This window comes from Sphaeramia orbicularis, chromosome 9 (assembly GCF_902148855.1).
Source record: "Sphaeramia orbicularis chromosome 9, fSphaOr1.1, whole genome shotgun sequence".
NCBI classification, from domain to species: domain Eukaryota; kingdom Metazoa; phylum Chordata; class Actinopteri; order Kurtiformes; family Apogonidae; genus Sphaeramia; species Sphaeramia orbicularis.
Window position 1 is genome coordinate 34,340,226 of NC_043965.1, and position 72,089 is coordinate 34,412,314.

Here is a 72,089-nt window from a genome sequence, read left to right on the forward strand (position 1 = left end):
GCTTTATTTAAAGGAGAATGTATTTTTAATCTTGACATTTATTTAGATTTTACTGCTAAATTTGATATACTACAGTGTGTCACTCTTTGCCGCCGCCCACTCAGTGTCACCGCCACTTGTTTAAGCTGTCCATTTATTTCTTGATGTGTAACCATGCTCGCCTTCCCTTGTGTGTGCAGTTTGAGGTCAAAGGGAGTCAACCCAAGCCCCACCAAACCCTCTCTGAAACTGTCACTTGTTTTTGGACAGGCATTTCAACTTGTCAGAATATTACTTTTCACTGCCATGAAAACAGGCGCACACCCAAAATGCTTGGCCTCCTCCCAGAAAAGAGAGAGGGGGCGACAGCAATGGTTGTGGTCATGAGCAGAACAGTTCCACGGTGTAGCCAAAGCGTCTGTTCACCGTCCAGCAGCGACAGTCCAACCTCTGCCAGCGGCAATCAGCTTCTCTGTACTGTCAGCCCCTCAGGTGTGGGAACCTATCTCTGCCAGGCAGCCATCAAATGCGGCGCTGTAATTTAGACCGTTAAGATGCAGTGCGGAGGTCTGAGGGCTGCTGTGCAGGAAGCTGGCAGCCAGACAGATTCACACACCACTCCCAGCATTAAACAGCCAAGCTGGGAAGACAGGAGATGGCAGGGAGGTGCACCGCTGGATGTGCCAAGTAAATTCGATTTATTTAGCAAGTATCTTAATGGGTCAGATTAGCTGTTTTTCAGGCTTGTATCCTCATTTGCCATGCCTATTTATTTATATATTTCAGCTTGTCCTTTCATGCCAGTCAATGCCATGTCAGTCTGTGTATTTCTTTTTGACACACTGCTGCCAGAAGTGGCTATAAGTGACTGGATTTGTGGCTCATGGCTCATAAAGTCTACCCATTGGCCCTAAAACAGTTTCCATACAGCGAACAGCTCCTGCTTCCACTGAGATATAGACAAAACTGAACTGAAACATACAGCAATTTATGATACTGCTGTTGCTTTATATAGAGGCTTTAGCTTTTTTGTTTCACTCTCTGAATTTTTAATACAGTTTCATATCCAGCCTCTGCTCCTCTTAAAACTACTGTTTCATTGTGACACTTGCTTGTCAGGGTTTATTTTACAGCTGATCTCATTCATGTCTTCGTCCAGCAATAAACCAGACAATGTGAAGCAGCATCCATGGTCTTTACTATACAAATGCAGGGCTGCAGTCTGGAGCGGAGTGTGTTTGTAAGCAGTAACAGGAGACATCTAGTGGTCTGATTGAAATGTGGTCCACTACTTTGGGACCTGAAGGGAGGTTATATCATACATTAAAAACTGCAAAGAAGTGGGAAATTCAATATACTGGTATGCGATTTTAAGATTTAGTGTGATTACAATCCACTTCCTTCTCCAGACTGAGCTGAGAGAGACAAGGATCCAGTAGGCAGAAGGGTTATATTTCAAAGCAGGAGGTCAGCTCTCCTTACCATAACACATAAATATTGCCAATGAAAATCTAAGTCTTAGCCTCAGTGGTTGTGTTGATATTTAAGTATATGAATGATAATGTTATTGCTTCAAAATTGCGATGTGTGTCAGTCAGTTCTTCTTGACATTGGACCTGGTTAACTCCAGATATGAAGAGTAGGAGTCAGCGTTCAGATCACATGGGGACAACCTCGACTGTTGAAACTCCAACTTTTAATATGCTTGAATTGGCACATAAGTTAATGCTAGCTAACCTCAGAGTTCAGGTTTAATTATGCTCCCGCTGCACAACGCTCCACATTCCGTTTTTCCTTCAGGCCCCCTCACGTTGATGGTTACCATGATGATTGTTTCTGCCACACATTACTCTCGCCGTGTTTTGACAAACTTCTTGCTGTTAACTGGTTGGTTAAAGGTGGTGGAATGTCAACAATGGAGCGAAGATATGACGTTTTACAGCTGCAGGAGGCTTTTGGCGTATATGCTGTTATATTATATGTCCATTTTAGGTCTGTTTCAGTCATATCTTCACGTCTAGAGCGTTCAAAGTATGGGGAGTTAGAGTGTTTAGTTCCAAGTTTTATTCTGAACTGGCAAAAAAAGGCATTTGCTTCTGCTTGGAAACAATTTCAAAATGGCCTGAAACTTAAGGAGCTGGTTTTATTAGATGCATTGAATGTGATTCTGAAAGACCTGGAATCTGGCAATAGATGCTGATAATCAACTTATTCTGTGATTTATATCTATCATTATGCAAATTAAATTATATCTGTGTACTATTCACTCTCATATGTGATTACATTTGATATCTTAGGATTCTGTACTTTATGAGTTTGGTACTTCTGTGAAACTGGTCCCTAAAAACACGGCAGAGGGGCTAAAAATGCAAACCAGATGTAGACTAATATTATGAAGCAAGCTTGGAAGAACTTTCTGTCCATTTTAAAAATAAATATTTACTGAGATAAAAGAGAAACTATTTTTCAGACAAAACCCATTTTTATATTTTTTATACAAAAATCCTCATGTAATACAGTAAAAATGACTTAAAAATTGTACCCTACAATTTTTTTTTATATCTTTTTATTCTCTCACAGGTACATTTTGGGAATTGAACTAATGATGCAAGGCAGAGTGCTTCACAAAAATGGCCGCTGTTGCAAAATCAGTCACGATCTATATGTGTTTTAATGAGCAGGTTCCACATGTAACGCCAGTGGACACGATGGGTTACACATGTAACTTGGAATGAGACTGAGATTCATGAAAAACCCACATGTCTGGATTAGAAAAACCACTAGGATCAACAAATTGAACATGGTGTCTTTATTTATAGTGCTATATAAGACCATTTACAGCCATGTTTTCCACATCAAATGCACTGACACCAAGGTAGCTTTTCCTGTCCCAATTTTGGTCCTATTTTTGGCCCCAATATTTTATTAAAAATTCATACATTTTGGGATGGCTCAGAGGAAGAATATAATTTTTTTGCATTTATCTGAGGTTATCATTAGGTACATCCTGGAGCTAAATATGTTTAAATTTCTTTGTTATTATTGGGTCTATGAAGCTGGTGAAGTGCCAGGTACCAAAATGAACCCAGTTTGACAGAAGCACCCAAATGCATTTATTGCTGAAATCCTGTCTGAAACCGTGTTAAATGCTGCTAACCTCGTAAAGAAGACGTTTAGTTTTTTCAAGTTAAATAGTGTTTAAGTAACTAAAAATACTTCATAAGGGTGTTTGGACATACTATATTTAGAGTACATATTTCAAATGGCACTACATGGTCAATCTAGTGTATGCGGCCATGGTTGTGTACTATAAATATACTGTCCATTTAACTTCAATAGTTGTGGAATTTCGGTAATCAGAGAGCTCGAGGCGAGTTAAAGGCCATTAAAACTAAGTATGGCTTCTCTCCAGTGACAGAGGGCTGTTTGTTGCTCAGTCTCACTGTCTGTGAGTCAGGGCAGAGGCTGTGATGCCAGGCTGCCAAACGCTGGAAGTGGGTCAGTGCAGTCACACAGTGGCTGAAACACATACATCACACATGCACCTGTACAAACACACAGAAGGAGGAAAAACAGAGGAGAGCTGGTATGGCGTCACCTTCCAAACTTGATTTTAAAACTCCAATAGTGGGCCACTTTTCACTCACAAAAAATGCTTTGTACAGTAACCAGGCTTTTCTGTCTCACAGTCAGAGGTGGGTTCTGTTCTTTGTATCATAGACATGGCTGTAGAATATATGTTGCTGATATGCTACAAAGGAAGTAAAAAAAAATAAAAATATAAAATAGAATGTACGTAAAAATACCTAACTGAATATGACTGTTTGTTGTGAACATTTTGTAATTGGTGTTAAACTCGGTGCAGACTGCGGTAACTGCTGTCCTGTTTTTCTGACTCACACAGTCCTGAACGACCAAGGACTCTTGTCTGCAACAAAGCCAAGACCGCAGTGGCAGCGTGTTTTATTGCCTTATTTGCATCCAACAGTTTATGTTCTCCGCTATAGCCCTTTATAGTTCCGAGCCTATAGCTTCTTGTGACTCAGCAATCTAACGACTTGTGCAGATGAATGCAGACAAGCCGATGCCAAAGCTTGTGCGGTTTTTGTGAGTGTGTGTTTAGGCATGTCTGGAAGGAGCAGGGTGTTATTTTATGTCAAAGGTCTCTGTATCCACAGATGCAGAGCATATTTCAGAGCAGGAGGCTTCTATTACGGCTAATAAGAGATGGAAAAAAATGATTCTAGCCACAGAAAGAATAAAGAAAAGCTAATTACGACGATGAAAGTTTAGTCAAAAGAAAGTACTCCAAGGCAAAACATGAAATAAAATCCTTAAATGCTCCTAAGGCACATTAAATACAAAATTAAAACACAATACTTAATTTTCTATGGATACGGTCTGCAGAAAAAGATACCACAAGACAACCCTCTAAAGGTTTTTTTGATTGTTTATATAACAGTAAATGTCAGAAGTGAATCTAGATGACAGAAATTGATAAATCCCAGGCCTGCAAAAGGAAACATAACAAAAGATGAGGACCAGGGGTGTCACTGTCAGCGTGGGTCTGGAGAGGATCAAACACAGGGGAAGGTCACGCCCATATCTGGGGTCAGTCACCAGCATCTCTCAACACTGACTTATGTATGAGGATGGATGTAAACAGTCTACAGGGTGGGGAAGCAAAATTTACAATGTACATTTAGTTGTTTTTTCTCAGCAGGCACTACGTCAATTGTTTTGAAACCAAACATATATTGATGTCATAATCATACCTAACACTATTATCCATACCTTTTCAGAAACTTTTGCCCATATGAGTAATCAAGAAAGCAAACGTCAACGAGTGTGTGATTTGCTGAATGCACTCGTCACACCAAAGGAGATTTCAAAAATAGTTGGAGTGTCCATAAAGACAATTTATAATGTAAAGAAGAGAATGACTATGAGCAAAACTATTAGGAGAAAGTCTGGAAGTGGAGGAAGCAACAAAAAACGTACCAAAGCTTTTATTAAAGCTCTCAAATCCAAAATCCTAAAGGATCCAACCAAATCCATGAGAAAAATGGCAATTGAACTTGAGGTAGACAACAAGACCGTTAGAAATGCAGTAAAATATGATTTGAAGTTAAGATCTTACACAAGAACACCAAAACACTTGTTGACAACAGCAACAAATCCACCTTTAGCAATTTTTGGGAATCATGTTTATGGCCGCCTTCTAGCCCAGATCTAAACCCTCTGGATTCTGCTATTTGGGGCGTTTTAGAACATGCTACCAAAAGAACATCACACAGCAATGTCGACTTTCTTAAAGATACAATTAAAGAAGAATGGGAGAAGTTGTCACCCGAATATTTGAGGAACACTTGCGCAAGTTTCAGGAAGCGTGTGAAGGCAGTTATTGAGAAAGAAGGAGGACACATAGAATAAAAACATTTTCTATTATGTAAATTTTCTTGTGGCAAATAAATTCTCATGACTTTCAATAAACTAATTGGTCATACACTGTCTTTCAATCCCTGCCTCAAAATATTGTAAATTTTGCTTCTCCACCCTGTATGTGTGGCACAGACATGTTTTCAGTAACTTGTTTCAATATGGTCTTTTTTTCTTTTTGTAAATTGGGCCAAAGTCTTCATCTTCTTCCTGTATTTAAAACCCAACATGGAAGGAAATCTGAGTCACTCCATGGTGAGTGTGTGAGTCTGTGCCAGTGTCTTGATTGGCACTAGTTTGTTGGGAATTTAATGACTTTTACCTCAATGTGTAAATGTTTTTACAAGTTTACTCACATTGTCTGAGCATTTAGGATCTCAAATATGAAAAGCTGAAACACAAGATGTCTCTCCCCCGCTGCGTCTCCCCCGTGTCTGTCTTATTTTCACAACATGAGCTGTCATGTATGACCTCAAGTAAACAGCCTCTTCAAAGTTTTGCTGTTTTAACGTATGTACAAATTGCCACAGCCCTGTAAACTTTAACAGCTGTTTTGTTGCTCATTTGCACTTTTCCTGCAAGGCTCATGTTTAGAGTGGAAAATGTCCGTGACAGCTCGCCTGTTATGAATCTACATGTTCTCATAAAACGTTTCTTTTATTTTATTTCTGTGGGATTTTTCCAATACTTGAACAGACCTGACATCGCTTTTTATTGGGGGAAGTTTGTAAGAAGAAAAAAAGAAATTCTCAGCTTAAAATTAAAGTTAAGTTTGCAACTTCTTGTTTATTAATGAACTTCTGCCTCAAAAATAATGCAGATTTTTATGTTGATGTGACTACCAGAATATATGAGGTACACCTTTTAATAAAATCTCATTTGGAGTCAAATATTGGCTGCGAGCCAGAGCAACCAAATCTTTCCTACGACAACAAACATAGAGTGGTTTTCTTTGCAGGGTGAGCTGTTACTGTTACTTGTAATCCTCTGAATAAGCAGAAAAATCCTAATTTAGGGCATGTTCACCTGATTAAACAGCTGCTGAACAAACAGGTTGGTGTTGGATTTTGGCTTTCCTTTCCCTAGTTTTAGAACCAAAGATAAATATCCTACTATGGGATGTCGGCCGTTGCTGAAACAGTCCAGAACAGGCACCTTTCAATCTTACATATGTTCATTGCAGTGAGATGCAATCCTCGCTGAACTGGATGTGCCAGCTGTGCACACAAATCCCTCTGCTCTTAAATTCACAAAACACAGTCACAGTTTGAAACCACACCTATTCTCAGTGTGTTGCTCCGTTGAAGTATTTATGCCTTGTTTATCAAAAATGTTGAAACATTGTGTGTGCTCAAGTGAAATATTGTCGCTTCTTTTGGCAGCCGCAGGCCTTCATTTTCAGTGCAGTAATAAGCAAGTTTACCTGCCGTAATCATCAGCTATGTTTCTCCACGGCTGCAGCAGATGTGTCCTCTCCGCCCCTGGTGGTTCAGAGGAGACAGACTTACTGTGGGAAAATGGGAAACTTGACTGAATGGTAGAAATCTGCTGAGTCGTTTAAATAAAGCAACTCACATCCTTAGACGACATGTGAGAGATGACAGGCAGTAAATCCTGACTCGACTTGCATATAAAAGGGAACTGTTACATTTTCATCTTCATATTTCCTGTTAAATCTTCAGCACAGTTGTTATCATGTTGAATGTTTTTGCAAGTTGACCCTTAATATTTGGGTTAAACTGGAGCGGAGCTTGAGCAAAAAGCTGATTAATAACTATTTCCTGGAGTCCTTCCTGGTTGTTTAGGAATTAAGTGGTGTTGACAGTAGTGATCAGTGTTGGGGAAAATACTTTAACAGCACAGATTTGCAAACTACCAAATAATTCACACTACACGGAAGGGAATCGTAGCAAAAGTGCCCCAGAGGTAGAATTGAAAATTGGCTGAATAAATGTAAAAAATGTAGTTCCAACTACTTTGTAAAAAAAAAAAAAAAAAAAAAAAGAGGATCAAACTGACATTGTCCATGTTAGTCAGCTGAGTTTACTGTCAAATGGGGCTCCTTAACTGTACAAAAATAATGTTCAAATGTGATTTAAATGCTAATGAAAAATGGTTAATTAGTGCTCTGTTTTAACCCTTTTTAGGGCACTCATAGAAATACTGTGGAATCAAAAATTTCAGTGTTAGTGTGTTATTAAAGGACATAACAAGACTGGATTATTTTTGTGAAATTTAAAAATATATACTGTATATATAAATTGTTATGTAGAAAATTAAGGTTAATGAAGTTACCATATTTGGCTCCTTACCCATAACTGACAAAAAAAAAAAAAAAGTATGTATAAATAATACAAGAAAAATATATGTAATGTGAAAGGAACATGTATTTTAGAACGTTAGAACAACATAAGTGCTGATCCAGACTAGAGCTGCACAATATATCTTTTGAGCATCGTCATCGCACTGTACATGTATGCAATAGTCACATCGCAGGTCCTGCAATGTAGGAGGTAAATGAACTCAATGTGTTCTCCCCTAATTTCAAGGGTATTTGACACACACTGTGCACAGCGATCCACCAATCACAATCACTCTTAATCAGTTTGGAGTGAGTCGCTGGTAACAACATTGAAACCAGAGAAAGAGAAAATCACCATAAATGAAGACTTGGTCCCAAAAAGAAAAGCAATGTCAGTTATCTAGAATTATTTTGGCCAGAAGAAGGATGATACTGAAACACGTGTTCTGTGTCGATAGTGACTTGCACCTGTTGCCACAACGAGAGGTAACATAATTAATTTGTTTGACTATTTACAGGGGTTGGACAAAATAATGGAAACACCTTCAACTCAAGATGATAATGCCCTAATCCATACAGCTAGAATTGTTAAAGAATGGCATGAGGAACATTCTAATGAAGTTGAGCATCTCGTATGGCCGGCACAGTCCCCAGACCTCAACATTATTGAGCATTTATGGTCAGTTATAGAGATTCAAGTAAGACGTCGATTTCCACCGCCATCGTCTCTAAAAGAGTTGGAGGGTATTCTAACTGAAGAATGGCTTAAAATTCCTTTGGAAACAATTCACAAGTTGTATGAATCAATACCTCGGAGAATTGAGGCTGTAATTACCGCAAAAGGCGGACCTACACCATATTAAATTATATTTTGTTGATTTTTTTAAGGTGTTTCCATTATTTTGTCCAACCCCTGTACGTCGGCACCACACAGCTATTATATACTCCTCAGTATTTTTTCATGTTGCAATATATGTCACAGGGTTAAAAAAAATTGCAATGTCAGTTTTTTGCAATATCGTGCAGCCCTAATCCAGACCCCTGTCCACATCCACATTCTCCCTTTGAACATCATTCCTTACATTAGTACCATTACTTCATGGTACCTAACAAAGCAGGTACACTCATGTTCATGCAGAGGTGGACCTTACAGACCCTGTAAGGGACCTGAGATTGTTGACTCACTGGCCTCACTATAACTGCTGCTTTCACTGTTTTGTAATATACACGGAAATTACCAAAAAATAGTCACTTGCCTGATAAAGGCTTAAAGGACTACTGACCCCTTGAAAAGTGTATTTAAGCTGCTTTCCTTCACATGTAGGTTTGTTCTCACAACCATCATTGAGATGAACATTAATAATATTACTCATATTGTGGCTTTTTATTTATTTATTCGTACATGTTTTATTTATAATGTTTTAATTGTTATTTTCTTAGTCTTTTGGAGAACTTGGAGTATTTTATCTTATGTCATCTTCATGTTTCATTGTATTTGTCCGGCATGTCTGTGTAATGTCTGCACGAGTGTTGTGTTTGTGATTCATTTTAAGGTAGATGCCTTATTCTACCTACAAGTAAAAAACCTAAACTTGCTGATTGTAGTTCAACTACACCGCTAAAGCTACGGGCTACAGGAGCTGAAATTGAGGAAGTTATTGGCCAGAATCCGAAGCTCTCTCTTCTCAATCCAAATTATAATCTGAACATAAAAATAGATCTTGGTTCCACTTGACTGGTTTAGGTCTTTTGAAAATGTTTCATCTTTCATCCAAGAGACTTCCTCAGTTCACTTCTTCCTCCTCTTGAACTGAAAAAGTCTCTTGGATGAGAGATGAAACATTTTCAAGAGCTAAACCAGTCCAGTTGAACCGAGAAGAACTACCAAAAAGAATGATGACCTGAACAACTGAGAACGTAGACAGACTTAAAGATAGATGAACCTGAAGTCTTTTAATGCTATTATGGGAAAAAAAGGACGGCACTTTTCCAAGCTTCCACATCAAACCATGAAGACAGAACAGAAGAGTTACGTCCAGGTTGTGTGTGTCAGAATCTGACTGAATCTCAGCAATTAGTAATCACAGCTGTCAGTGACATATTTAACCACCCTGCCTCTCTGAAAACACACAAAATTAAACAAAATTCAGGAGTCACTGGGTCGATTTTTTTTAAGCATGAAAACACAGGTGAGGAGTAAGTACAGTCTCATCCTGTCAGACCTTTTCAATCACAGTAAACTGAAAGGTAATTATGGACTGTTTGCCTAATAGTACTAAAAATGATCAAACACTGCAGCTTTTATCTAATGTAATTTTCTTCCCAACACAAGTTAATGTATTTATGCCATGTTTCAGGATTTATACAGTAGAAAAGCCTCTGCTTCTCAGCTCTGAGAAACTTCTCATTTAACTCCAGAAACCAAACAAGTGTATTTCCAAAAATGCCAAACAATTCCTTTCACAGTGGTTTGCCTCCATAAGTTATGACTTTGGCTCCCATTTGGTCTTCATCGAAGCTGAGTGGCACACCAGAGCCCTATGTGGCTGAGTTCCTACACTGTGGTTGTGTAGTTTACACCTTTCCTGCCACGTCGGGACCAGACTGTGTGAATTCTGTTTATTTATGTATAAAAAACACAGTATAATATATATGAGCTGAGAGAGTGAAGGGGGCCCTGCAGACCCACTCTGAGCCCACCAGCAGCAGAACCAACTGGACTACAGAAAGCCTCCATTACTCCATGGTCTGATTTTCATCAATATTCTTCATCTTGACAAAGAAGTCATTCAAGTTTATGCAGAAGCAAATATTTCTTTGCATGTTATAGAAATAAATCATACTTATTTACAACTGCGCTACTGTATAATCTTAGATTACCCTGTACACAGGGTGTTGCTAAGGCAAATACAGCGAATCCCCCTGTGAAGATTTGGACATTGTAAGCAGAGTATTAGGAAGACAAGGAGGAGGTTTGGCTCAGAACAGCCTCTTCATAAAGTTTTAGTTGAAAGAAAAAACACAACTAGCCTGCTCATTGGATACGGCCGTTCCACTGCTTCAACAACATTAGAACATTCTTCAGTGGCATTAGAAAATATTTTGAGAGGGAGGGAGAAGGAGAGAAACCCAAGACATAAACACATGGAGCAGGAGAACAACCTGCCAACAGGAGCTGTGGCTTCCAGGAATGTGCACAAACACACCGCTTCTCTGTTGGCCTCGGAGCTGGGTATCATCTGAGCTCTCACTGTGTGTCTCACCTGCAACTCACAGACGCTTGGAAGCTAAAGCAAATAGTTTCTCTCTAAAAACTGCTGATTGCCTCTATTTGTGCCAATATTTGATCCCTTCACATCGTACTATTTTTTCCTATAGGTCTAAAAATATTTTCCAAGAATTGTTGCTCCCCCAGAAGTAAATGAAAGACTCTGAATGTCATTGTTTCTTTCATAGTCTACAGTTTTACTTAAATATAATTTTTGACCTTTCTGTAAATTTTTGTCACTGGTTTACAGTTATTAATGTAAAGAACACTGCCTGCCTGGACTACTTTCTGATGGATCAATACTGACTCATGCTAAATCCTTCCACCAGGTTTCATGAGAATTGGTGCAGTACTTTTGGTAATAATAATTTATTTGTTTGTTTTATCAGGGACAATGTGCTTTAATCAGCATTACTGTATGTCAGTGTTTGTGAAATGGGTAATTTTCAACATTACAGTCCCTGTACATGACAAAAATGACAAAGGTACTATGTTGGAAACAAATGTTTCCACTTTAACATTTCATTATATTTTAAAAGCACAGGGAGACAAACTGGCAAACATTACATTTTGTAAATACACATATTGACTAATAAAGCTCACCTGGATTTAACAAAGCAAATAAGAGCCCTCCATTGGATTATTACTAAACTGATTTGTATGTTTCAGCTGCAAACAAGTTATTGAACCCTAACTGATATTGTGAGTAGCTTCTCATTTCTCAAACAACTATTTAATAACCTGTGATCATAGAGGTTGGACAATGCCATCGCCATGTGAAAGAGTGGTTCAGGGGGTGTGAGACATCATTTTCACTCATGGCTTGGCCACCACAGAGTCCAAACCTGAACCCCATTAAGAATTTTTGGGAGAAGGCCTTTCCCCAGTGGTCCAACACCCATCATCACTATCAAACCTCTGGATGGAAATGAATGTTGTGATATGTATTGTGACTCAGTGAATGTGTCCTGTGATCAAAGTTAAAGGTCATCCGATGAACTATTTTGTATGTGGGACTTTTTTGGGAGGGTTTGGGTCTAACCTTGCATCCTTTGTTCCCTTTAGGAAGTAATTACCATTTCTGGAGCAGAAACATGATGGCAGGTTGTTGTTGCTCCTGCCCTGTGTACTTCACCCTGACGGCTCACCAGCTGCTCTCTCAGCAGTGAGGCAGAGTCGACAGTACAGACAGCAGCTTAGTTTACACAAACCCCAATTCCAATTTTTCCCTCCATCAAGTTTGAGTAATTTATTTCATGCATGTCACACTTGTCAATAGAATTTCCCTCATCACACACCCCACACCAGCACACATTCAGTGGGAGGCAGTGGAGTGCTACAGAACACAGATTTATCCCTTTGTGGACTGATTCGTATTGTTTGCATTGCACTGTTGCATCACACCATATGGCATATTTTGCTGTCCTTGCACTGTTTGTCAGCATGACCGTTTTAAACTCATGAATATCAGAATGATTTTGCGCCAAAGTCAGGTAAATGCCTGTGTTGCATTACATTACTGCAGGGTATTTAGGGATGCATGTCAGAACACCATGTCATCTAATGTTGCAGATGCACTGCTATCAAATCCAGGAAGCTCAGGAGGCTGCCAAGCTCTTGATTCATTAACAGCTCCATTCCACCAGGAGTGAAAAACAACACAGTCATGAGTGATTTATGTCAAGGTGTGTTTATATCTGATATTGCTTCAGGAAACAAAATGGTATTTTAAAATTATAGCCTGCATGGAACAATGAATCTTTCATATGGAAGTCTTCAAATTACAGCTGTTTAATTGAACTGAACATGCATAAAATATGAACTAGAACGCTTTTGCTTTATAAAAAGGAAAGGCATATATTTGGTCACTTGAGCAGTAGATCCAGCCTTCATTCAAGCTGTTCATTGTTGAGGGTCTTTTTGAATAATATAAACTCTAAGAGCTTTTGGCAAAGTGTCATTCATTGCAGTGAGTTTGAGTGAGTGGTAGATAAAGGCTCTTTTCTTTGCACACTCTAGGGCACTAGGGTAGGCCTGTCATATAGTTTCAAGCAGAGCTGTGCCCTTGCCTGAATGAAAATACAGCATGGAAAGAATTTCCTGAAATGAAACTCAATCTCATCTGCCACTAAACAGTAGAAATGCACTGGAGGAATCATCAGCACTGGGTTCAGTTGGAATGGCTGGTCAAAGTAGTTATATTGTGTCCTAACAAGAAAAAGTAGAGAAGAAAATAAAAACATTCTGCAGCTTCAGGAAGAGGAGGGTTATGTGGATGGAACAATAACTAGAGTATAATTCAACAAAGAACTGAATACTGGTTAAACTTTTTCCTCTTTGCAATTATTCTATTCTTTCCATCTGCATTGTTGAAATGTTTTGACTTGTGTAGGCCCCTTTTGTTGCGTAGGAGCCTTTCTGCAGTAGTAGAGTGGACTGGCAGCCAAGGACGACAGTGGTGTTACTGAAGACGGTGTGGCAGAGGCCATAATCCATGGCTTTCCTGTGCTGACTGGTCTCACAGAGCCTAACTGGTGTTGGGTTTCCATCCAAGCAGCTGGGTTAGGGTGTTTTGTGGTCTTCTTCAGTCCTCTTTGAAAGAGGATAGTCAAGTTGAGTCCCTCCATGAGGCCCTGAGGACCCTGCCACTGTAGCCACACAGAGGAGAGGCGTCCCCGTTGCAGACAGGGCAAACAGACAACAGTCTTGCAGAGAGCAGCTGGAGGACTCAGACCAACAGGTGAACATAACACCTGTGTTAAGAGGAGCACAGCGTAAGTTCTAAGAGGAGAATGTGGAAGTCATGGCAGTCCTGAATCAGTGTGGTCGCTCAGGATGTTGTCAATATGTGTGAAATGTTTCTGACTCAGATGGTGGGAAGGAATAAAAGACGCGTAAAAAGTAAATGTTTTCAGTTCAGGAACAGGGTGGGATGAAGCCGCTCTCCAGCAGTGAGGTTAGGTGAAGCTTTACTCTTAACCCCACAGAGGAAGTGGACAACTTTAGGAAGGGCCTTGACAGTGTGTTGATTGGGCCTTTTCGTCAATCTGACTGATCTACTGTTTCTCAGTGTGAGAAGGGCTCGGGGTTGAAATGGTTTCCTTGTATTTTGTCTGGCCACACAGATGATGGAAAATAGCTCTGTAGTGGGTTTTACTTGGCTACGCAGATCTGTTTTATTTGGAATCTTGAGCGAAAGGATGAGTAGCCCGGCTTGACTGGAGCACACCCAAGGCCTTTGGAGATCACACAGGCACTAAAATCCATATGTGAGATGTATAAACGGCATCCATTGTTTATTTACAACATTTTACCCTTGGTGTGTACACTGTGCTTGATAACCCTGAAGTGTAACATATGTAGATTGGAGAAGAACAAGAGGTACAAGAAGTTTCACAAGAATCAGAGCGATGTCAATTCATGACGGCACACAAAGAATAACTAATCTTTATTTATTTTATACGTTTCATGTTCTAGGATTCTGCAGACTCTGATATGGCAGCAACAGACATACACAGAGGCTCATTCTGATGAACTAGAGAAATACAAAATGAGAAGTGTTAAAGTATGTCCTTCAGGTTTCTATCACTCTCAAGACTAGAATCTTGGAGCCTCCACCAAAACAGATGCAAAATAACACAATGTACGGATTCTTCACTGTAAGGACATACAAATAAATAACCTAAATGAGGTTTAACAGCTGGAATAAGTGTTTTATAATTATATATTTAAGGATTGCACAGGTAGTTTATACACTGCACAGGTAGCTGGTAAACAATCTTCATTTGGACCTATCGTCGCTGCTTTTCAGCATCCACTTAGTGACCCCTTTCTTTCCAGCAGTGGTTTGGGAACGGATAAACATGGGAACATGAAATGAAGATGGTTGCAGAATCCTTATCCTTATTGTGACTAGACATAAAAAGAAAAAATATTTCTATGGAAAACAGAGAAAACCTTTGAGCAGTCTCTCATTTCCTTGGAAAAACAGAAATTTTGTATCTCTGTCTTGTAGCAGTGATTATGGTGGTGCAGTGTGGATGGCTGAGGTGGTCGAAATAGGAGCCTGGAGGATTTTATGACTGCTATGAATCCAGGGAAGGCATGTCTGCTTCTTCTTCTTCTCTGCTGGTTGGCAACCACACTGTGATAATCCAACAGGAGTGTGTCCACCACAAACAAAGGGTTTGCTCATAACTCAACCACACAAGTTAACTTCAAGCATGAGTTTGTACAGACCTGTCATGCAGTTAACATATTTTTTTCATTCACTTTCATTTTGCAAGATTGGAGAGTGACTTTAAAGAATGTGTTAACGTCTTTAAAAGAGAACCTGCTTATTAAAGGAGTATTTTTCTGGAAAATGATTCAAGTTTACATTGTGCTTGCAGTTTCTACAGCTTCTACAGCTATTTTATTCTATTCCAAGAGAGTAATCAAAGCTCATATGTCCTTATGTTTTCTATTTATTAGTCAATTACAAATGAGTCTTATCACACAGTGTCCAATAGAAGTATCAGAGGAAGGATTATACCTTGACACATAATTTTCCTGCTGAGACTTGCTGTGTGGGTACAGCCACTTCAAAGTGTGGTGTCAGTGGTCCATTAACCACTAGTAATTAAAATGTCACTTCATATGGGACAGAGTGCAGTGCTCTGCCCGGACTGTAAAAACTGCACAAGAAAAAAAATGCCCAGAAAGCACGGTTTCTTGCAGTCCACCCTCATTACCAGAATAAAGCCAGAGACGTTTGGCACTGGTCATACAATGATTCCATAGCACTGCTTTCCATGTGGGCTCTATGTAACATGTTGGCTATAATTTCCTCTCAGCATTCACCTATGTTTTGTCAGCTAGTAAATTTCTCATAAATTAATCGGAAAGGTAGAAAACCATGCCGTAGAAGCTGATTGCTGTTGAAATAACCTTTACTTTAAGTGCTCTTTCACGTATTCCAACCTCCTTAACAGTCTCATATAAAGTCCAGATGCTACCAGCATTTATACTGTAGATTTTGTGTAAGGACTTGAAGAGACAAATACTTTCCATACCACACAGGCACTGAGCAAATCAAAATACTAAAGTCTCTGGGTCCATTTACAGTTTGACAGAGAGAAAATTCAAATGTCTGTTACAGACTTAACATCTGGCTAAAACATGATTATTCTCCTCTGCAGAAGAGCTGTACCCGTGTGTGTGTATATGCATGTGTGTGCTTGTGATCATCAGGTCGCAAAATGACAAATTAAAGACAAACAGAAGCCAAAATGCTGCCTGACACTGTACGTTATAAAGATGAATTAGTGTTGCCTTCACACTGTTAGAAACTTACTTTGAAGCTTTCACATAAACGACACATTCAGTTCAACAGTCCAGTGATTATAACTTTCTTTGGACAGACAAATATATGAAAAAAAGATGCTGGAAAATTAAATTAGGTTTTCAAAGTTTTAGAGGCATTTTTCTTTGCCAACCTCAATATAATAACTGTAAAACTATTACAACCTGAGAAGTGTTGGTATTGGCAGGCTGTCAGAGCAGGGGCAGTAAAATACTGCCATCTGAGAATGAGGCTGCTATGTGCTTAGATTTCATTAGTAATTTCATGAATTTGACAAGAACCTGTGCTATCTATCCAGCAAACATGCAAACACCACAATAGAAAATATGAAATAATGGTATGTGTGTGTTCTTTCATTTGTGAGTAACTGTTGCCAATCTATAACAAAAACATAATAGTGGTCTGTTATTACTTTTCCATCAGTATTAACCCATACAGACCCAAACAGCCACTCGCCACCAAAACCAACTACTGATCTAAACTGTTTAAAACCCGTTGATCCACTAATTCTATCAATACAACTAAATGATTGGTGTAAAATACAGTTTGTCATCTTTTCATGGTCATCAGATATGACCCATTTGGACGTTCAGAGGCTTTGTAGTGAATGTGGAAACACCATCATCTTCTACAACATTGATTCACCAGTAAAACCCATGGAGTTAGATCAATGACAGTGGATAGAGACACTGGGTTTATGTTCAGTTAATGATAGAATTTACTGGAAAAAGTCACTTATTATTCAGTTTTGTCTGTTCTTGATCAAATAACCTTTGAATTTACTCTGAGCTTCAATGAACATCTACATGATCAGTAAATTAAATATAGGAAAATACATGATTCACACTGAAAAAAAACTCAAACTAAAGAGAATAATATTACAATAAATGGTGATAAATCACTTAAGAAAGGTTAAATATAGAGAAAAATTCATTTCATCAAGTATGATGTATGGGCTCATGTCAACTCCATCCTCAATGTACAACATCACTTGTAACATTTCTGTGTTCTTTAAAACAATGTATTCATACAGGTAGGATATCAGGCTCTCACTACACTCAGCAGTAAATCAGAGGCATATTTATGAGGTGCTCCAGTTTAAAGGGACCCCACTGTGGATACCCCGGGTGGGTGAAAAGCTGCAGTCAGCTCATGGGAAGGACATCTCTAAGCTGGATTCTACCCAGTGCCAGATCACCCACAGGCCAAAAAAACAACGGCTGAGCTAGATATAGTCACAGTAGGAGTCCAGAGTCAATCCCACTTGTTTTATTTGGTTGATTTTTTTCATTGGACAACTATAGTACTATACAATATGCATGATATATGTGGATCTCTAGCTGTGTGTAAGTAAAACAAATCACCAGGCATGTAGGGGTCTCTGTTGGGGAATTATTTTTCACCTCACTAATACTGGGGCAAACATAACTTACCTTCTCCTTGACTGGTTGCTTGGGTGCTTTCCGCAGGCAGACGGGAAGTGTGCCAGAAACACTAAAAATAAAGAAATGAGAAGAATTTAATCCCTATCGCAAACATGCCAGAGCCAGGAAGAGATTAAAGGCTGCTTCCAAAGAATAACATTTCTGGAGGTGGACAATCATTCCATTTATTCGTGGGATATTTTCTTTGTACATATGAGCTTCTTTCTTAGGTTGGTAATGAAAATTGATGCTTTTGTTTTTGGTTTGTATCATTTTACGCAGTAGCTCTGTCACCAAGGAATTTCTCTTGCCAGAAATAATTTAAGGTGATACTGTGGGTCAGAGTGAAAAGGCTACTGTTTTCAACGTTTTCATACCTCAGACGATGGAATTCAGAATCTGATGTAGTGCTGATATCACTAAAGATTACCAAGCTTAAAACTGCTACAAAAGCTGATTTATATCATGTTTTACTATAGTCTATGATTTCTGCATACCTTTTCAAATACTAGTAAAGACCTTTTTTTCTACATTCCCCCCATTTACTTATTTACTTTAAATCTTTTTGAGTAGATGTGTTCCAAATTTTGATGTTAATGATTAAAATAATAATAATAATAATAATAATAATAATAATAATAATAATAATAATAATAATAATAATAATAATAATAATAATAACTTTTACAGCACTAGCAAGACTGTTTACCAGGTGGTTTGTCAAATAAAGCAAATGTAGTCAAAAGCTAATGCAGAAAAGCAGATAACCAACTGAAAGTATAAACATGAACATAAAAGGTGTAAATATACAAAATGTCCCTACAAATCAAATTGAAAGAGGTTATTACTGCTTACTGTCAAACAACCTCATTAAATCCACTTTCAATAAAATCTTACAACCTAACTACTTCTTGTGCTTTTATTGTATTTTTTTTTTTTTTTTTTTTTTTAGACTTTAGAAGAAACAGAATCAACTTTATTGGCCAAGTACACAAACAAGGACTTTGACTGTGGTTTACCCATAGCTTTTGTGTGTTATTGAATAACTATATGTATGAAAGTAAAAGTTAAAAGTGTATAGGAAAAAAAAAAAAAAAAAAGGACGGGGGGCTTTTTTTTTTTTTTTTTTTTTTTTTTTTAACCATAAAACAGTACAAATAGTGTGAAGACCAAATACTACATCGACAATAGAAAAATGTAAAATGACAATATTTATATGTATTAGAATAAAGGTGTTTTGTTCATATAGAACATAGAAACAATAAAAACGACAAGACTAAATTCTTAATGATGACTTTATGTATAAAATTAATGCAATAATGCTCTGCAAAAGGTGTTGCAGTATACAGTTGTGTTACTGGTGCTTTACCACTGAAGTGCAACACTCCCCTCTGCTGTCCATCTGCAGATCAACACATGACAACAATTTCATCAATCATCTTGGCCGTTTTAATCATTATTTACATTAAATAGAGCAATAAATTTACTCCTGTGCAGTGGGCTAAGCGGCAAGAATTTACAAGATTTCTGATTTACTGTAGAGCTTAACCCTGGTGTTGACACTAGATGGCGGGAGAGCATCACTGCTGAACAGGTGACATACTCTGTTGCTATGGTGATGACGCTGGTGACTGAAAACTGTAGCTTCCTGACAACTGGCAGCAAAGCTTAACAATACATATTTTATAAAAGGTAAGACTAAATATAATAACACTGTCACTGTGCCACTTTGAATCCATAATGAGTTCCTTAAGTGTAAAAATGGATAAGGTTAATTTTCAATGTATCGTGATTGAGCCGCTTCTCACGGTTACCCACAATGCATCGCTTTATTTTGTCTAGTAGCTCAGGGAGATGATCGGAAATTGACACAGCCGCCCTCCGCTCCTCTCGCCCTACCGAGGCGAACCCTTAACAGCATCCCCGCCAGACATGCCAGACAAGGCGGACCGCATTTAGCCGGCGTGGCTTCTTCGCCCAAGACAATTTCATAGCCGCTTATAAGACATTTGACGGTATCTATTTTTAGCCTGAAGGTAAGCACTCTTCAAGGTGGCGTTAATGAACTGTAGGAGCCTCGTTAGCTGCTAGCTAACTGTAAGCTAGCATTACTAAAGCCTCATACGTACTTCCTCTGAACAGGGAAATTATTTCACTGAAAGACATTTCCACATTATCCTTATAATACGACCATACACATGTATAAGTTAAAATATTCAATTTTTTTTTTTTAGTATTGTAGCCTCAATTAAATTTGATATATAGTGCTATGAAACTACTAAGGCTTTGACGGTCATTGTTTCTTTGTCAAAATCATACTCATTAACAGGGTGGAGGCGTACTGTTTATTGTCATTTCTTCATGTGTTTTAATGGCAACACATAATGTTATGTGGATTGAACGTTTGCCGAATTTACCAGAATATTTTCACACACATAAAAAATTAAAACAAAATCTGCGTCTTATAATACAAGTAGCATATTTTCTGTTGTTTTCAGCCAGTTTTCAATGATAAGTGAGATTATACATGGGGGTCTGAGTGGCGTTTCTCCCTTACAACAGATAATAGGGGGGTATCAGAGCTAGCTTGTTTGCGGTGTTGGAACTGGACAGCTCCTCCCTTGACAGCAGCAGTGCATACATAACATTAACTGCAAGGACAGCTGATGACCGCACCAAACACACACACACACACACACACACACACACACACACACACACACACACAAAATGAGGGAATCCTACGGTATATCAACTGAGAAAACATCATGGAAAGTGATCCCCGTTGAATCCGTTTAATCCTCTGAGCTAGGCTAAACAAAACAAAGCCGACCACCTCTCTGTTAACGGCTTCATAATGAGAAACAAGGTCACATCCTGAGTGGTCTTTGTACCTATAACTTTACAATAACGCCTGTGTGTAGTCCTGAGGCTCCAGCAGCTGGGATGGCTGACGGGTTCATGTGGGTTTCGGGTGCTGTCCGCAATGCAGGTGCTGAAACTTAAAGTGCCGTGGAAACTATCGAGCATCCCCGCAAATACGTGTCTTCCAGTCCTATTATAACCGTAGCCAATACTTACCAGCCAATTTAATCTTAGGTGTTTGTTTACTTCACTTTGAAGGGCTTCAGATTTTAATGTTGATTGTTGCACGGACAGGTTTATATCTGGAACTGAAGAACTAGAAAATTAGAGTGTTAAGATGAAAGAGGGAACTACTACTAATAAGTTCTTGTTGTGGTTGAGGGTAATAGTTACTGGCTAATGTTTCCTGCTGCAGTTCATTGATTATTTATGCTCTCTTTATGGAGAAATGCTGGCGCGTGTCTTAGAAACTAGAGTAGCATGGGTGAGTTTGATTTTATGTATTTTAAGAGAATAGGTTTTTATATTTGCCTAGCACACTTTTCTCTGAAACTTAATTGTCTCTCTTTGGTACCAGTGTCACCTCCGTATTACAGCATGAGTCTTGTTGATAGTGAAGCTGGCTGAGGTCACATCTTTGCAAATGGAAAACCATCTTAGCTATTCTAGGAAAGGGCTGGGATGAGAGCTATGCTTGCAGCACAGGGTTTACCGGAAGGACTCCACATTACTCATCAATAATAGATTATCTCTTCAGCCTTTATGACACACCACAGCTTGTATTTGTGATTACCACCTTATGTTTTGCTTATTGTATGCTTTTCTCCTCCTCTTTTCATAGCAAAAAACACAGACAACTGCCAAACTGGAAAGTGTGTCCACTAAGGTGTCATGGGATGTATTATTCATGTTAGTGAGCTGATGATGTAAGAGTGAGAAGCTCTCTGATGTTTTATTGAAGCACAGTTACATATGCAGGGGAAAGCTTCCCCAGCACTCAGGATGTGTTGCAGGGATCAATGTACTCTCAAGTCCCATCCCCTGTTGCCTGTCAGATGGTGGAGATGTTGGGGCTGAGTGATTGTTTCCCCCTTTAGCTCGGCTCTAGAGACAAAAACCTCCGGTTAAGGGGGTGAGGAAGGAGGTGGGAGGGTGGGGTGATGCAAGTGAAGAAGAAGGCTGCTCAAGACTGGCTGTCTTCATGCCACACCCATAACCACTTAAATGTTTTACCACTGAGATTGGTTTTCCTTTCAAGGTGTGTAACTCAATCAAATGACAAATAATTGGTCATTTTTTTTGCCAGAAAAATGTCTTTACCACCCTTTTCTTAATTAAAGCTGTAATATATAACATTTTCCTGTTAAAATATCTGCAAATAACTAAGCCTGTGTTAGATATTTTGTTGAGTTGTGTCCATACATCATATTAGATGTATTGGTGATTCATATCATAGTGTCAAATTTCAGAAGTCATAATTGTATTTAATTAAATTCAACTCATTTATTTTGGTTGCCTATCAGCAGCATGACATGTCACTTATGTCAATAATAAATTTTTAACATAACATTGATATTAGTGCTGTCAAACGCTTAAAATTTTTAATCAGATTAATCACAGGGTTGCTGTGGATTAATTTTGATTAATCATGTTTAAAGATCATTAATTTTTAATCTATATTAATCACGTTTCATTTTGCATAAGCAGACTCAAGAAAGAATGGAATATATAGGTGCTTGATGTGTTTATTAAACACCTTCAACAGTTTCAACAAAACAACTTAAAACAATTGTTACGTCTTGGGGTTTTTTTTGTCTTCATATTTCCATCCAGAGGGTCAATGTGCTGTTTAATGTCTTCCATCTTTATGGGTTGGTTCTGGATCTACTGTCGGATTAACTGCCCATTTGTTCATGTGTGATGGTAGCTCTACTTGGACAAACTGCCCGAAATGTGTTACCAGAGATGTTCAGAGTCATTCTGTACTGCAGATCGGTTAATTGCGTTAAAATTTTTAATTACATTAATCATGATAATGGATTAATCCATGTTAACGCAATAATTTTGACAGCCCTAATTAATATACATAACTAAATGTAGTGTGAGTACAAAGTAAACACAAATGGTGGAAATTATTGCCAGTAAAATAACTCCCATGATGTTATTTCACAGTTTCACCAACTAGGCCTATGTCGTATTGCTTTGACTGAGATACCCACAGGAGCAGAGATGACGAGCTGTGCATTCAGCTGTAGCGTACCTGATCTCTTACATATCATCTTTGTGACGTTCACTTTTATGTCAGTTTAGGAGTAGTTCCACTGGCCGGCTTAAAAATTCAATATGTGCAAATCAGATCAGTGTTGCCTCTTAGATCAGATGTATTCTCTCAGGTGCAGACAGTAGTTTCCAGATCTAAGTCAATAAAAGATGCCTTGACTTTTTCTTGACAACTGTCACTTCTTTTTATAGAAAAACAGGGTTAGAAGGTATAAACTTGATTTTTTTAGTCAAGTGCCAAATGGCCTTCATGGTGGAGGAACTTCATTTTGCTCAGTCGTGATTGGTTTGATCTATTGTATAAAACAGATTGTCTTGGCCAGTGTGTGAACAGAATGAAGTTGAAGTGAATCCCAAAACAAAGATAGTTATGTGAAAAAGACTGATAAGTAATGGCTTGTCAGCAGATGTTAAACTTGTTTTTGTTATCGTCTCCTTCTTCATATATATGTCCATCCTCTTCTTCTGTCATCTGTCTCTTAGAGTTGCAAAGTTGGTGTTTATCTGAACATAATCAACAATGGCATCAGCAAATGTTACACTAGAGAATCAGCTGCACAGCGCACAGAAAAACTTGCTCTTCCTCCAACAAGACCATGCAAACACTTTAAAGGGACTACATTCAGAGATCCGCAGATTACAACAGCAATGCACAGGTGAGCGCCATTGGCAAGTGGTTATCTTTTTTCATGGTTGTGTAGAGAAATAATTAATCAGGACATATAATATAGACCTAACAAGGACAAATGAACCACCTAAAGGGGCTTTGGGACCAAATGTCGACAAGATGCTCTGATGCCACTATTAAACCTTAAGAGATAATATGATAACATATAGGAAATACACTCAGGCATAAGTGAATACAATCTGCACAGCCATGCTGCAGCACAGCAAAGTGTGTATTGATCATTTCTACCAGTAATGGATACACTCTGCCATAATGTGGGGCATATAAAGATGGTCAAAGAAAAACAGGATAGCCATTGCTTAAGCTCTGATTTAATGTATCCTTGACTAACCTGTCACTAAAGCTGTCTTTGCACTCTCACTAATCTTGTTAAATCAATAGTTGACCATATGGAAAAAAATGACAAACAAACATCACTGTGGGGTAATTAGGCTGTCTACTTGTGCTGTCTGGTAGTCACAAACACATTTGACACAGATATATATAAATAACCTTCTATTCTTTTTGCAGACCTGACTTATGAGCTCACTGTTAGAAGCTCTGACCCTTCAGGTAAGCCCCCATCATACTGTATGTGGCTTCAGCACACACTGTGCACACACAAACACACCCTTCACCACTGATATTGATGGTACTATTTGATTTAATATTGACATCAAGTGGAAATATGATAGCTGGCGGACATGGAGTGAGCCATCCATTTGTGGTTTTGTAAGCAATTCATGTTGTACCGTATGACAGAAGTAGTAAAGTAGAAGAGTAAAAGTAACAGTGTGAAAAGTGTTAATTAGAATAACTTAGATATACCATTAATTTCATAACTCCAGATTTTATGTTGGTTTGAGTCTTGGTTCTTAAAAAGACTTGCATCACAGTTAGTATCTCTGTAGTTACCATGGAATCATGGATCTAGTGCTGTTGCAAAAACATTCCAGGACTAAACATGAATGATTGTCAGTAGGGAGCCCAGAATATCAGTAGTGACCTTGATGCTGGACAAATAAACATTACCTGCATGGCACTGGCAGATGTTTATAAGTCCTATATTGTGCTGAAGACCTTAAAAACTTAAAACTTAATTTTACTAATTTACTTGGTAATTTCTTTCTTTGGCATAAAAGCAACAACATTGGTATCAGTTTTATTTTTTACAATCAATTAATCAGTAATTTTAGAATCATTCTCTTGTATGTGAGCACAATTTTAGTAATATTTGGATTATTAATTAAATCTAATTTAATATAATTAAATGTTGAGCATTACTGTTATTGCTTAATAGCTCTTTAAATAAATCCATTCAGAAAAAGCCAGATGGTATCTATGAAAGTACTCGAAATGATCCGTGGTGATTTGTTAAGATCATGATGATCATGAAAATCCCACTAAAAAGGTGAATATTTCATTATGAGAACAACTTATAACTTTACTTTTAAGGTAGTGGTTTAATTCAGGTAAAGACCACAGCAAGATGAGACCATGAATCTACGTTGTGTGCAGAAATACAGGTTTTTCCAGTGGACAGGAATGAGAGTAGAGGGCTCCGACTGTCTCCTGGTAACAAAGTCCCACCCATTAAACATTGCATTGTGGAACTCCCTGCTGTTCATTACGTTCCCACCACACATTGCCAGCTTCCCCTCCCCCATGTTACCATTGTATAGAACCAGACCCCTGTCCACTGTCCGTATATTGTGTGTGTATAAGGGTTTAACGTACAGAACAGTACAGTCAGGAATGCACACAACTCTATTTTAATGTATTTACAGGGTTTTAATGACCGCACAGACGTATGTAACAGAACAGGAAGCATCAGTTCACAGTATGCGGTGGTCTGTTTGAGGTCTGAGCAGTACTGTTAGGGCCTCCACTGACAGACACTATCATGTTAGTGTGGGACATCTCAGAGATTGGAGTGCAGGAAATGAGATTATCTGTCACAGCACTAATGCACAACCTGCTTAGTGCAGAAGGGCTCAGCTGTTCTAACTGGGGTTAAAATCTAAAACACCCACCTCCCACATGCCAGAAACTTAAGCAAGAGTCATCATCATCATTATTTTTATCAGGCAGTTAAGTAAAAGTAAATCAGTGAGAACTTCCATTCAGCTAACATTATCTTATACACAAACATTGGATTTAAAGCTTTTTTTTGTAAATGTTCTGTGATAATTGTATGGATAGTTACTGAGTGGTTTAAAGCGGGGTCAGGGTAGCATTAAGCTAACAGTGATGAAGGTCATGGGAGAGCAGTGCCCTTGCTGTCTACCATCACTGTAATATGAGACAGGAGCCCACTGCTGATGAGTCTCTATAGGATCAGACTGTCTCTCAGCTGACAGACTGGCCAGTCAGTGCCTGTGCATAATGTACTAATGATTGGTCTGGTCTGGGTGTGTGTCTCTGGCCATATTTAAAATGCACATTTGTATGTATTATTCATATCTTAGGGTTGATGGTTTTTTCAATATGCATGCACTATATATCATGTGTCTGCAGACAGTGGAGAGATCCGTTGCAGAGAGCTGCAAAGGAGATGTGAGGAGTTGGAGGCCCAGTTAAAGAAGAAGGAAGAGGAGAATACAGAACTGCTCAGGGACCTGGAGCAAAAGAACGCCATGATATCTGTCCTGGAAAACACGATAAAAGAACGGGAAAAGAAATACCTGGAAGAGCTCAAGATGAAGAGCCATAAGTTGGCTGTTTTGTCTGGCGAACTGGAGCAGAGAGCAAGTACCATCGCATACCTTACCTCACAACTTCATGCAACCAAGAAGAAGCTGCTGGCCGGCAGCTCCTCTGAGGCCAGCCCCAACGTCAGCCCAGTCACCTCATATAAGCCCACGCCCCCGCCACCCAAAGACCGGCAGCCTGAAACCCCACGGCGCCGCATGAAGAAGAGCCTCTCCCAGCCTCTTCACCCAGAGTTGACAGAGGTGTACCGGCTGGGCCCAGACGGCAGGCGGGTGGTTCTGCGGGAAACAGTGGACGCCATGCCTGACCCCACCCCTTTCCTGCAGGCTGGGAAAGAGTCTCCGGAACCTCAGTTAGTGCGTGAACGTCCTGCTGTCATCCCTCCTATTGTGTCAGAGCGCCCCCCGGTTTCTCCCCTCGGTGCTACAGCCAGCCCTCGACACAGCCCTGCCCGGGACCGTCAGCACAGGGCTCATGTGGGCGTGGCACACCGCATCCCCCACGGTACCCCTCCCCTCGCCCCACCGCAAGCAGAATTGGAGACGCTGGCAGTGGACCAGGTCAACGAGGAGAAGGTTGTGCGGAAGCGCTCAGGAGTTGACAGGACAGTTTAAAACTGCAATGCTAACATGCACATAAATGCACACATCTACTGTATACCTAAACACGTACATTTAACTGCAACAGCAGGAAGAAGCCTGACCCACTGTGTAGCCTGCTTTTTACGCAACACTGCAATGATAAAAAAAAAAAAATCCATATCATTTTGTTTATGGTATACTTCAAAGACTTTTGTTTTTCTTAATGTACGGTAGAAAATGACTACTCAAAAGCATGCCAAATGTTTCTAATTTACCACCCACTGAGATCTTGTATCATACACATCTTGACTTTTTGCTTAGGCTTTCACTTCATTCTGTCCAATGTGGTGCATAAAACAAATTCTCAGCCAAATATCTGCATCAGTGCCTACTCAGTCGGCTCAACCGTGCTCAAACTGTGTAGCATAGTTAAGGCTAATAGTTAACTCTACATATCTTTGTCTGCTCCATCTTCTCAGTCTGGGCATCTCAACAATCTACGTATAAACCAACCATATATCAAGATGTCTGCAGCTGCTTAGGATAGAATTGAAATGATTAAACTATTATTCCCCAAATGACTTTCTTTTTTGCGATATCAGTATAAATATGTTAAAGGCATGAGCCGCCTTATGTGCAATTGGAATTTTTTGGTTGTTTAATGCAGTAGGAAACTGATGGTAAGAGGACGTAAATGTGCATGTGTGTAAGAGAGTGTGTGTGTTTCAGAACGTCATGACCATTGAGAGAATTGAGATTTGGCTTAAACAATATTGACAGAAGGCATTTGTGATACCAGGGCATTTTTGAAACACTGTAATAGGACTTTGTGATATTATTAACTGTACTTTATAAAGCCTGTACATTTGTAATGATTTTTTAATTTATTGTTTAATATAGAAGATGGAAGAACACTTCAAATGTTGAAAGTAAACATTACCCCACCGACATGGTAATCATATACACTAAATAACCTGCTTTTCACAGAAACATCACTGTTCCTTCAAGTATATAAATCAATACAATAAAGCAATGCCTTTTGATTTGGTGACTTTGTTCTTACAGAAACAAATGGGTGAACAGTGTTGAGTGACCATGAACATGTGTAACAGCTTCACTTCATGAACTAATTAGGAGTTTTTAAAACATGTAGTAAATAAGTTCTACATAAGGGATTGTTTGTCCAAAACATGGTTTGGAAACATGATTAGATCATAAACCTGTATATGTAGTTTAACCAAGGAGCCACTAGGTGTCCCCCTCTGACTGCATGCCATCAAACCACTCAGAGAGAGCACCTCAAAAAGATATATCAGTAGAAAAAGTAAAGTTAGAAGGGGAAAGCAAGATCTGGACGAACTTCACTTTACTGGTTACTTTGATTCAATATCAGAACTACAAGTTCAGTGAAGATATAAGTGGTCAGATCATCTAATATATTTCAAATGCTGTTTTGACTCTTGTCTTCCAGATTAGCCTATCAAAGTTGAACATGAACCGTTTCACAACTCAGCGTTTTGTTTTGTTTTTTTTTTGTTTTTTTACATATTTGGATTTCCACATAGTAAAATATATTTCTATAGCCATTTTTTTCCTTCAGCATAAAAAGACTGCACCTGAACCAATACGTAAAGGTGGAATATACTAGATTTTAACTGTTTAGAGCTAGTTTAACTGTGTTAAGCTCAAGTTTCCAGGGGTAGTTTTTTGGAGAAAAATGTTAATCTCTACCAAATATGTTCCAAAACAAAAGTATTTAGTTCACTTTGTATTTAACAGCATACACATACATATATATTGATATAAATTATTACCTGTATATAAAAATATTCCAAGTAAACAAAAAACAACAGCAGCTGCTCCTCAGCTCCATCCCCACTACACTTATTCATCTCACAAGAAAATACCACAACATACAAATGATTAAAATAAATTTTATTTTGAGAAACATTTGGTTAAACTCACTTAAGGTAGACTTCTCCATCCACACAGGTAAGGTTCAGTGAGACTTAATATAGTGGTTGTAATAAATCATTTGGCATAATATTCTGTTTCCTTTAGCTTTGTATTTACAGTTCAGAAGGCCACTTATTACACTTTACTGGACTCACAACAAATGACATTACAAACGTCAACAAACAGACTATAAGAGACAAACACAGCAGTTCTGTCTTTCCTCGTAGTTACCACGAAATAAAAGCATTCCTTGTGATGGCATACCAAGGAGCATATTTTAAAGAGTTAAAATACCCACTTTTGATTTATTCACCTGTGCGTCTCAAAGCTTAAGGAAAGGATGAAAGAATGAAAAATTCAAAATGCTTTTTGGCATGCCTCCACAATAAAAGCACAATCATATTTAATCTATTGAAGAAAATTGCCCTGTTTGTATTATCTTAACACCGAGTCAAACACCCCAATAACAGTTGAGTAATTTCTAAATTACTACCTTCTAGTATGTTTTTATGTATGTTTCAACTCTGCTGTTCATGAATGTTTACATTGTTTACTTATACTTTTTTATTTCTTGAAAATGGCTTCCAGAAATGTAAGCAACAGTTTGTGCTGATATACTGATGCAGACCTTTGAACCATGTTTGGTTTGGGCGATCATTGTGCAGGTTCTAACCTTTTGGCTGGCGAAGTTATTTTCTTATGTTGAAAGCCTAGAAACAGAAGTGACCATATATGAATTATTACTTACTATTACATCCATGTACACAAAAACAAACAAGGAAGCAGTGAACAAACCTGAATCAGTGAGTGTTAACTGGTTCAGCTCTTGCTCCAGCTGCTCAGTGGCGAAGTTCATGTTGCGTTGAGGCACAGCGGGCAGAGAGCTGAGCAGGTCATTACCCATGAGGCTATACTCTCCAGAGGGACGAAGTGGCTTTGATGGAACTTCAGGTAAACCTGAGCTGATATCAGTCTGTGTCTCCTCCAACAAAGACTTTAGCTCTTCCTCCAGCTCATCCATGTCTTCATCTGCACCAGTGTGACATAAATTTAGAACTTCATGATGCACGAGAGAACAAAATATTCAAGATACAACACTAGAGAGTGACATACCTGCACTAGTTACACCACTGGAAAGTGTCTGGTTCACCTCATCTTGAGTGTCACACAACTGGAAAATGATGGAGAAAAAATTTTTTAGTCTATGATTCACATTAAATTATGCCAAACAGAATGCTCAGAGTATTGTTAAATAACCATCTACCTCCTGGATTTGATCCACAAGGCTCTCAGCACGTTCCACAGTCACGTCCTTGAGAGAAAGTCGCAGAGCAGCCACACCAGCCTGATACGCTTGCATAACCTGCAGACGATACAATACATTCATTACATATACACAGACCACTGACAGCAACCGTGGTTACAGACAGAAGAGCTGAAGCTCAGACTATGTGTTAGGAACAAAATCTTACATGCAATGAAGACAATTTCACATCCACATAATGATGCATACTGCAATATGGCATGATTTGTGCAAATTGAGTACAACTAAACGCAATTTCTGAGGTCATTTTGAATTAGTATCAAACAACGGTATTGAATCAGTCAACGATATACATATTTATATACACAGGAAGGATGGACAACAAACAGAAGAGAAAACAAACCCACACCAAGACAGAACTAATAAATTATTACACGTTTAGAAAAAAAGTACTGAATGGTTTTCCAGTTATACTCTGGAATAAAAAGGATTGAGTTTATTCTAGCGCCCCCATGTGGTTCACAAGTTTTTAAATTAAAAAAAGAACCATTCCAAAGCGTAACTGACACACTGAGCAAAAACATAAATGCACCATGTACAATATTGTATAACACCAGAACTGCGGCCCAAAATGAGCTCATGATGTCTAATTGTAAAACATGGTTCATTCTCTTGATTTGTAAACAAACTTTGTGTCCATCTCTGTGAGTGACCACTGCTCAGTGATCCAGTGATTCCACTCACAACACAGCTGTGGCATGTCCAGATGCTGCTCAAACAGCATTAACAGCATTCAGACACTCCATATACTGGGGACAATAAAGGGACACCTCAAAATATCACATTTCCTCATATGTCACCATGCCACGGATGTCGCAAATCATGCGGGAACGGCTCCGGATAACATCCCATAGCTCCATGTAGCCCTTAAAGAGGAGTGGAAATACATTCCACAGCCCACATTTGACAACATTGTCAACTCAATGAGAAGACGATGTGTCGCTCTTAAGGGATACCAATGGTGGACACACAAGATATCGAGTTGTGATTTCTTTTAACCAGCCCCACCGTGTCCACATGAATGTCCCTGGATGCCAGACATCCCTATCATGTTCTAATAGATGGTAATCTGTACCACATTGATCAACAAAATAAACTGTGTGATTTAATAAATTGTACAACACCTAATGGTATAAAAGTTTAAAGTGAGACAGGGTGCATTTATATTTTTGCTCAGTGTAAATTGCAGGTTTGGTGGAAAAATCTAAAATCTTTTTCCAGTTATGGTTTGGAAACAGAGTGATGACAAACAGATCCTGATCACTGTTGTTCCATCTTCAGGGATTATTAAAAAAAAAAACATTTAATAAAGTCTAAAACATTATAATATATAAATATACAGTTTATTATCATGTCACACTGTGGAAGCTTATTTGCTTTCTTACCATCTTATCAGTCTGTGACTGAGCTATTCGGTCCAGGATTCCTCTGATTGACTCCAGTTTGGCAAACAAGTTGTCTGCCCTCTTTTCAACCCTCTTACGGCCTCTCAAACATCTCAATGCCTGTGAAATAAACAGTGAATATAAGAGAATGATCAAACTTCTGTGGAATATGCAGGTGCTGTGATAAAATGAAAATCAACACTTAGACTTAGCAGTAACCTGAGATTTCTTTCCTTCTCGAAGAAGAACCCTTGCTTCCTCTTTGCATCTGCACAGAGATAAAGCAAAGCACTTATCACATATAACTCTAACTCTTCAAGCCATTAGGGTGCAATGCCTGAATAATAATAATATGGTCTGAATAATACAGATTGTAGAATGGAACACTTCATTCTGTAAATTTCATTACAGGGACAATGCAATCTGAAAAACAAACATTACCACATGAAGTTAATTTAACTCATTTTCATTATGAACTAAACAATCAAGTTGATGTACTTGTCGGCCTCAAGACTCAGTTTCTCCACTCTCTCTCCAAGCAGCTTCTCACTGCGCTGCAGCTGATAGATGCCAATGTCCACATCATTGACTGGAGACACACGATCCTGCCCCGTCTGACAAAATTTAACAATCTGAGAAGAGGACAGGTAAAAATAGATTAACCATGGCAATTCAGAAAATGTAGAACTCTGACAAAGTTTTCCCCTGAATACTGGCCTAAAAAGCTTCGACTGACTTGAATGAAACTTGCGGAAAACTATTCAAGTAGATTTACCTTTTCGCCTTCGTGTAATGAAACCATAACTTGTTTGTCCCTCTGCAGCTGCAGCAGTGCCATGCACATGGTGCTCTCATCAACACACACACCTGAGGAGAGGTCACGGAGTTCTTGAAATGACAGGATGGAGCGGCTTGCAAATTCACTGCTTCGATATGCCTCGAGTAACTGTGCTGCCTTCTCCTGGAGAAACATACACACAGCTGATCTTTATTTACCTGAATACCTTAATATTAATTTTACATGAATGATTTTATAAAACTCATACCTTTAATATCTAGATATCCAAAATGAAATAAGGAATATCTAAAACCTATTGTGACTAATAAAATCCAACTTCAGATATGTAAAATTAGATTTATGCAATAACACATCCACTATACCATGAAGGTTTAGTGGATATCTGCTGAGGAATACATAAGATACATAATCTAACCTTAAAATTATGACTAGTAACAAAGATGTTGACCATAGGTATATGTAATGGGAGTTACTGATAGCAGAGCCATAGAGGTCAGAGTACATTATTGTATCAAAAAAGAAACTGAAAGAATGGAAAGGAAAAGATATAAAGTTAGAGCTATTGTATAACACAATGTATACTCATAAAAGTGTTATTGTGGATGTTACTAGTAAAATACATACTTTAAACTAGAAGGAATCATATTATAAATGTCTAAAACGTAGAAACAAACAGGGTAGTGGTGGTAATGTTTCACAAACCTTAACCAGTTCAATAACAACGAATGACTCCCCCAAAGGCACACGGCTGCTACCCAGAAGAGTGGAGAAGGTCCATTTTAGTGGCTTTACCAGCAGCAGGCCAACACCCCAGGACAACCAGCCACAGTCCACATTAGCAGCAAACTCTGACTCCCTCTGGATCTTCCCACATCTGGTACAAGTGACATTAAATCACAAACACAGACTCGAACACAGCCAGAGAAAACAGAGCAGACACTTACCTGGCCATGGACTGGATGACAGTCCCCAAGCCCAGCGGTGACTTCTCCTTCCTCCTGAAGGTTTTGTTCAGGTCCTGCAGGTTGACACACACAGAGCCTCGGTCCCTGCAGGTCTGAAGGAACAGACCGCTCCAGAAGTCCATCTTACTGTCCCAGTCTGTCGTGTTGACATCTCGGTTCTCCTTGAAGTCCGAGAAAAGAAAATTCATCCGCTCGTCGTCATCCCACTCAGGTGGCGGGGTCATTTTAGTGGAATTAGACATTTGTAAAACTCTACACTTTAAACTGGTCCTGTTTTTCGAGTCGCTGTGCCAGGCAGGAGGCAGTTAGCTTAGCTAGTCCGGGCGGTTAGCTAACATGTACCAGCAGCTCACACTCTCATCTGAAATAAATAACACTGCTTAACACTGGCAATAAATAGCACTAAAATATCCTCTGTTGAAGAAAAAATCTAAGATGTGGACTACGTGTCATTGCCACCTTTCCACAGCAAACCCTCATTTCACCATGATGCATTAAAATGTGGCTAACATGAGCTAGTTAGAGTTAACATATCACATATCAACAACACATTGTAGCGCGTGTTTTGATGTTTGGAAACGAGCGGAAAGGCGGAGCTAACTGTTCGAGTATCATTAGACGCTAACTCCACCGTCGCAGACATGCGAGTTATCAAAGCAAATGCACCAACAAACGTTGCTTATAATGACCATGTTTGCACCTTTTATGCGCATATATGTGCATACGTTCCAGTAGTGTTCCATCAATGACAGGTAAAAAGAAAGTGAATTTTACAGTTTGTGTAGAAAAACAGCAGGCTTCAGAGCACTTTAAAAGCATCTAGCCTTACACTATTGCAACAAAATTTATATTTTGTAGATTTTATAGCATGTCCAGACAAAGAATGTTTTAACTGCTTTACATATGGTAAATCTGGGTCATTTAACCCATATGGATGCATCATGTTTTGGTCATCATACATATTACATATTTTTGGTAGAATATGAAGTTAAGCAAAAAGTAAAATAAGCTTGTGTACAAGTAAAATGCCGCAAGAAGTAAAGAAGTGAATCTTTACCAAGTTTGAATCACTAATAAAGAAAAGTTAGGTCAAAAATGATGGTTGGCTGTAGTTTCCAAGATACAGAGAGAATGGGTTTTACTCAAAAGGAATGTTTGTCTCAGAGCTATCAGATTTACTTCAAAACACTGTCTACACATTACAATACATTCATTTTTCAGGTTCTTTCTAGTGGAAGATTTATAACTCTATTGTATAAATGTACACAAACCAATGTGTAACACTATATCATATCAGGGCTCTCAAGTCTCATGCGTTAGGTGTGAGACACATGCATTTCAATCCATTCACATGCTTACACGCCACACCTTGCATTTCTCACTCAGATAAATTACTAGGATAACTCCCACGAAGTTCACAATATATAACAACACAAAGTTGATTCGTCACTAACACACAACAAATAAAGTTCCTATACACTTAAGGCACAACAAATAACTTACAACGTACTTTTCCCCACTATTGTACAGTGCAATAGGACTAATATGCTGCTAAGGACTTGGACTAGTAACTGTGTAATATTCCCTGTGTGCTCCAGGATACACAACCACCATGACTGATCTGTTTGTCTGTTGGTACCCATGTCAGTCTAAGACTTGGTTCGAATTGTGTCAGTTGTCCTGCATCGCACCAATGCACCTTTTGTATCACAACCCCTTGTGTCAGACCCCCATGTACTCTACATATGGTCCCTGCTGTACATAGCTGTTAGTGACAATAAAGATGATATTTTCTATTATTTCATATTTAAATTGTGAGATTTTTCACTGATATTTATTTCCTTTCATATTTGTTGAGTTTCAGTGAAACTTCTGTTAAAGTTATACCACAATCTAAATATAAATAACCTCTTGAAATAACTCTCTTAAGCTTTATAGTTTGGTTGCTTACACAAATGAGTCAAGCTTTTTGTTTTGTAAAACCATCAGTAATGAAATAAAACTCAATTATCATACATAACTAACTACTGAGTGGACTATGACGTATTCCTTCGGACCATGAGTCTTATATGAAAGAAAATTTTACAAACAGTATCATGTAAGGACACAATTTTTGTTAGATGTTGGAAGAGGTTTTACAACTATTACAGTAGCATTAGTTAACTATTTCCTTGCTCACCAGTTTACACTTCAAGACTAAATCTACAGTTTCTAAGTCAACAGTTTGTTTTGGATGCCTTGAGAAATGTTTGGACTTTAACCCTTTAACCCTCCATGGTGATTGAAGCATTATAAAAAAAAAAGGATTATTTTGACATTGATTGACCATGTAAACCTTGAGATATTATTAATAGATAAATAGATACCTTTACATGTTTTAATTGCAAATAAATGAATTTTTTCCCCAAATTGAATTATATTATTTTTGTGTATTTATGGGTCCAATATGTTAATAAAGTAAGATAAAGTGCAAGAGGATTATCAGATAATATAGGTGAAATCGTGTTAAAAAAAATTATACCAAACAAATGTATGGTTAACATTTGTAATGTGTTATATGAAGGCAAAATCAGAAGTATTGAAAGACGCCAATAGGCTCAGACCCCTAAGAGTTCAACACCTTCTTCCACTACAAACCACTAGACAAGTGGGTACAATAATACATTACATACTACAAACTATGTATCTATTCAATGTAGGAACTAGCAGCCCCCCCAGAACCCGGAAGTTGGTGTGTATTTCGTCTACCATTTTTTACAGTGGGAGTATATGGAAGTGTCGCTACTCTGATATACATCAAAGACTCTGGATGAAACATGCTATAACACTGAAGTAAATGTACATATTTTTTCCACCAAAGAGTTTCAGTTTTATTTGAAGATCCATGCATTCTTAAATCAACAAACATGTTCTATATGTTGTTCACTTGAAACTTTTTTTTACATTTATAAATGATGGGATTTCATTCTTATTTTTGTCATCCACTGTTACAAAAGCTCCACAGCCTCAAAGCCCAACACTCAGCTTTATCGACAAAGACTAGAGTGTACCAAATTCATAACATGACTGGCAGTAATTTCAGATGTTCTTATAATCTGTTGCAGTTTAAAAGAACCTCTAAAATTACTGCAAAAGTCTACTTTTGGGGCACCATTGAGTGACTCATGACATAAGCCTTTCAGGGGCCAAAAGCAGGATTTAATTGTATGCCTCCTGCTTACCTGGGTGCAAATATACACAGCAAAACATTAAACACAGTGTATGACTTTACATTAAAAAACATAAAATAGCATTAAACTCTCTTATAACCATAAATAACATGTCTGATTTTGTCTCAAGTTTTGAAATCAGTTCATTTTACCACCAAAATATCCTTGTATGTCCAAGTTTTAGTCTTGGGTACTAAGTATGCAGACTGTATATATTAAAAATAGAATGTTTGCAGACATAAATTGTGAATAAAATTAACAGTAATTAAGTGAGTTTACATTTTCTAGGGAGGTCTCAGGTGACAGGCTGGTTCTTAAATTAATTATTTCATCATTTGAGAACAAACTTCATATTCAAAACAGGCACCATATATCAACAAAAACATAATCATGGATGTAAGGTATTGCAGTGATACGTATTGCTTGTTTTACACAGTTCAAATCATTTTCACAATTTCATGCAAAAATCTTCACAGATACATGAAATTTAGGAAAACCTCCATAGCATTCAGTCTTATTTGTTAATAATCCAGTAGATGTACATGCACATCATTTTCACATTAGTTAGGTACATAATACAACATCATAATCCCAAAAAAACATATATAAGGATGAAACAAAGCAGAGATGCTGCAGTGACGTGGCACTTACACTGGCATGTTACTGATGCTGTGTTAAACGATTCACTTCAGATGTTAAAGGATAGTGCATAAAAATAGATCAAACATTCATTTAATTATTTGCCTCGCTTAAAATGTCAGATAAAATAGCAAACCTTTAGTTACATGGCTTCAATATTTCGCAGTTTTTTATTTATTTGGCACATGTTCATATACTGTATATTCAGACACACCTCTCTTCTCTTTGATAGTAACATGTCTACTTGGCACTGAGATCCACCACCAGGTGCTGGTAAGCCAGGGTGTTGCCTTTGAAACTGGCAGCCAGCAGAATGTCCTTGTTGTCGACAGATACTAAGCTGAATGCCCGTGGAGCTCTCATGTTGAGCTCCTGGAATGGCTTAAAGCGCTGTGTGAGGTCATCCCACAAATATACTCTGGAGAAGGAGAAATCACTTCCAAGGATGAGGTACTGGCGGAGGCCAACTGTGAAAGGATACACAGCCATTGAGCCCCGAGAGGGGAGAGTCTGGATCTCCACAAAACGCTGCCCTTCCCAGCGGAGGATCTTGGAGTCACCAATGAAGCGTGTCAGGCAAAGGTACAGAACTCTTCTGACCCAGAAGTGCTTTACCATCTGCACATCGGCTAACTCTGTGATTAGGGAGTGGAACGCAAACTGCTTCTGGTTTCGGTTCCACTGGTAAACCACCGGGGGTTGTGAGGCACTGGACAGGATGAGGTGAGGCTTCCCCCCAACATCCAGAAACTCCACATGGGTATCCCGGTGCCAGGGATGGAGGGATTGGTGTGAGTAGAAACCATTGCTGTTCCACCGATAGATGCTGGTGGATCCAGCCTTGGAACTGTCTGCTACCACAAAGTACCACTCTCCATCCAGCTGGAAGGTCTCCACAAAGTTGGGCTTCCTCACACGAGTGGTGTCAATGTCTTGGATCTTTACAAAGCGTTGAGGGTCTTCTTCCCACCTGAAATTACAAAAAGCCTGATTAGTGGTCCTGACATAATCTCTACTGTGGTCTGGGGTGCCGATAAGGGGGGTAAACATGAGAAATTCTTGGGGCCCAGTGTTTGTGGGGGGTCCATAGAGCAGCTGAGGGGGCCCGGTGGATATGCAAGTTGTGAAAATTTCTTGTAAAATCTGCAGCAGAAGAGAGGTGTAGAAGTCCGCAGGCGAACTGTGAATGTATGTTGTATGTTAAGTTTCGTTTTCACGGTATCATAAGTGATGGTGTTTATGGAGTGCACCCTCACGCCCCCCCCCCCCGTCTGACAGATTGAGAAGATAGTCAATCTCTGTAGGATTCACAACAATTATGCTTTCATGGGGTCCATAACTGGTAGCAGCACCTGACTGTGGTTAAGGCATTCTGTGGCGGAAGAAGTATTCATATCTTTTACATAAGTAGAAGTATTTCAAACAAAATGTACTTCAAGTGTGGAAAGAAAACATTACTTTTGTGCATTAAAATGGTGCCTGTCAATGTATTACTACTATTATTATCACTTCTGTATTAAAGAGGCTATATGTAGTATTTCTACAAAAAATATATTGTTTTTAATTATCAAAAATTGTCATTAGAGAGTTTAGAAAAAAGAGATCTGAAATTATGCTTAAGTCATCACTGTATTGCTTTGCAGAGATAAGAACTGAATATTGAATTCACACCAATGGACCAAGAGATTAATGTGACCACTAGAGGGAGTAGTGAGTCACCCTTCCAGTCTTCCATGGTGAAGAAAACTAACACCACACGTCTTTGACCAAAATGTCAGCTGAAACCACAGTGCTTCTTGTACATAGGTGAGTTTGATTACAAGGCTTATTAACATATTATGTTATTATGTGATGTTATTATCTTTGCTAAGTTGTTCCATTTGTTGATCCACAGTTCCGACAAAACTGTGACAGTTCTGACTGTGTTTAGATCAGGGGTGTCACACTCATTTTCTTTCAGGGGCCACATTCACCCCAGTATGATCTCCAGTGGGCCGGACCAGTAAAATAATAACATATTAATCTAGAAATAATGACAACTCTAAATTTTGTCTTTGTTTTAGTGCAAAAAAAACCCCCATTAAATTATGAAAATACTTACTTTTACAAACTATCCAAACAAAAAAGATGTGAATAACCTGAAAAAAAAAAAAAAATTCTTAATAAAAATAAGTGTAATTTTAGCCAGTGAAAAAAGTAAAATTACAGTATGGTAATATTTACATCTACAACGTTTCCCTAAAAATCTGAATAACGTGAACAACTTGAAATGTCTTAAGAAAAACAAGTGCAATTTTAACAATATTCTGCCTCAGTTTACCAGTTTATCATTTACACATGTGCATTACAACTTACATTACAATTACGAATACACAAAACATTTAGTAACAGGCAGAATATTGATAAAATTGCATTTACTTTTCTCAAGACATTTCACGTTGTTCATATTTCTTCAGGCTATTCACATTTTTTGTAAAAGGATTATTTGTTAATGTAAACATTTTCATATAATTTTACTTTTTTACACTAAAACAAAGATAAAAGCTGCAGTTGTTATAATTTATAGGTTATTATTACAGTATTTTTCTGGTCTGACCCAACTGAGATCTAACTGGTTTATATGTGTACGTATAAGAACCTGAAATAAAAGGATTTTTACACAATAGATTAATATCTTCAGTGTCATTTTTGCGTTTCACATATTCATCCCACGGGCCAGATTGGACCCTTTGGCGGGCTGGATTTAGCCCCCGGGCCGCATGTTTGACATCTGTGGTTTAGATTCTTCCACACAGATCTTTAGTGCAGCTGCTGACAACACAAGCTGCACAGAAAACTGAGATGGTTTGTGGTTTTACTGTGGCTGTTTTCTGTCTAAAAAGAGAGCTAAGCTAACAGAGCTATAAACCAGGGGTGTCAAACTCATTTTAGTTCAGGGGCCACATTCAGCCTAATCTGATCTAAAGTGGGTCGGACCAGTAAAATAATATAAATAATAGGATAAGAACTTATGAATAATGTCGACTCCAAAGTTTTCTCTGTGTTTTTGAGTGAAAAAAGTAAGATTCTGTAATGAAAATGTTTACATCTACGAACCGTACTTGAACGTAACATGAACAAATATAAACAACCTGGAAATTCTTAAGAAAAATAAGTGTAATTTTAACAATATTACACCACAGTTTATCATTTATACATGTGTATTACAACATACAGATTTCAGTGGATCTACAAATACACAAAACATTTAATAACAGACAGAATATTGTTAAAATACTACATACTTCTCTTAAGACATTTCAGGTTGTTCATATTTTTTGTGAAAAGCCAGTCTGTAAATGTCAACATTTTTGTGTAATTTCACTTTTTTGACACTAAAACAAAAAGAAAAAAAATAGCTTTTTTTCATTATTTATAGGTTATTATGATAGTATTTTACTGGTCTGACCCACTTTAGATTGAACATCCTTGACTGATAATATCTTCAGTGTAATTTTTACATTTCACAAATTCATCCCAGGGACCAGATTGGACCCTTTGGCGGGCCAGTTTTGGCCCCCGGGCCGCGTGTTTGACACCTGTGATGTAAACTATCAGTTGACACAAGACATGAAGATTAGAAGACACAGTGACTGTCAAAGTAACTGGCTATGAGTGTTTGTGTGAAGACGAAAACCTGATGATACCATAATTCAGATGTGTGTAAACAATAAGCTTCATACTTTATTCAGTGACTGATACTGTCTGTGGGTACATTGCATTGATTTGTTGGTGGTTTTGGTAGTCCTAAGTGTGGTACCCAACATCCCTATGCTGTTGAGAGTTTAGCATCTTAGAACTACGTATAGCCCCTTTAAAGGTTTTGATTGGTTTTTTTTTTCTTTAGAATTAGAGGAAATTTCTTTTACCATGAAGGCAAAAATACAATAAAAATACATTTAGAGATATGTGGTTTTCACTGGACAGGACAGGAGGAAAATTATAAATAATATATTGAATATTAAATGTTAAATGATTGATGATGAAAATGATTTTGAGATGTAGTGGAGCAGCAGTGTAAAGCAGAATGAAATGGAAACATGCAAGTAAAATATATTAAACCTCAACATTTGAAGAAACTTAGTTACATTCTACCAATGAAGAACCCCAATGCAAAGTTAAAGTCTCACTTGTAGATATGAGAGCCACCAAACAGCTGAGCCACAACCATATATAGAGTGTTGTTTATCACCACCGGTTTGCAGTACACGGCAGAACGAGCTGCAGGACAAACAGAAAGAATAAAAAGGCATTTACGGCATATTGTTTTAATATTGTATGGTGAAGTTTTTAGATGCTTCAAGTGCTTACATGTGATATTATGAAACTTCCTGAAGAGCATCTCCACATGATCCCATATGTACAAGGTGCAGAATCCAGAATCAGGCTGAGCAAAGGCTACAAACTGATCTCCATTGAACTCATAGGACTCCACAGATACAGAATGGAACGGGAAGGTTTCATAAACAGCAAAATCTACAAGCAGAGAAACAATTCACAGAGTTCAGAAGTCATTTTTTCCCACACTGACACCTTTTTCAATGAGACAAGGCTGAAGGTGACACCTGCGCTGATGCAGTTGAAATCTCGTGGTGTGAGATCATGAACTCTGCGTCCCTGGAACTCAAAGGGGCTGGCGCAGTAGATCGCAGGAACGGAAGTGTTGGTTTTCTCCATCCAGTCTACAAGCCACTTAATTTTACAGTCACAGTGGAAGGAATTCCCGCGTAAATCTCTGATTAATAAGCATAGAAATGAAACATGTTTAGTGTCCAGAGCTAAAGTACAGAACACAGTCGCAACAGAATGGAAACTGGACAAAAGAAGTTTCAGGTACAATCACACACTCCAGTAAAACAGTCTTTACAGAGGAGTGCGGTATTCCACCGAGCCCTCAGGGAAACCAAACTACTGTTTTTCAGTCACAGATTGTAGGGTCAGACCACCAGGGAGGTAAACACACTTGTGATTTCAGAGTAGGTGTACTTACAAATCCGTGAGGATGTCTAGATGTTTGAAGAGATCTCTGGGCAGCTGCTGCAGGTTATTGTTTGAGAGAGATCTGAAAATATTCACAAGAAAGAACAGCTTGTAATTCCTAAATAATCTGTCTCCTCTGTCCCTCTTTATTTTATCCCTCTTTCTTTATTATTATTATTATTTCTAGACGGCATTTGTAATAAAATGTAACTTGTTCATTTGTCAGCCGTAACAATGATGAACCTCGGTCGTTCACTTGACTATCCAACAAGTTTTTTATCTCTTTTAGCTGCACAGTAACAGCACTGTGACATTTAGCATCATACAAGCTTCATTATTTTATGTGTATGAGGTGAACAGTTACTCACAGATGTGTCAAGGATTTTAGTCCTCTGAAGGTGTACTTTGAGAGAGCCTGGATGTCATTATTTTCAATGAACCTGAGAAAGAACAAACCAAACTCAGAAATGTAGCTGTCATTGCTTGTGTAGTCGTGAAGTCCATAATAAGCAACAGTTGTTACAGTAGTGAATGTTTTGTTTTTGCGGCACAAAAACTTAAAATATTGGTTGAGGAACAGGGTTATGGTGGAATCAAATGAAGGACAAATATTTGCATTCTATGATATTTTTCCTATTTTATAGTAACTGCACTGCTTCCACAGTTGCGATTACTGTTGTAAAAATGAGATGCTGACCAGAGCCAGGACTGCAAAGGTCTGTGTGTCAGCATCATTCGATCCAGGCTTGTCTTTGTTTTGTCTATTGATAGAGGAAGACACACAGCATGTGCAGTCTCTCTGGAGCTGGCTGCGTATGAAATGATGTCCTTATTAACATTCACAGCAGGTAGTGTTGGTCATGGCAGTGATGCAGAGGTCCGATGGGTGGGCTGCAGCCAGAGCCACATGGCGAGGAGCTTGAGGCATGGCCATCGCTGAGAGCTGCACACTCCGAGCCATCAGCTAACTACTTTCTAAAGCCCATCAATTCAGAAAATGGCATATTCAGCTTTATCACACTACAGAGGCAGCAGACTTTCAGTCGTAGGAGGATTTATTTTCAGTTTTACTTGTAGCTTTCTTTGCCGTACTGCAGAGGCCAACCCTGAAATCTTTTGGCCCAATCTGGCCTTAGATAAGTAAGTGAATTTCTCACTTCACAGGGAAATAAACCCACCTACACATGCTGTAAGTAATGCTTCACAAATGTAAGAAATAAATTAAAGAGAAAATGAGTGAAAACAACCTTTGCTCCTTGAGGAAAAAATGAGGTACTTTATTATTATTATTATTATTATTATTATTATTATTATTATTATTATTATCATTATTATTATTATTATTATTATTATTATTATTATCGCATCCCACAAGGGTCATCAGCTTGTATTTAACAGCACAAAGTGAGACACTCACAAGTACTGCAGGTGTGACAGACCGGCGAAGGCATCATCAGCAATCATGGTGAATGTGTTGGAGTTCAAGAGCCTGTAGAAAGGAGGGAATCATAAAATCACTCTAATGGATATTTCAAAGGAAAGCTGGAACATTTTAATTTTAATACTTAATGTTTTACATTTGCCTCTAGGTGTATGGAGGGATTCTTTAGAAAAGGACTAAATGACCCACATACATAAATGATCAAATCCCAATCCTAAATATATTAAAAAGTATCTACGGGCTAAAGACAAAAAATAAAAACATATTCAGAATTTACATGTTCTCACATTTGCAGACCAGCACACAAAGTCAAACACACACACAAACACAAGCTCATGATTGCATCAGTGGAGATAAACAGGCCTTTGTGTGGCAGAGCAGAACTGAAGGGAGTCAGTCATTGGCAATGACACTGATACAGAGCCACTTTACTCTTATTACTGCTATGTCACCACTGTTTTCAATAACCATTCATTTCTCCTAGCTGAAGTGCTGTCATTGTCACTGCAAACAAAAGACGTCTGCAAGTACTACAGTACCAGCTATGTGAAAAAAAAAAACCTGTTATAAAGTAATGGGACTGGATATGACATTTATGGTGTAAGAAAGATGCTAAATTAAAAGTTTGATGTTTGGAGAACTTACAGGAATTGCAGTAGGTGTAGGTGTGAGAACGCTCCCTCTGGGATCGTATTGAAGGCTGCGTTCACCATCGTCCTGTTTGGGGAAATAAACCCATTACTGTACATAACAAAAGAGTGAAATATCTCCTCTAATTCCACCACTACAATTCTTCTCCTAAACACATGGCAGTCCTCACACTGTGAAGTTCAAGGAAGGTGAAATCTTTAAAAAAAAAAAAGTGGGACATAACTTCCTTCTTCTCATCAATACTTCCTCCATGATAAAATGAGGACACCTCCACTACTGTGTACTTGAGTCCCTACTTAATATTCATCACACAAGCAAAAGCAATAAGTGTTGGGGTCGATATGAGATGAAAGCGAGGACCTCATGACCTTGTAAACACAACCTTCCTCCATAAAGTGTTAAGCTTTCAATTCCATTATATGTGCTCCATTTACTTATTCCTCTACTCTCTTCAAAATTAAATGTCTCAGAGGAGAAGCAGGTCTCCTGCAGTGAAAAGGGGAATCTATTGTTAGTATTCCTCCCTGGAGTTCTTCAGGATTTTACTGCTGTGCTCCTTCAAATAAGTTCAGCATATGGCAGAGGAACATTATCATTATTATGTAATGCAGTCTGCTGTGCAGCTATCTGCTAATAGAATACAATAAAAACAGCACAAGAAAATAAAAATACCTCCATATATATATATATATATATGTATCTATGCACCTTAATTCTCTTCAGAGTTATTAAAATCAAGCAGGGTTTAGTGCATCATTACATAATGGGAGCTGACATCAGAGATGCAGCCATCTGTACCAGCCTGCATACTGCTGAGACTTCAGACAGGTTATGAAAAGATGCTTTAATGCTCTCCTGTGTGGCAAATCCATACATGAGTTTTGACTCACAGAGATATGATTCCAGGAGGGAAACTCTTGGGGATAGCCTTGGTATCAACACAGAAGGCACTGTCTTTGGTGCAGGAGCAGGTCGCAGGGCAGCGGGGTATCTTGGGGGCTCTCCTGGCGTTTGATTCCCTCAGCAGGAACAGACATAAAACAGAAGAGTCAAACATATGAGCCTCATCCATCTTGGTCCAAACTCCGGCATCCTTGAACCGTTGCAAAGGGAATCCGTGTGGCTGAGCTTCTTGAAGTTTCTTCTCAGTGGCGAGTGTTGGTTTGTTTAGAGAGGTGGTGGTCAGCGTGTCTACAACCCCAGCAGTTTGGAGAATGCTGAGCGAAGAGTTGAGAGAGATAGCATGAGAGATAGGAGTGGGTGAGAGAGAAAAAAGGAGGGAGGAGGATGAGTAAGGGTAGTTGTCTGTATCCTTTGTGGGTGTGGGTGCTCTGCAGCTTCCCTGGCTCGGTGTTACCTCTCTCTGTGTCTGACAGGAGCTGCTGCGATAGTGCACACTGCAGGAATGACGAGCAGGGCTGTTTTCTCAGCACAAGGACCTGTATGCAGCGTCGCTGAGCTGACAATGAATAATTTACTATCACATACACAGAATGCCTTTAAACAACAGAGCGGAGAGGAGAAGAGATGGAAGGAGGGCTCACATCAGTGCTGATCAAAGATCGTAGTCTGAATATCTGCATGTTTTGTAGATTTTTAATCAAATGTAAAGTCATGACAAGCTGCTGCAGTCAGGAGAGCTGACAGGAGGCATTTGTATGCATGAAAAACATTTGTATGCATTCATTTGTGGAGTAGTGGTTGTTTGTGTATGTGAAAGGAGGAAGAGTCTGGCAGTTTCTGAGCTCTAACCAATAAGAGAAAAAAATAGATCATAACATACCCCACAGTTAATGCAGCATATTCAGCCACTCATTCTAGCATGAGCTTTAATTATAAGATCTAAGACTCTGCTGAAATAAACTATGACTTTGAATGCACAGGACAAACTGCAAGACATTATACACATTTAAAAATGAAATATGATAGATATATATTTAGTTAAAGAAAGAGAAATAAACAAGAAAATAGAAGGTTTCAAAGGTTATCTCAGTCTCAGCACATAAAGAAAACTTTAATCATTCAACTCTGACTAAATGTAGCTAAATATTCCTCACTTTTAGAGAAAAATGTAGCTATAGAGCTGATTTTTTTCATGCACATACAACAGATGAGCATTTCACACTCCTGAAAATGACAGGGTGACGCAGTGCTGCAGTTTGACACCAGATGGCGCTGTTGTCTACAACATAAAGTGCATGTCAGGGAGGCCTCTGTACAGAGAGGCTGAATCTCCGCAGCAGCCTTGGTGCCAGGCATTGCCAGCCTTCCCTCACAACGATTCTGTTGTCACAAGCAAAGAGGGCCTGCAACAGATTGTCTGCCATCAGCCTGCGGCCCAGGTCTCAGCACACTGTTCACTGTCCAGACAGGCAGCAGATACAACATGTGATGCTCAACATCTGATCCACAGCACTCTTGTCAGACCAAACATTAGGACAAAACATCTATCATTTTATCAGGTTGTATTATGTTTAAAGTCATGTGTTTTCTGTTGAACACTGACTGTAAGCTCAAATCAAGAGCTTCATCCTGATGGAGAAAATAAGAAAATCCAAAACCTATTACAGGGCCTCATTTGAAGTCTCAGATCTTTTTTTGTTCCGGGGGTTTGATGTCGATCAGTGATCCGAAGCATTTGGCATTTTTAAATAAACTGTGTTTCCCTCAAAAACTGACTCAGTAACAAAATTATGGGTGTTGTCTCTTTGTGTCTTATCCACTTGAGGAATGCTATTTCCTGTGCAGCAGGTATTTTTTGGGGGGGTTTATTTTCTTTTGTGCTTTGGTGCAGTCTGTTTATGTGTGTCTTTAGTGTTTTTGTTCCACTTGTATGTGTGGATTTATGTAAGTTATGCTCTGTAAGGAGCAGTTAATGCCTGAGCTTACTCCTCACTGAGCTCCACCCAATCCAAACCTCCGGTGGGAAACAGCATAATTGCATGGCATAGAGAACGAGCATGAAACAGCAGCTGGAAGACTAACATGCCCTCTGTGGGGCTGAGGAATCTGAATGACTGCTGAGATATTAATCCACTATTTTCCGTACATGTATAGTTACTAAATCGCAGGTTTCAGTCTCAAACACTGTTTTGAAAAATGTGTTATCAGTAAACACATCAAAGTACAGATAATTCTACCATAAAACAGCACTTTGGTGCAGGTATATAATTAACATATTTTACATGAATAGTAGAAACAAATCAATCCTTAAGGCTCAAAAGATGGATTTGCAGCAGAACAGGAGAGACTTTTAGGATTGGGTGTGCAGCCTCAGCACATCTCCCATTCAGGTATAGCATTAACAGCTGTGACTTGTGCTGCCTCATTTCATATCAACTTTTCAAGTAATAAAGGAAAGTTCAGCCAAGTTACCACTCTCTCTAAGAGCTCAACATCAGACGGAGAACTTGGCCATGCCGAGTTTGGCAAAAAAACCATCATGAAGTGCTTGTGTCTTTTGTGCCAGACCTCACTGTCTCATTATATCCTCGCTGTCTGGCACGTATATTATATTCTAAATCAGAGCCCTGCCTTACTGTAAATCAACCCTGTTTGGATAACTTTAACTTTACGTCACAGTGTTCAACACTGAGTATATTCTCCCTCAGCTTCAAACCCACATCCTATTCTGATTACTGGCCAAAGGAGCCTGAAAAGAACTCTCTGTCTGCCTGTTTCCATTTCTGTTTGGTTTTCACGGTTTGGCCTCCTGGCTGCACAGGAAACAGGAAAAACAAAATAGGAAGAAAGACAAAATTTGTTTCACCTCCGTTCTTTTCAGGGAAAATCCCAACAGCTCCAGGCAGTGTGTTTCATCCAGGAGTCACAAAGGTGTTGAGACTTAGCCAGACATGTAGGCACACGTTACTGTGTTTCTAGGCAGCAGATAGTGTGAAGACATGAATGTAAAAAGGCCTGGAAAGGAAGCTGTTCTTTACACACTGTGATTAACAAAGGTGGACAAGGGCACAAATAAACAGATGATTCAGAAGCATTAAATTATTTATTCAGTGTTCATGTGTCATGATAAGGCCACTACCTGACAGAAGCCAGTAATTCACTGGCCAAGACAGAGGACAAGTTGACGTCACATGTCCTCCCCGGTGAGTCAGGAGCAAATAATCCATATACACGTGACCAAGAAATTCAATAAAGTAAGTGTTTGTCACGACAAGCTGTGCTTAATCTGTCATGTTTGAAGAGTCTTCCCTTAATAAGCAATTCCAGTGTCACAGTCATGCCAAAAACATCACTATTGTATCATACAGGACAATAATGTTTGAGGCCTTAGGCAGCAATATGAACAGCTGTGAAAATGCATGACACTAAGGATGAGCTGCAGGACACCTTTAGGATTTTATACCCAATTGCAGCAAGAAAACAACCATCCCAAATTGCTCTTACTCTACGCCTTGTTCTCTGAGTGCAGCTCAGTCACTGGAAGGTATGTCAGCCAATCTCATCCCGGCCTCAATTCAATTAAAGAGAGTACAAAGACATATGGCTCCGGGGCGAGTGATATGATTAGAGTCCTGTGCACAGCGACGCTGCTTTGATTCATACCCCCTTTTATCTGGTTGCTCACAGTGAGGGCCTTCGCTTTAAGCTTAGAAGGAGCTGAGACAACTGAGCCAAGGAGGGCTGCCTCAGGTGAGCTGCAGTATCCTGCAGGGACTGGAAAACGCCTCCCGTGCTCATCTGTCACCATCAACAAGTCATATCTTCATTATCTCTGCAGTGAAAACAGATTGCGGTCGTCACACAAGTAACACATAACTGATGAATCCTTTTAAGAAATGAAAATCTGTCATGTATGAAGTAGGGAGGCGAGGATTTTCTGTGGATCAGCATTCTGACATTTCAAGACTCAAGGGATCAGGACAATCCTCCAAACCGAAGGCCATGAAGCTATCTTAGTTTTCAATCAGGACAATGCAGAGGAGCAACTGTACTCCAGGTCTCCCCCCTCCTCCCCCCACTCTTGAACCAAGCTGCCATAAAAGACAGATGATACGCCTCCTGGGACAGGGATGTGTCGAAGGAATGCGTGTGCAGGTATCCTGCTGCCTGTGGGGACTGTGGAGAAAGGCCCAGCACACCAGTTGATCCTGTTTGATAAAGGCCCTGACAGGCCCAGATTATATGTCTCAGCCTGGAGGAGGTGTCTGTGTCTCATTCCTGCACTGAAGAAAGTTGATCTGGTGGGAAAGAGGCGGGGCCATGCCTACAGGCGTCAGGTTTTGTATGGACGCCAACACACACCTTGTCGGGCAGACACATATCCCCCTCACCACTACCACTACCCCCGTCTCCACCCACTGTGAGCTCGACACCAAACAAACACCCTCACCCAGCTCATTTACCTGACCACACCCGCGCCTGCAGACGCCATAAATACTCTTTCTCCACATCATGGTACATGTACTCTATATTTTAGTATGACAATGTACAAAAACTGTAAGTGATGGAATGTAACTAAGTATTTTTACTGGAGCAGGTCACTGTACCTAAGTACACTTCAGAAGTAACTGGATTTAAGTGTTTCATTTTTGTACACCTCATATTTCTACTACATCCCTGTACTTTTCACAACTTTTGTAAAGTTGAATTATGTTCCAGATTATACTTTTTTAATAAACTTCCTGTTTGTGACAATCTAAAATATTGCTTGATGGCTTCTGTATCTAAAAAAAACCCTCTTCAACCATCCCTTGGATTAAATGGAAATTGCATTGTCACAGAGCTGAAAGCACGGCTGTTTTTCTGAGCTCATGAAATGCTGCCCTGTGGTTCACCCAGGACAGTGATGCAACATATGATGATGTTACAGAATATGATGCATTGCTGTGGATACAAGCTCAAATGCACTTAACCTTAAACACACATAGTAAATACATACATTTACTTAAGCTTTGAATGCATAACTTTAACCCATACAGACCCAAACAGCCACTGGTGACCAAAACTAACTCCAGATTTAAAGTTTCATACCTGTTGATCCACTAATTCTATCAATACATGTAAATATTTGGTGTAAATGCAGTTTGTCATCTTTTCATGGTCATCAGATATGACCCATTTGGATGTTCAGAGGCTCTGTAGTTACCATGGAAACATTGTCATCTTATACAACATTGATTCACCAGTAAAATCCACGGAGTTGGATCAATGATAGTGGTTAGACACAATGGGTTTATGTTTAATGATAGATTTCACTGAAAAAGTCACTTTTTCTACAGTTTTCTCTGCTTTTGATATAATAACCTTTAATTTTATTGTTTTAATGAACATCTACATGATCAGTGAATTAAATATAGCAAAATTCCTGATTTACACTGAAAAAAAGTCAAACTAAAGAGGATATTATTACAATAAATTGTGATAATTCACTTAAAAAAGATTAAATATAGAGAAAAATTAATTTGTGAACTCCCACAGAAGTACAACTGGGTCTTTATGGGTTCATTTATTTTGGAGTGTTTTCACAATGCAGTATTAAGTAAAGGGTTTTCGTACTTCTGCAGATATTTCATTCTATTCACAAACTTATTTGCTAATGGTTTTGGGATGTGTTGAGATGTGGAAAGGGGCAGTGACTTGAAGACAATAGTGAAACATGCTGTGAGTGACAGGCTGTGGCCCAGGCTCACCCCTCTGTCACATCTGTCCCACAGAGCAGAAAAGGCCACTGGAGACCTGTCATATACACAGCCATCGCACAAACAGAGACCAGAGCTTTAGTCAAGACAGAAACATCAACAACCAAAGAGCACAGAAGAGACGAGGACACCCACTGTCTTCGTCTGTCATTTCTACCTCTCCGGAGGCAAAAACAATGTTCACTGCCAAGACTTCAAAGTCTTAGTTCACTGACAAATATTTACATCATTAAAAGACATTACATATTTGTTTCAGCTGCAGAATAAGTCCCCAAGAGTGAACTACACCCAAAACCACAGCAGCCCCATTTAGACGCAAAACAACATTTCATCACTATAACTATTGTGAACAAGGGTGGGGAGTTTGTCGCTGTTAGTAGAAAATTAAAATTCCTGTTCTGTTGTGAAATCAGTAATCTGTGATACTGTGGAGCTCAGCCTGTCTGCTGCGGTTACCCACACACACACACATACTTAATGCCTGAACTGTCTGAGGTCTCTTTTTTTATGCACTCGGCACAGAGAGGGAAGCCAGAAGAAGCTGCATGTGTCCTTCACCTTGCAGATGGATGCTGGCCAGGATGATATTCATCAGTTCCAGTATTGTACCGCCGTAACCCTTCTCCCTGCTCACCCTTCACTAACTCTCCTCCCTCTTTGCCATAAATAATCAGTTCATTTGTGAAGGGACGGAGGTGTACAACAGCAGGCTGATGTCACCGCTTCACACGAACGCAGTCAACCGCTGCCATCGTCACCAGCGGCATCACCCTCCCAGGACCCACTCTCCTGACTGACGCCGAGAAACCATCTCGGATTGACGAAGTGTCTCCTCTACGGTGTGGCAGAGAGTTGAAGGGCAGGTCGTCTGTCACTGCCGACAGGAAGTATAGAGCGTGGAGATTAATGGAAAAGCTCAGGCTTTCTTGCAGTCCTGGAAATAATGAGCCCAAACTCAAATAAATCAAACCATCTCTGGTAAACAACAACACAAAGCAATGCATCTAAACAAGCTGCAGAAATATGCATGGATCTCATCTGGTTTGTGACAGTCACTTTCAGAAAAGAGGTGGAATTTGCAGATGATTTGCTGCCATTTAGTAACTTAAATCTGTAGATGGCGTTGCTAAAACCTGGATGCAAATGGCAGCAGGGATTAATCTTATTCTAGTTCAGGGGCATGCAGCCCAATTTGAAGTGGGCTGGACCAGTAAAATAATAACAAAAAAAAAAAACAAAAAAAAAAAACTAGAAATAATGACAACTCCAAAAATGTTCTCTTTGTTTTAGTGCAAAAAAAGCTAAATTACATTATGAAAATGTTTATATTTACAAACTATCCTTCCACCACAAAAATGTGCATAACCTTTACAACTATGAACCTGAAATGTATTAAGAACAATATTATTCCTCATCTTAGCATTTACACATGTGCATTACAACTCACAGATCACAGCGGATCTACAAAGGCACACATATTTAGTAACAGGCATGATAGCGTTAAAATTGCACTTATTTTTCTTGAGAAATTTTAGATGGTTCAAAGGTTACTGACATTTTTTGTGAAAAGATCATTTGTGAATGTAAACATGTTCACAATGTAATTTTACTTTAGCATTTTTTCACACAAAAAGAAACATTTAGATTTGTCATTATGTATAGGTTTTTTATGTGATAACTTCAGAATATACATTCTTCAAAAAAAAAAAAAGCCATATTGTATAAATGATATTTCAAGTCCAGTTATTAGACATTGCATCGAAAAATCCAGACCTGGACCACAATGAAGACCTCTGGTGTGTGATCAAGAAGAAGATGGATGGTCTAAAGCCATCAAACAAAGCAGAGCTGTTTGGATTTTCATTGTCTTGAGTGGCATAAAACAGCCAACAGCAATATGAGAAAGTGATGGAGAGAATGCCAAATGCATGAAAGCCGACTGGAAATCAGGGTTTTTCCACAGAACACTGCTTTAACTCCGTCCAAGTGCATGCAAATGAACCGTTTTCTTACTTGAGGTGCGAAAATTGCTTTTTTCTTAAAGTTAAGACCAGAAATGTTATTAGTTTCTAGATTTAAACAAAAAAATGTTTGTTTTTTTCAGGCTCACGGTATACCATCTGTTTCTTAATTTTTCCTGAATGAGTCAAATCAACATCACATGACGCTGGTCATTGTAACTGTATATTAACAGCATGGTTTATAATAATTCCTTAAATTCTAACAGTGGTAACTTGGGATGTTTTAGGCATACAAGTAACATTAGACATGACCACACTTACTCATCTCTATAAAATACTGTTTAAATGTGAGCAGTTGGTATAATCGGAAATAACATATTAAGGTCAGATGTTGAGCGGTGTCCCCAGTGCTTTAAACTATCACAGCTGCCTAATGTTTGCATGGCTGAGATTCCAGTATTCCCAAATCAATTTACATTCTCCAGACATAACAGAGACATAGGAGTCCCTTCTTCTGTCATCTCCATTATTAGTAACCACTTAATCACTGTTCAATTCCCTCATTATAAGCTAAAGATAAACAGATTCCCCATGTGTCTCCATCAGAGGAAAAATCAGGAGACACACTCGGTTAGATTTACCGTCATAAAACATACAGCTCTGGCAATTTAACTGTTGCTATACTGGACAGTAGTAGATGAACTTCCCTCCACCAAACTCCTCTTGTGCCATCTGTCAGAAGTGATAATACCCTCCACTTAATGGCACCTCTGCTCCCTGTTCTGCACCATTAGCAGGTAATAAAGCGAAGCCTCTCCTGTCCTTTCTATTCTTAAATAGGGCTCTTCATCATCACCTCAACCACAGCACACTGATGATACTTTTATTGCTCTGTTTCCAGGGGTGGATGCTATTTCTCCCAAAACAATAAGGTCATATTTTCTCTGAATTGTACAAGTGTATGTGGAAAGGTGGAGGTGTCAGATAAGACCTTGTATCCTTGAAGTCATAACATGTTGGTGGTGCTGTACAGACCTCAGAGTTTAAGTACTGTAAGGATTTTAATGAGAAGACATTCTTTGTTGAAGCTGTACGAACACAGGGCTAACTGCACTGACCTAAACTGTAAGAGCTGGCTTTTAAAAAGGGTCAGGAGCCAGTCTCACTGTGAGGCTCATTTTAGCCTGTTGCATGGAGACCGCAATCCAGGTGATGCATCAGCCAATGGCAGGAAGCCAGAGCCAGACATGGGCATCAAGGTTGGTGGGGGTGATGGATGGAATCGTAGCACCAGCACTTGCCAAGCCATTCACACGGCCATAAATTACATGTTTACTGCCGGCTGTGGCTCTCACTGCTCGCCAACATTTCGTCTGATGTCAGCAGCGCATTATCATATCTAATCAGCTCCGAGCAACCCGCGTTAAATGGGACGGAGATTGAAGTGGCCGCCGTTTCATCTCTGTAAACATGATTTACATGGCAAACATGAATATCTCAATATTTATAGGCGTGTTTATGGAGTTCAGTTCAAACTCTGAAAGCTTCAGTGGTTTGTTTTTCAATAGCATTTTATTTAATGTATCCTTTTATGATGACATACGTGTTCTGCAACCCTTCATCAGAAGTTATATGGCAGCAAATGTAACTCCTGTTAAAGCATTTACAGTAGAAGATAAAGTTCATCACATGAAAGGCACGCACAGTGGAAGTGCATGATGTTGACTGAAGAAAAGGACTCTGGGCTTTAACAAGCATGGCAGACAACCGGGAATATTTACAGTTGTGACCATCCTCGCAGTAAATGACCGATGTTGAATGGGACAAGATAAAACTCCACGCACACCCAGCTCTTTCCGTCGCTCATACACACATGCATGCACACAAACACAATCACACACACACACACACACTCACACAGAGGGGAACATTTCATAGGAAATCTATTTTCATGAGCAGAAGAGGCTGAGTTCTGATGGAGAAACACCACAAACACTTAGTTACATTATATTGCAGGTTGTGTCGTTAAAAGCACTTGAAAATATATTTAAAAAATAGAAAACCCGATACATATTTTTCCATTCGTGATTATGCAGTACTGTAAATTGAGGGGAATCAAGCTGCAATACAGCAACAAACTGGCCATTTAAGATATTCTCATGTAACAACTGCCCCTACAGACTATATTCAAAAATGGATCAAACAAAAGCATCCTTGTACAAAACAAAATAAATCAATTATGGTAATAAAAATAAGAGTACAGTGTAAATATATATTCATATTTATAATTTTCTAACTGTATTTACAAGATGATAATGAAGGTGTAGGGGACCACTGTGCCATGTGTCCCGTGGTAGTATATACTCTGGATTTGGTCTGAAATGGAGGATGATGTCCTTCGTTATTGATGAAATGACCAAAGAGGGCAAAAAAAAAACTAAACAAAACCAAAAACCTGACATAATCATGGTCAGTCCTTTCGATTCTCCTGACCCGTGGAATGCCCAAAGTGGAGAGAAGAGTAGGAGTCTGCGTTTTTCTGACACTGTGACTCCCAATAAAACAAAGTGCCCCATATGCGCTGTAGCCAAATCGCCACCAAGAACCAGGAAATGGCTGCAGTCTTCAGTCCATGTGATCCAACGAGTTCTACAAGGTGTCTCCACGCTCCTTTCTCACAGAGCACCAGTGTTTTTAGCTTCATCTCTGGGAATGTGGGGAAGAGTCTAACCCCATGAGGCAGGGAGCAGAGGAAATGTCAATGTTTGAATGGAGATGAGGTATCAGCGTTTCTTAATGGCTGCCCCGTTGGAGTGAGGAGGGAACTTTGGCAGGCAGGGCTCCTCAGCTCCGGCATCATGGGAGAAGACCGAGTCCTCGCCTGAGGAGCAGGTCGAGCTGCGGGTGTCTGGGTAACTGGGGGAGTATTGGTCCAAAGGAACAGACAGCTCCAAATACTCCTGTATTCACAAAGGGAGCAAGGATGAGAATCATGACCTAGAACAACAGACATTCACCGATTCTCAGCGTTGACGGCTGGAGGACTGACCTGGTTGGATGTCATGGCCAGGCAGCGGTCTAGATCCTCCACCAGCTGTTTGAATGTGGGTCTCTGTGAGGGCACGGCATGCCAGCAGTCCCTCATCATCAAATATCTGCAGAGATAAAAAAGCAAGATTATCGGTACTTGTGTCTCTGTGCATTTTACTTTTGCGAGTTTTACGGTTTAGAACAGCCTCCACCCAGCTGAAGCTAAAATGTGACTGTCTACAAACAACTCTGAACAATATGTTCCATTTGGAGCGAGCTCAGCCTCATTTTATTGGTCATCACACAAACAATGGTAGAGCGCATTATGACGTTGCTAAGCACCGGAATCTTTTTTAGATTTTGACAACAGCACTGGTGATATAAATGTGAATGCCGACTGTTTGGGGCAGATGAGACATGGTGTTGACTGAGCTTTAAAAGCAAAAACATTCTCTGCCATTTATTTTCAGCTCATGTTCAAATCGGCAAAAAGTTCCTCAATTGACCCTCAATAACTATGCGATTGATGTAGGCAACATCTGGTTCAGAGCATGAATCCTGTTGGGACCGTGCAAAGCAAGTTATAGAAAACCACAGAAAAGACTTTTATTCAGTTTCTCTGCCAGAGTAATGTGCTGTTTTCTGGAACGTCACAGCGTTTTAGACCAAGAGTTAAATTTGACTCTGTAACCAACACTTGCTGCAAAACACTATGATTTCATCACTGGGAGGCTTAATACCCAATACTTTTGTCTTTGATGTATGGATAATCATACTTTACCAACACTTGACAGTAGTGATTATCTGAACACCACGATAAGGCGGCTTCTGCTGGGTTTTGAAGGTGGTGAAGTGTTTTTTCCCCCCTTTATTTCTAGTAGGTCTTCAAAAGTTAGAAATGTAGTACTCTGAAATTGCTTTGCAAGAGTTTTTACTGAATATTACAATAAATGTTGGTCATTTTTCCTTTGCCAAGTAATATGAAAAGAAGCACTGACTGATAACTCACATTTTCATTGTCATCAGGATATTAACATGCTCAATAAAAACACCACAAAAGACTAAAATGCAATGAATAAGAGCAATCATTTCATTTACATGTAGAAACAGTCCATCTTAGAGTGTGACTGTATGACAAGACATTAAAATCCCACAAAGAAATAATTAAATCCATAATGTGTTGTTTCATCAACATTTGAAAGGTGTGGTGATAATAATTTGTAGGGTTTTTTTTTATTAGCTAAAGCTGTTTTACAGATACTTTTAGACATGATTTTTTTTTCAGTGTAGAGGAAAAAATATCTTATTTAAATGAATGCTCTTTATTTGGTCGAGTGGAAATCATTTATTCTATCCTACATTAACAGTGTATTTATTACGGCATAAAGACAAGAGATATGTCTAACTAAGATACACACTTGAGTATTTGTTTAGTTAACCCAAGTCATATGGTCACCGCAGTACTGAACATAACTGGTAGTTTACAAGACTGTCCTGTTGTGCAAGTTCAATGAAGAAAAAGTTCACTGAGACACAAGTCGCTTTTCCACTGGACATCCGCGCAAAACTTTACTGATACTTACTAAATGTCGAAAACACAGAAGTGCGTAATGTCGGTTTTTCCCTTAAATCACAAATGCGATGATTTGTTTATTTATAATCACAAGAGGACACAAGAAGTGATGCCACAAACATGGCAATAAACGTAAATATCGAGTTGATTTCCAGATATACTCATTATTACTTATTACCCCTCTATCCCATACTAAATTAAAGAAATGATTTGGTTTCCTGGTGTGTCCACACATACCGCGCCATGTTTCTTTTAAAACTCTTCTTCTTCACTTGTTTTAGCATCCGTTAACATCCGTTTTTTATGCATGTGATTCTAGTTGGGGAAAAAAGTCTTTCCATTGCAGTTTTGTATGATATACCAATTGCGCTACGCCCAAAAAAAACACCTCTTGCTAGTGTAAGAAATTTAAATCAAAAAACAAGAGTTCTGGTGAAATTGTCATTTTTCCATTAGGTAAATTTTTATGGGCAAGTTATATTCAAGCAATTTGAGGGTCAATGGAAAAGTGACTACTGTTTTCTAGATGTGTAAATGTTTCTTACAGCTCATGAGTGCACGTGGAGGGCTTGTCCATACGGTGACCTTCCTTCAGCAGCTTGAACAGCTCTTCCACTGGGACTCCAGGGTATGGGGAGCCTCCCAGGGTGAAGATCTCCCACAGCAGCACCCCAAATGACCAGCTGCACACAAAAACACACACACAAACACACACACACACACGTCTGAGCTTTCGCATGGCTTTGTGTTTTCCTCACATTCTTTCAAAAATGAGTCAGAAAAGAGATGGCACGTGATACTCACACATCACTTTGGTGTGTGTATATCCGGTCGAACAGAGCCTCTGGAGCCATCCACTTGACTGGTAAACGGCCCTGTGGGAAATGCACGTGTTAGGGCATGCTACTGTGTCTACGCATTTATAAATAACAATTAGCAAATGATAGGTGTAGTCACATTGGTGGTCTTCTTGTAGTAATCAATGTGGTGGATATCTCTTGCAAGGCCAAAGTCAGCTATTTTCATCACGTTGTCTTCAGTTACCAAAACATTGCGAGCTGCTAGATCTCTGTGAATGCACTAAACACACACATACACACAAAAAGACGTTACTCAACATTAATCCGTGTGGGAATCTAGTAAAAGGCCAAATATGATACACCTTTTTCTGCTCTACCTGGTTTTGTTCTGGAAATACATATGAATGGTTGTGGCTGTTACCTTCTTGGAAGCCAGATACTCCATGCCTCGGGCCACTTGGTAGGCACAGGACACCAGGTCTTTGATGGACATGTTTTCCACAGGAACCTGGTCAGGGTTGTAGCAGTACTCCATTCCTGGTGGGCGCCGTGCTCTCAAGTACTCCCTCAAGTTGCCTTTAGAGGCATATTCCACAATCACATATAAAGGACCTGGAGACAAATGAGGGAAAAGTGTCATTAATTTTATCACCAAAGTGATCATGTTATTACTATACTGCAAAATGAAAGGCTGATATTTTTTGGGTTACACAATGTGATGTGGGTTAAACTTAACCATTTTCATTTTGATATACATGCTCCTGGTTATTTTTATTAAATGGAAGCAGAAATATGATATTTTTTATGTTTTAATGAGTTTTAAGTCTTTCAGTTTGTTGATTTCAGTTAAGATGTACAAGACTATATGTAGTTTTACCTGCATATTGAGTAACTGTGAAGTGATTGAAGTGATTAGTTTTAGTTTAGTTGTTAGTTCTGCAGTATTTACATTCAGTTGTAGTTTTTTTGTTTTTAAAATAGGATGAAAAAGTGTTAAATAAATGTTTAAGAATTCATACTACCCACAATCTAAGTGCAATTCAAAGAAAAAAAAAGCTCATAAGATTTTTATTCCCTGTATCTGTATTTTATTTTAGTTTTTGTTTCATCAGTTATTCTAGTTCTTAATTTAGATGTTGTATTTTTATTTCAGTTAATTTTTTTTCCAGTGATAGTCTTCATTTTGTTCCATCTTCATTTTAGCTGTAATATTAACAACTTTGAGTAAAACATAATGTAATTATGAATAATTCACAAGTAGCATGTTAAGGAGTCAATGCACTGATCACTGTCATCACTGTAATAATTAGAAACTGAACAGTTGCTCATGATCAACCAAATACATTTCATACTTTCTTGTTAAAGAACATATTTGTTTCTAATACAGGGACCAATTTAAATAGCAGGGTAACAGGCAAATGGAATGGGCATAAACTGTGCTTACTGGCACAGGTATTAAATTCTTTGAAATCAATGGAGCAGACAAAGACTCTGCCTAGTGTGGAGGCAACAGAGCCACAGGTCATTAGAGGTTAGGGTTTCTCCACAGCAGAAGCCGATGATCAGCGCCTGGCCCCGTCAGGGATGATTGGAGAGAAACGACAGCGGCTGTAGTCAATTCAAACTGCAACCTCGGAAGCTGGTGTCAGAATCATTTATTCATGCTATTCTACACATCTCACACAGTAAGTTTCACAGCAACATTGTTGTCTGGGGACACTGTGTGTGTGTTTGCACTGGTGAGCGGGTCAGTAGCAGGCCCCCGTCTGTCTGGCCTTACCATCCTGTGTACAGGCTCCCAGCAGATTAATGATGTTCTTGTGCTTCCCAATGATCTTCATCATCTCCATCTCTGAAATCAGGTCTGACAGGTCCTTCTCTGTAGCATCAGCTGGAGAGTAAGAGAAATAAATTATTTTGGGGTAATTACTTGATGTTCTGTTGGTGAAAAGGCTAAAAACAGGCCATACAGTAATCACCTTAACCAAGAGAGTACAGCATCATAGAAGTAAGGCAGGCGTTTGTCTTGAGGAATGCTCCCTGGGGAAAGGCACTTAAAGTACGAGACTATAAATTGTACTTTCCCTGCATCCTCACTCCTCTGTGGAGTTTAATGAACACTGTTTTATAAGGGATGTCAAGAGTTCTCATAAATTTTTACTCTGCTCTCCCATTTGCACAGTGGCTGGGATCCAATGGCAGATGTCTCAGTATCTGTTCATTACAGTGTTGGTGTTAGAAGTTTTCTCGTCCCTGGAGCCTTAGATTTAACTGTGTACCAAACAACCTTCCCTCTCTGCCATTCCACTCCAGATTCCAGCTGATTTAATTGATTTTTAGTTCACATGTCTCTTGTTCTGGTGTATGTATACATTACTATTAAGAAAAAACATAACTTACATTTCAGCATTTTAACTGCAACTTTAGTCACACAGTTTGGTTTCTCTTTGTCAAGACCAAGAGCCTCTCCCATCACCACCTGACCAAAGCAGCCTTCACCCAAAGGCTTTCCAAGAACCAGTCTGTGAAAGGAAGAAAACAAAAAAAAAGTCATTCATAGCCTGAGTTTAAATCTAATTTTAGTTCCAATCAATTACATTTTAGACATCCTGCTTTTGAAGTTCAGCTGCTTGTTTCCTCTCTACATCTTTGATTTTATACTGTGCCTGTTGAGTGGTTGCAGGCCTGTACAATCAGTGTTTTGTTGCTGATTGAAAGTCTTCTGTCTTAACTGAGGTGACTTCTGAGAATGTCAAACAAGTAACTTCCCTGTTCCTATGTCACTTTTATAGCATTTGCCAAGTGTTTTGTCCAGTAATACCTGTCACGGGGAAGCTCCCAGCGGGGATCCTGGGGAAGTTCATATTCAGAAACCCCTGAGAGCATTGGAGAGCCACTAGAGGAGAGGCGTGAGGGACGGACCAGCATCACTCCAGAGTGGATGGAGGTGCTCGAGTCCACAGACACCTGAAGAAAAGAACAGTGACATTACTCCCTAATAGAGGAACAGACACTGACTTATTCAATTAAAAAAAGAGATGAGTCTCCTGTTGTGGCAAGAATCTGATATGATGCATATCATGTCCCAGGGGCTACAATTCAATATACTATGGTAATTGCAATATTATAAAGGGGACCTCTGCAGACTTATACTATGTCAAGTCTCAGTTAACACTGGAGTTGGAAAGTGAAATGGCAGAGGATGGTTTACAACAGTGTGATCTAGCAGCTGCAGTTATCTAGCACAAAACAAACCACAAATCTTTGCTTGTAAACAACTGAAAAGAGGACATAGCATGTTTGAGAATCAATGTGGTATTACAAGAAATACTACTGACATACTCAAGCGCAGGGACATTTTCTTACAACAGCATATTGTCAAAACATCTTACATAGAAAAATGCAACACACTCTACTTTCACCTACCTGATGTTCAAGATATCAAAGATCTACAATGAATCTGCAAGCTCTTTGAATGCATGCAGTTAGTTTTTCTTTTGTTTAAGCACTCATACTCTGTGGACAAACATACTGGAATGGTTTTGTATTAAAAAACTAATGTGGGAAGAGAACGAAGAAGAAGGAAGAAGAAGGTATAAGTATTCCAAACCCCCTATCTACTTTCTGTTACCTGTCTGCGCAGGGGGATGCGTTTGGCCAGCTTGTGGACAGCCAGCTCGCTGTTGAAGTCACTCTTCTTGGAGGAGGTGCGAATCTTAACAATAATAGTGATGGCAACCATGACGATGATGAAAAGAACCCCACGCAGTAGATGACCACCTCCAGGTAGGTGTGGTTGGCTGGAGGATAGTGTGGGACTGCTACATGGAGGGATTCAGGGTGACAGGGAGCAGGAAGGGGTGGTGTCAGCTAGATTACCTCAGACGGTATATAGCCAAGCTCACCAAATACACAGATGCTTCCAATACACAGCAGCACAAACACACAAACAACCTGCCCAAACACACACGCATGCACATGTTCACACACCTCTGCCGTGTCTAAAAACCAGAGCCTTTGACACAGACACACAGAGAACATGCACATAGAGCAATAATTGTTTAAATTTACAGTCTCTGCAAGTGTTTTAATACAAATGCAAAACATAAATTAGTTTAATGGGCTTACTTATTCATATCTGTGTGTAACAGTGTGCAAAGGATCTAACTTTTATACAACATCAACACTTCAGACACTTTTTACACACATTATCAAATTTTCTGGTTGACATTGCATGACTATTTGTGGAAAATGTGCATACCGCAAAGTATGAGCTCATAACAGTCCTGTATAACATCAGTAAAAATGGGTATGTTCAATTCTGACTATTTGTGAAGCATTCCTCAAAGAGTTGCGTGTTGGTGCTGGTGATTCAAACAATATTTGTGTGGTAAATCTTCAGGTCTTGTTTTTTTCCTCCCATTTAGTGAAAACACCAACATTTATTCATACCAGTACTTGGGGTGTAATGGTTTCTATGTTTTAGTGAAAAAGACAGTATAATGCAAACCTTGGCTTGGGATGTAGCTGTTTGCAGGAAGTGAATATTTATACATATACATACACTGATCTTGGGCATGTCTTTACCAAACTTTAGTCTTTCTATGGTCTTTAATACTAGTAATAAGATCTTGACAGTTAAATTACTAGTCTTTCCATAAATCCTTAAATGTCAAAACAAAGTTAAATACTGCATGATTCAATAATTCAGCCAAGCTTTATTCATATATGTCTAGTGTAATGCAAAACGTACTTGCGAATGACTGAATAGTGTTGCTTTATTAAAATTAACTTTTACATGCCAAAAAGTAGAGGACAACTTATACCAAGTGTAAAGCCTGCTTGTCATTTTGCTTCTTTCAAAATACATTTTAGATACTTAAACACACACCTATGACGCATGTATACCACTAAAAATATTAAATTAAGCATTTGCAAGTTGCTATCCATTTGTGTTGGGGGCACTACATGTTGAACCTTATTAACCACTTAAGCTGTATTTCATCCCAAACCAAGGGTGCCATACCAGCAGTGTACCATTACACCCCTAACCAACACCAGCAACACAAGTGAGCTGCACTTGTGTGAAGAGGCCGACTGACAAGCAGCTTGATAATTGGACAAATGCCCATTCCACCCCTCAGGAATGAGACACATCCACTACAGCGAGCCAATTATCAAAGCCAGCCGCTGTGCTCACAGCAGGAAATGACATCAGGGATACATGTCATTTGTAGCTCTTGTCGAAGAAAATCAGTTTTACACCTAATCAAATGCAAACACCAATTAAAGCGCAGAAAGGTAGAGACAGTTCAAAGTGAAATCTGATCAGAGCTGCCAAACAAGCCTTTTGTGAATGTGAAGTTCTACCTGACTGAGGCCATTAAGTGTGCAGCTATGTGGCCTGCCACTGGTCTACTTTTTATTTGCCAATTTTTCTTCCATGGAAGACCAGACAGATTGTGGATTGTTTGGCATTCAGTGATTTCATTTAAGATTTAAGATACAGCAGAGCATGGCCCATACTCTCCCATCTAAGGAGTTTAGATGGAGCATGAGCCATGCTGAAGACAGAGATAGAGTTTTAGTACTAGTAACTTGCCCTGGCTTCCCCACACATTTTTCAACAGTCATAGAAGACCTCATTCTGACAAATGTGATACTGGACAGCCAGGCTGGAGTAAAGGAAAATGGCAAAGAAGGAAATTCAGGAGAGAGACAGGACCACTGATACCTTCAAAAACGGTCAACCATGCAGAGTGATGAGAGAACCCGATAGAATTGCCCGCCAAGCACGTATACTCCCCAGCGTCATCAAAAGACACATTTCTCAGTTGGAGGACTTCCATTTCCTTGTCCGTGGTGTTAAGGCCAGCGGTCTAGAAAATAACAAAGGAAGCAGACCCAACAAGAGGCCCAAGAGGGAAAAGGTAACCATGAGTTAAGGATTCTGAAAGAGAAAGGGGACAGAGGAGTGTTCTCCTCTTCGATCCAACACCATCTGCCCAAAAGATACCACCAAAGAGCCCCTGCAGAGGACTCTCTCAGGAAGAGCCCCCCAGTCTGTTAGTGGAGGAGCTGGTTAGGTGAGTCTTGACCCTACGTTGGGCCATCCCATCACCATGTCATATACCTCAGTCTCATCTCTACATGCAAGAGATGGGCACCATGGAAAACCCCACAGCAGAACAGGCCGCACGCAAACTTCGACACATCTCCCACTCTCACTTCTACAAAGTATGTGAGCATTAGACAAACAACAGGAGGTCTGTGAAGGATGGGTAGGCAGAGGGAGATGACTGGAAAAAAACAGAGGGAGTACAGGCGCAGAGAGTGAGTCTGTGAGCTGTACATGAAGGACTTTGAAGGGCAAGGGAGCGAGAGTAATAGAAGTAGATGGCAAGAGAGGCCCTTATTAGGAGGGCACAGCACAGGCATGGGGCAGGAATGAGAACAGGTCCAACATAAACCTGAGACTAAACACTTTCAACTGTTCTGCTGGGAATTTTCCATAGCGTCATTTACAGTCAGGAACACTGAGGCAGGAGAGAGGGAGGGAGAAACGAAGGGAGGGAGGAGAGAAACAGCTGAGGTTGTCTCGAGTTATACGGCCCTAGTTTTCCAGGTGGTCCTAGAATGGCCTCCACAGTGTCGTCCTGTACTGCTGCATAGTGGTTACCTGTGGGCCCATATCTGGTGACAGTCAGCCAGGCCGACTGATTGGCCTCTCCTATATAATTGGACACTTTACATGTATATTCCCCGCCCTCCTCCTCAGTCACATTGTAGAGGGTCAGCACCTGAGCGTCCGAGCTATTGACCCCAGAATGCTGGAAGCAAAAACAAGTCATGTGCAAAATAAAACAGTAACAACAGAATGAAGATCGTAGTTTGGGTTCAGTGCTACAACAGCAGTTCAAATTGCAAAAACTGTATTAATATAAGAAAATAAAAGAAAGAATTTGGCCCATTTCCAGATTTATTTTGACTGAGAGGTTCTAATTATACTGCAACAGGATTGGTTAAGAGTATGCTCCTACCTTTAAGACTCGGACATATGGTAAGCCATCAGGACCAACACGGCTCCCATTGACTTCGATGTGCTTCAGCCACTGGATATGAGGCTGAGGGTCACTGAACACCTTGCACTCGAACTCCACATCGCTGCCAACCACTGCAGTGCGATTTGCTGGTAAACCTGCCTGAAGGATGGGTCTGTGGGGAGAACGCTCTGTGACACACAAAAAGAAAAAAGACAGATGTTTGCTTAGTGAGCAATGAAGCAAATGCACAAAGTTAAAAACAAAAGTATGTGCAGTAATTTTACAGCATACTTTCCTGACTGATTTTCAAAATGCAAGCCAATAAAAACTAAGGCGTCGTTACTGTTAGTGGTGAACACTGATTGCAGACTGGGTCACCAGTATAAACTGATTTATACTGTGTAATTTCACAGGTTACAGACTATAATTTCTCATATGGAAAATTACTGAAACTGTTCCTTCAGCTATATGCCATTTGTGTAATTACTAACAGTAGGGTACAATAGATGGGCAAGCAAGTTAAGTGTATGATGTGGAGCCGTTACTGTAGAATAAAATGTTCTTGTGGCTCCATTTTGATGACGGATAAGTCTCCAAAGTAAACTCCAGAGCTAAACGAAAGCTGGCAGAGTGACAGAAAAGGCTGTCCAGGGTTTTTTGACCAAGATATCAGTGGGGACTTAGCAAAACACTTTTGACTATACATTCCATTTACTGCTGTGATCTTGCCTCTCATCAGGGTTTTGGCCTCTGGTGAGGTTGTGCAAAGCCCAGAGGACAACAGCAATGGAGGAAGTGGAAATGTAATTTACTGAACCAGTGGCGTGAATGCGGGTCACAGGGCAGGCCCTACAGGAGCAATCCGCTCTCTCCTCATCATTGCTTGTTTATTCCACACTTGAACTTTATAGTATTGTGTCAGTTTGTTAAAAAAATGATCACTTTTGATCTGTTAACCAACTGCAGTAACATGAAACATAAGTGAAAGTCATCAGTGAAAGAGTCAGTAAACAAATGTAAGACCAGAAAAATACTTTTAAAGATGGATAACGGTTGTTAGAGAAAATTTGGGTCCAATTACATCTCAGGCCTAAAATTTTTCAAATTAAATTGAAGATATTTTCAAGACTTGTTAACGTCTTGCAGACAACCTAGGCTTTTCTGTGGCAAACCAGCAAAAGCATGGTACACTTACCGACTACATCCAGCTGGTAGGTGTGGTTGATGCTACCATACTGGTTTTCCACCACACAGGTATAGTTTCCCTTGTCAGAGGGCACAGCAGATTCCATGATGATGGACCAAATATGGTCACGGACCTAAACATTTTGAGAGAAAATGTTCAATTACATAAAGTCTGCTTAAAAGAAAAACTGTTGAATCCATTTATCATCTTGTACTGAATGTTTCTTGTTTTATGGAAAAAATAACAATTTCAATGACATGTAATGTGATGAGATAAGAAGATAACAACTTCCTCTTCCTGTTGACAAGACCCAGTTGGTTAGGGGAAAAAACAGGTATGTTTTATATACATCTGCCCCAACCTGTCTTATTAGCACCAACTGATGTCTGGCTCTTTTTTCCGAGACATGTTATAATTTTTTCTTCCATAAATCTGCCAAGACCGGCAGTGTGTGATTAACCAACAAACCTCTGAGGCAATGGCAACATCAAACATACATATACACTGACTGAACCATACGGCTTCCTCATTTAGCTAAAACGTGATGAGAGAGTCCAGCTGCCTACTGCCAGATGTGTTGTGCTTGGTTTCATACATGTGGTCTACATTATTCCCTCCCTCCTGCACGTCTCTGTGCAGACGATATGAACAATAGAAGCCTGGCCATAAAAGCGGAGTGTGGGAGGGATGAGAGACGTCCCCAGCCGCTGATGCAGACCTTTGCACCTTGACTGAAAAAACAGCAGCCAGATGGTTAAGTGTGCTGCTTGGCTGAGTTGGGAGGTGGGGGTGAGAGGAGCAGGCAGCTGAGAGGAAACTCCTAAATGTGCCCCAGCTGGGAAGGGAGATGGGCTGTAGAAATACAGGACAAGGCTAGACTGGCCTATACCTTGATGGGAAGAGCAGACATAGGGAAGGAGGAGGGTTTTGGTTTTTTTTTTTTTTAAAGTCTGTGTGAACATACACATACATCCCACACCTGTGCAACTGCCACTGGATGCAGTCATCCCAGGAGTAGTTGAAGTAAAGGTACATAAAACACAAGATTTACAACCTACTAATAAAAAAGGCCACGTTATGCATTATCCACAGACACCATGGCTTTGGTAGTTTCCTTGTTTATTCTGAGAATAGGCTGGTGACATCAATGGGAAAACAATAAACTCACAACAAGGAATAATGAGAATAATTTAATACCTTATGGTCCTAAACGACATTTATATGATTTGGGGAAGGTGTGTCTTTGCCATCTCAGTACAAACCCCTGCCACACCTTTGCTAAGTAATCCAGGCTACAACCCCAAGTCTTATCAGCAGTTAGTGTCACTATCTGAATAGCCAGTCTGGAAATAGGAAGACTTTAATAAAAGAGTGATTACAAAACACTCCATATATCATAGGTACAGACAGTATCACAGTCACAAGTTTACTGCTGTGAGGATGTAATTACAGAAAAGACTATGCACTAGTTCACAAAATGAGGACAGCCAATGCTATCAATCATTCACATAAGTGGCTTAGATTGCCCACCTGAAGGTATTCTTAGTATGGCACAGCATATCTTTTTGAGGCATAGGATTTCTTCTTGCATTGTTTTTCAGGTCAAATGCGAAACTTGTCTCTGCTTTTCACTCAAAGTGTTCTCTACTCACAGGGAGGGGTTGGTGATCTAATATGGAGATGAGATCACTGACACATCTACACTCTTGTTGAATAACAGGCTTCAAGAAGATATGCTAAGGAGGGTGCAAAGACACTAAGGAGAAATTGATCGAAACTGTAAACATATTTTTTGAGTATTTTTATTAACCTTGAAGCCTCCAATGCGATGGTCTCTTTTGAATTCCTTGCCGTTCTTGTACCATTTCAGCGTGGGGGTGGGGTTACCACTGGCCTGGCAGCGAAACTTCACAGTCTTACTGGCTGGGACAGCGTGAAGCTTCTTCTCCATTTTTTCCGGTTGTGCCCATTGTGGAGCCATAGCTACAGAATAAGAGGTGATAAAGCAGTTAGGCACAAGTTTAACAAATGTCATACATTAAGTTCATCCACTCTAAGACTCAAGGTCCTTTAGCCTAAAACATTATGTAATCCACTAAAAAAGATTTCTAAATTATAGTGATTTGGTTTAGGGTTTATTATAGGGCTTCTTTAAACTGACTAAATCGTTTTTTAGATTCTTCAAAATCAGTTTGTTGAGGTGAAGTCATGGTTGTATAAATTCCAGGCTCAGATAAAACTTTCGGAGTACAAACTGAAGGTCAACATGCCTGCAACACTTGGCGGCTGCTGGATTCTTTGTGGTCTGAACCACCAGTAGCATCCAGATGGTGATGTCTGAGTGATTTAATTACTCTTTAGACAAATTGGGAGACATCTAGGGTTAACCACGGTTAGTCACCATAGGGATAATGCTGTCCCTGAAGTAGTGAAAAGCTGCTGATTCAGAGTGAAATCATTCACCCCAGTGTGACCACCACACACAACTGACCTATAATTGAATCATAAAACTCTTAAATCACTGACCATTCATGCCAATTACTCATGACATTACTGTGACTGTAGGCAAGAGAGGAATGACCATTTGTTAGAGCAACATTCATGACAGCATATTCATAAAAAAAAAAAAAAAAAAAAAAAATCAGCACTTACGCAGCAGTTTTTGGCTGCCCAACAACTTTGCTTCTTCTGATGAAGACTCTTCATCTTCATCTTCATCCTCAGATGAGGCAAGGGAATTAACTGGTAAAACATAAAACAGATGTAGAGTTTTTCACACCCAACAGGCACCAATTTTTATATATATATATATAAACACATATAAGAGTTTATACACAGTGTATGTGAGAGAGTACTTATTAGGGTTTGTCAACTATTTAAAAATAAACTGATTAATTTACTTTCATTAACTGCACTTTTCTTCTTAAGACTAAATCTTGTAATAATTATTAAATGCAGAGTCATGAAAATAATGTTGAATGAGTACAAAGGAAGCAGTAGTTTGAAAACAGCTTAATAAACTTTGACAACATTCTCTCCTCTGGTAGTTCTCAAAAGTGGCTGTCATTTAGAAAAACAAGTTTTTAGCATGTTTTAATAGAAATAACAAAACCTTGGCTTATGTTAAATATACAGACATTTTAGCCCATATTGTTAAAGGTGATGATGGAAGATTTATGCATGATCACGTAATTACATGAAGTTTAGGTTGGACTCTGTTTTGCGTTGGAACTAGTCATTTGTTAACATTACCTAACTCTTTTCCCAGGTTAAAAATGGTCTCATTTGCCTACATCCATGATAATAAACACAATGTAATGACATATACTGAGGCTCCGGGACAGACTTCCTAAAAAAAATCCTCATCATTCTCTACAACAATAGATTCTGTTAGGGTAGAGATGCAATTAGCTAATACCAAAAACCATTCAGCTCCCAGCATGACACAGATTTCAATACGCATCTCACATGACTACATCAACATGCGTTAAACATAGATAGTTTTCTGATAACTGTTCATAACCATCATCATTAGATTCTAATACCCAGAGTATAAAATGCTCACTTGTCATTCATCACAACATAAGAGTGCAATAAGATAATGATCTGATTTGTTATGGTCATCCTTGTAATGTTACCTGTGACATTGAAGTTGATGCTGCGGTTGCCAAAGGTGGTGCATGTGTACAGGCCAGAGTCCGCCAGCTCCACTGTCTCTATCTCCAGCTGGCCATTGCGGATATGTGTGTGTTCTCCATCAACTATCGCCACATGGTCTTTGGTCCAGTTGACAGCATGGTGGGAATCCTTGTCAGGGCATGTCAGATCCAAACGATCCCCAAAATCAAGGGTGAAGAGCTGTGCTTGTGTTTCTGAGTTGACTACAATGGAAAAGTAAGAGGATAGTAGAAGTTTAACACCAGGTAACTTAGAAACAATTGTAAACACACTATATTGGCTACTACTTAATTACAAAAATATGCACAATGTCTCTGACTAAATAAATCATAAATTAAGGTTTAGAGTAAATAGGGCTGGATCTGTAGTGTAAACACATGAAAAAGCTGTCAAAGAGCAAGCAGAAAACTCTTTTCCTTGATTTCCTCCCTTAATGTCGCCTATCTAAGCCCTTTCTCAAATTAAATCACATCCCAAATTAGTCAAAGCCCCATCGTTGGGCAGGGAAGGAGCTACTTGGGAAAGGAAGGTAGAATTCAATTAGAGGAATGAAGAGCGGAGAGGCGTCACGGTGCAAAACACCTGAGCCCCCCTGTTCTAAATGACTACATAGTACACTAGGGGGAGGGGGTAACCCAATTATGCTGACATGTTGTCCATCACAATGGTGTTGTTTGTCTAGTTACAAAGGTAAAGATCGTCACTTGCCAACTTGTTTGACATTCTTGCTCGAGAATCACACTTCCATGCTAAAAACTCACAAATGTAAAGGTTTCAAACAAGAGCAAAATGGCACCTGATTTCCAAAATAAACCCTGTGGTGAATAAACATAAAATCTGATTGAGTTTAGTCATCTCTTTTACATTTCCCATAGCCTCTTCTGCATTATAACTAGAAAGAGTGAATAAGGCACTTGTATTTTCATCAGCTCAAATCTTTCAGTTTGTTTTTTTTAGTTTTAGTTTTTTAGTTTTAGTTAGTTTCACAAGTATATAAATATTTTCTAACTTTAGGATCTGATTGGTTTTAGTTTATTTTTTATTCATATTTTAGTTTTTCCCGGTATTATATGTTAAGCTTTGACTTATAGAAACTTAAAGATGTAGGACAATCAAATCTGATTTACAAAATCATTCTTTATATAAAGTGCCATTTTGCAGCAAAACATGTTGTTCTCCTTCACCATAAAAAATAACGCTGAGTGAAAAGGGGTGATTTTAACAATTTTTTTTTTTCTTGTGTATTGCAAAATGTAGTTAGTGTTTTTGAAAGTCTTTTTTTTTTTATTTTAAACTATAATTACTTTACAACTAAGTAATTAAACCCCATAGGGGTGAGTAAACCCTCAAGAGAAGAAAACTGAACTCCTCTCAAAGCCTGCTGTATGTTTGTAAAAGCACTTCCTCTCAACAGGAAGCATATCCATACAGTATAACTTCATGTCAACATCAGCAAACCTGACTAATCCCTCCCACCATCACAACAAAGGCCTTCAAACAATAAAGGGGAAGAGGGAGCAGACACAGCGAGCCAGTGAGCATGTGCATAGGAGCGAGCCAGAGAGGGCCTGCAGAGGCAGGTTCTAGTGCCAGTTGCTATGGTGACCCCACTTGGGCCTAGTAAAGGTATTTCCTGGATCACATATGTCTGACAGGCCCTTAATCCCAGCAGGAAAAGGGGGCCAGGGGGTAGGATCAACTTTCTCCTCAAAAACAAAACCGATGGGGGGAAAGCAGACGAGGCATTTAGTGATGGACTACTGCTATCCAACCTGGACACAGCCTTCAAAAAAAAATGCAAGGTTGCAAACCATCCACAATGTCTCTGCCCCTGCCCTCTAAATGGAGATAATACTGATAAGGCTGAGTCAACATCCCAGCTGTGAATCTGGCTACAGACATCATAA

General features: G+C 39.2%; 4 protein-coding genes across 4 annotated transcripts in view; 1 reads left to right on the top strand and 3 right to left on the bottom strand.

Moving 5' to 3' along the window:
* Positions 1 to 19,608: 19,608 nt before the first annotated feature.
* Positions 19,609 to 27,904, top strand: ccdc92 (coiled-coil domain containing 92). The gene is made up of 4 exons (XM_030143216.1): positions 19,609 to 19,792; positions 23,385 to 23,557; positions 24,100 to 24,141; positions 26,086 to 27,904. Exons 2-4 carry the CDS (start codon positions 23,422 to 23,424, stop codon positions 26,892 to 26,894), a joined length of 987 nt encoding a protein of 328 aa, XP_029999076.1. The 5' UTR covers positions 19,609 to 19,792; positions 23,385 to 23,421; the 3' UTR covers positions 26,895 to 27,904.
* An 871-nt stretch (positions 27,905 to 28,775) lies between these two features.
* On the bottom strand, positions 28,776 to 33,864 carry chmp7 (charged multivesicular body protein 7). The gene is made up of 10 exons (XM_030143215.1): positions 33,270 to 33,864; positions 33,028 to 33,199; positions 32,302 to 32,487; positions 32,025 to 32,158; positions 31,746 to 31,794; positions 31,527 to 31,646; positions 30,082 to 30,180; positions 29,931 to 29,988; positions 29,613 to 29,846; positions 28,776 to 29,527 (listed from the first exon to the last, which is right to left on the bottom strand). The coding sequence occupies exons 1-10, from the start codon at positions 33,530 to 33,532 to the stop codon at positions 29,472 to 29,474; spliced, it is 1,371 nt and encodes a 456-aa protein (XP_029999075.1). The 5' UTR covers positions 33,533 to 33,864; the 3' UTR covers positions 28,776 to 29,471.
* A 2,259-nt stretch (positions 33,865 to 36,123) lies between these two features.
* Positions 36,124 to 45,674, bottom strand: lgi3 (leucine-rich repeat LGI family, member 3). The gene is made up of 9 exons (XM_030144177.1): positions 45,140 to 45,674; positions 44,244 to 44,315; positions 43,575 to 43,646; positions 42,526 to 42,597; positions 42,168 to 42,239; positions 41,743 to 41,912; positions 41,489 to 41,653; positions 41,308 to 41,398; positions 36,124 to 38,108 (listed from the first exon to the last, which is right to left on the bottom strand). Exons 1-9 carry the CDS (start codon positions 45,319 to 45,321, stop codon positions 37,379 to 37,381), a joined length of 1,626 nt encoding a protein of 541 aa, XP_030000037.1. The 5' UTR covers positions 45,322 to 45,674; the 3' UTR covers positions 36,124 to 37,378.
* An 8,751-nt stretch (positions 45,675 to 54,425) lies between these two features.
* fgfr1a (fibroblast growth factor receptor 1a) overlaps positions 54,426 to 72,089 on the bottom strand; it is a 26,832-nt gene continuing 9,168 nt past the window's right edge. The window contains 17 exon segments of the mRNA XM_030143445.1: positions 54,426 to 55,832; positions 55,922 to 56,027; positions 58,021 to 58,158; positions 58,280 to 58,350; positions 58,433 to 58,555; positions 58,697 to 58,887; positions 60,056 to 60,166; positions 60,676 to 60,797; positions 61,097 to 61,242; positions 61,901 to 62,031; positions 62,034 to 62,096; positions 64,955 to 65,105; positions 65,316 to 65,506; positions 66,514 to 66,637; positions 68,315 to 68,487; positions 69,157 to 69,246; positions 70,143 to 70,385. Of these exon segments, the coding sequence (XP_029999305.1) occupies positions 55,656 to 55,832; positions 55,922 to 56,027; positions 58,021 to 58,158; positions 58,280 to 58,350; positions 58,433 to 58,555; positions 58,697 to 58,887; positions 60,056 to 60,166; positions 60,676 to 60,797; positions 61,097 to 61,242; positions 61,901 to 62,031; positions 62,034 to 62,096; positions 64,955 to 65,105; positions 65,316 to 65,506; positions 66,514 to 66,637; positions 68,315 to 68,487; positions 69,157 to 69,246; positions 70,143 to 70,385 (2,351 nt within the window). The 3' untranslated portion in view covers positions 54,426 to 55,655.

Bases quoted from the DNA above. Each gene is read 5' to 3' on its own strand.
- ccdc92 (XM_030143216.1), top strand. From the start codon at position 23,422: ATGGCATCAGCAAATGTTACACTAGAGAATCAGCTGCACAGCGCACAG. The intron at 23,558-24,099 runs GTGAGCGCCATT...TTCTTTTTGCAG, and splicing joins ATTACAACAGCAATGCACAG to ACCTGACTTATGAGCTCACT. The intron at 24,142-26,085 runs GTAAGCCCCCAT...ATGTGTCTGCAG, and splicing joins TAGAAGCTCTGACCCTTCAG to ACAGTGGAGAGATCCGTTGC.
- chmp7 (XM_030143215.1), bottom strand. From the start codon at position 33,532: ATGTCTAATTCCACTAAAATGACCCCGCCACCTGAGTGGGATGACGAC. The intron at 31,647-31,745 runs GTTACTGCTAAG...TTTATTTCACAG, and splicing joins GAGAAGGAAAGAAATCTCAG to GCATTGAGATGTTTGAGAGG. The intron at 29,989-30,081 runs GTAGATGGTTAT...ATCATTTTCCAG, and splicing joins TTGTGGATCAAATCCAGGAG to TTGTGTGACACTCAAGATGA.
- lgi3 (XM_030144177.1), bottom strand. From the start codon at position 45,321: ATGGATGAGGCTCATATGTTTGACTCTTCTGTTTTATGTCTGTTCCTG. The intron at 41,399-41,488 runs GTAAGCACTTGA...TTTGTCCTGCAG, and splicing joins GAAGTTTCATAATATCACAT to CTCGTTCTGCCGTGTACTGC. The intron at 38,109-41,307 runs GTGAGACTTTAA...TTGTAATTTCAG, and splicing joins GGTGGCTCTCATATCTACAA to GTGGGAAGAAGACCCTCAAC.